This window comes from Lepeophtheirus salmonis, chromosome 5 (assembly GCF_016086655.4).
Source record: "Lepeophtheirus salmonis chromosome 5, UVic_Lsal_1.4, whole genome shotgun sequence".
NCBI classification, from domain to species: domain Eukaryota; kingdom Metazoa; phylum Arthropoda; class Copepoda; order Siphonostomatoida; family Caligidae; genus Lepeophtheirus; species Lepeophtheirus salmonis.
In genome coordinates this window covers 69,513,758-69,585,766 of record NC_052135.2, presented here as the reverse complement: position 1 = coordinate 69,585,766, position 72,009 = coordinate 69,513,758, and the positions used below count along the sequence as shown (strand labels likewise).

The window sequence follows — 72,009 nt, the reverse complement described above, 5'->3', positions numbered from 1 at the left end:
AAAATTTAAGTCTTATGCCCAAAACGAGATGAACTCGGAAACGGCCTCAAATTTTGAGCGTCCTTGGTGGTTTAATTGGGGGGGGGTAAATGTAAGTAGCTGCAGGTGGTTTCATCACATTTTGGGCACAGTGGTACCACAAAACAGTCCCAAAATTTGAGGTGTATATGAGGTATTGTGAGGGGCTCTTAGTGGTTGTCTAAATAGTGGCGGTGGGTTTCATACCAGTTTGTGATACGGCAATACCTGAAAACAGCTCCAGAATATTTTACACCTCTGACCTATAAATGTGTAACAACCACATATAAAACCAAATAAGTTTGGATTATTTGAGCTCATACATTATTTAAGTATTTGTTTAAAATCTTTTGCATTATGAACAAACTTTCATATCTATTTATTCTTGCTAGTTATATAAGGTACAATTCAACGACGGGTTCATTGAAAATCAAGTACTTTTCATAACAAACAAAAAAAAAGAGTATTGATTAACAGATTTTTAATATAATTACTGAAGAGGATTTAGAAAATGATATCGTTACATCCACTAACTATTCATAAAATAAATATGTTGATTTGGTAACTGTCAAGTAATACCCTTTCTTCCAGACACTACTATTTCTATGAATAAAATAAGAGACTGGATGTGGTATATGTAAATATAATAACATAAAAGATAAAGTATTATTAGAACATGAATATTTATATTTGTAATAATAATCTATAGTCATGCAATAATTTTATTTGCCCTCACATGTCGAACCAGGTAAACTATTTATCCTCTATCGCTTTTTGACAGCCCAACTATGAGGAGAGGAGTCAATCTACAAGTGTATATTCTTTATGGAACTTAGTCCAGAAAACTTGAAGAATCACTTTTTCTCATGGAGTAAACCATTCTTCAGAATTAAAGGAAAATTTCAAAAACAATTTTCTTCACTGTTTCAACGTTTTCATCTATTGATGACGTGCTTTGGCGTCCGGAGCAAGTCTCGTCATTGGCATCTTTGCGGCCATCTAGGAAGAGTTTCTATCTTTTTAATAGCAGCTCAACAACAAATTTACGTATTGTGTTTCGTGTTCACAACTCAATCGTCCCCTGTTGTACAAGAAAACTATTAATTTACGTGTTCTCATTCGAAGGCTATATTTCTAACAAATTTGATTCGGCTTAAGAAGAACTCTTTTTTTTCTTGCATATTAAATATAATAAGAAAGTAAGAAATCTTTATAATTTTTAAATAAAACTTTTAAGTTAGCAAATTAACAACTTCAAAAAAACATAATTGACTGGTAAAAAACATCTAATGAATATTTATAGTACATTTATAAATGTGTTTGAACGTTAAAAGGATCTAAAGTCATTTTTTATTTATAAATATATCCAGCATAATGAGATTATTTACATGAATTTATAATTTTGATACAAGATTCAACTTTTAATTGACTTTTAGATAATAAGTCTTAATTAAAATTAAAATTTTAAGAACTATAGGAATGTATGATCAATAGAATAATATGTTTGTTATTCACTATTATAATATTCATAAATTTTGGTTATTAATTTTGATCTTCTTTCATTTTTTATTTTCCTTTAAGTCGATTTTCAAGTGTTTATTCCACATAAAACTGTACATCATGAATATATCAGGTACAATAAGAATAAAAACAATATTTGTGAGGGAAATTTATTGCTATATTTAACATGATTATATATATCTATCTGTTATAAATCATGCATGTATAATAACATGTTGCCATTTTATAGGTCATTTCATTTTTCCTCCTGTATAAAAATCATTCTGCCTACTACCAAGCACTGAGACAATTGATCTTCCCAAGCTTCTATTGGGTCTAATTTTTCACCTACAAAATAATTTTAAATTAAAATTTGTTGCCTTATTCGAACTAAATGTTGGAGGCATAAAAATATTCAAATCAAGCTCTCAGAGCCTTTGACATTGTCCAAGTTGAACACAATTTCCTTCATATTGGTCAAAGTTGGGCCTAATTACAATAAAGTTTAGAATTAATAGTTTGGCCCAAGGGAAGAAGAAGAAAACTTTTTATTTTTTATAGCGTCTATTCCAAATTAATCGTAATTAGCTGTTACAATACTAAGATAATATTCACTGTTCACATTATCAGCTGCCTGGCTTTCATTTTTATATTTATCAAAGAAAAACTGTAAGATATTGCGTATTTTCTATTTACTAGTGTGTATTTTTGAAGCAATTTCAAACAATAAATATTCAAGCAACCTCAAATGTTTTCTGAAGTTCTTTGAGTACTTTTTAAAGCCATATTTAATTGCAATGCAAGATTTTCATTTCTAAGGACGTCTATTGGAATAATAATGAATTTATTTTTACAACACGTGATTTAAAAAAAGCTCCCCAAAAAATAAAGATATATCCTGAATAATGATGACGTTTCTATATTAGTTATCTCAAATAGTTCAAGTCTGTGGTTATCAATAGAGTTGTAGAAAATATAAACTGTCTTTATGCTAAAAAAATAAATCCAAAAGGAACATTGTATCCGTACAATTTGTAAAATGTTTTGGAGGAAAGTAGCTTAACTGTCGTGACGTTTAATTAGATTGGATGCAAGAAGCTAGAAGATGAAGGACATAAATGCAATTCCCGCCCTCATTTAGCAAGGAATTACTCCAATGTTGATAATCAATTCGACCCAAAGGTTAACCAGGACTTACAATTATATCTCCACAACAAATCTTCCCTTTAAACCCCGTCTTTCATGAGCAAACATACTAGTATTACTTTATACAAGGATGTTCCCTTCTCTAGAATGAAATAAGAATGATAACAGCTTTGGAAAAAAAAATAAAACACTGTTCAGATTGGAACTAAAAAAAGTCTATCGCTCGTCTACTATCATATTTTTTTACAGCAATAGTTATCAATCTGTAATCTCTTTTTAGTGGAAAATAGAGATAATCCCTTCAAAATAGAAATGTTGTTCCCGCGGTTCGGAATGTTTGTTGTAAAAGACAGAAGCTGTTGTTCTTGTCAAAATATAATGATTTAATAACCAAAAAAAAAACAACAACAACCACATAATGAATAGGTTTAGTCTTCACGGTTGTACAATATTCAGTTTGGCCATAATGGTGTCGGTACTCGGAGACATTACTTTTTTCTCAGTTGGTACACACTATTAAAAGTTTGAGGTCAACTGATCTATCTATAAAAACGTGATCACTTATACGAATAATGTCTATTGCATCAACAGAAAGATTTTTATAAACTTGAGCTCTAATAATGAATGTCTGTTTATGCAAATTGAGGAAGGTATAACATAGTTGATACTTTTAAAAGTTTTTGCAAAGGCGTAACTTTCTATAATTGCTACATGCATAAACTTTGTAATACTTGTATTTGCAGGCAATGCAATTAGATTAGACTTAGTACAAGTATACGTATCTATAAGATATAATTAAGAAGTTCATATTATATGTATGCATCTTTGTATTTATGGGATTTATTTTTAAATTGGTTTAACTCTTGGATTATATAAATATCTCATTCAACAAATAACATTATTCTGTATTATATCACTTTTTTATGTGGGTACTTTGTCTTTGTTACACGCTTAAATATAACAATGGATGGATGACCTTTCCTTATTCCAGATATTTTATAATATATATATAGATAGTGATGAAAATTTGTTGGTAATTTGGGAATGTTAAAACAACAACAACAGCTGAAAATCAACGTGGTAGCCTTGATTATTTGAAGGATATATTAGAGGAGAGCAGCTTAGCTTCCATGACGTTTTATTAGATCAGCTGCAATCAGCTGTGACAAGGGATGAGGTGGAGAAATGAATAAACAAGGGCATTCGGAAAAATTACTCCGATGTCAACACTGGATCATAGTCGGAGTTCAACAAGGACATATGTACAATTATAACACCGCAACAAATCCTCAAAGTTAATCTCTGTCTTTTATGTGCATACACGAATGTTCAATCAGGTTTGGAATGATTCCCAGAAAATTCCCCCTGGTGAATTCCCACCAGTGAATTACCACTTATATTAATAAACCAATTTCAACTATTATTTCTTGCCTATTCAATGGATTCGGGGCCAGGTAATTTATTTCTCTATCCTTTTGGATATTTCTTCTATTCGTTTCAATTGTAGGAATTGTTTTACATTAGCTGTGGTGTATCAATTGTTTCTTGAGCCTTCCTTTTAATATTGATTGCCATAATGGTCACTTGTGTGTCTCAGGTTGCAATGGAGCGTGTGTATGGTCGTTAAATTCATCGTTTTCGTTCATCTTGACTGTTGCCTTAGATCGGTAGCCTTTTTGGCTCAGTATATCAAATGTTTTCAAACCAGTAGTCAAATTGTAGACATATCCTTGATGCTCACGATAGTGGCTGTGGAAAGGTTATAATTTCGCTGAACAGTCCGTAAATTCACTCCTAAGGTTGAAGCAATCGTTGTGATCAAGTGATTCATTTGCATAACCCGCTGGCATGCCTGTATTATCATGTATAAGAAGGGGTCCTTGATACTCAAGATAGTGGTGACAATAGGTTTTGATCCCCCTTAGGTACCAACAGTCCAACTGCACAACTGGTTGGCTGAGGTATACATATTTCGCAAAATAAATGGGCCGCAGAACCAGTTAAATTTATTTAAAATGGCTATTAAAAACAATATTATTGAATGAATAATTTAGTTCAATTTTAGAACAAATATAAAAAAAAGGCAAATCTAATTTATCAAGGCCAAACTGCTTAAGAGAACTAAACTGTTAGAGTTTCACAGTATACGAGATACCGTCAAATATTTTTCGATGTTTGTACGTATTGTGAGCGTTCTACGTGTTTTGATGATATTGCGACAATTTTGCTAAAAAACTTTTAAAGTGCCTCACCTCAACATAAGGTGGGACATTAGATTTTCAAACTTCTTACAAGGAAATTGTGTCTTAATCAAATGCTTAATCATTAAAATGGTTGAAGTAATTTGTTTAATAATCAAATTACCCTCAATCATTTTAGGTGACAATGGAAATGATGTTAAAATAAACATTAACTACTCTATTGGAAATTTTATAGATTGCCCGGACATTTTGCAAAATGCCCAATTTTCTCAACTGCCCGTAACATGTGGTATACATACAATAGACATCTTCTGTACTAATAAAATATAAAATAAATGTCAACTTAAAAATAAACAACGACCAAATTTAATTTTTGATTATTAAAAAATCTAAGATATTAAAGAAGAATAAAAATTCAATTTAAAATTATTTTAAACTTCCCCAAAATTGACACTAATTGGGCCGCATGTCCTTTAATTTTAGACATAAAAATATTACAATGTTAGGCATTTGATCATTGTAAATTGTCAAAAAGTTGGGTGATTAGGCATCCCGTGCCCATTTTTCATGCACCTCCTGTTGGGCCTCAGTTGAGCTAAGTTTTTCAAAGAAATACCTGCGACGAGTTTAAGTAATTTCGAAAAATTATTCAGTGCTAGTGAAGTTCGAGTTTGAGGAATACTCGAATCCAACACTAATTTTTAAGTAAAAACAAACCAAAGAAAAGAGCTAAATACTTGTAAATTATCATTTTATATTATAATTTCTCTAACTTACCTACGATTAATATATATGAGATTTCTTTATCTAATAAAATAATGAAATTTTCTCATCGAAACACATGTCGAATTATTATCAAATTAGATTATTAAATATTACTTTAATTATACTCATTCATAATTTTCTTTCTCTTTGAGAAAAGCTTTTTGATAAAACTTGTAGCTAATTTGACAAATTGATCAAGTCTTTGAAAGAAGGTGAATAAATATTTTCATAATTCCAGGAAATAATTTTTAATATAAAATACAACTTGGGAAAAATATTAAAGGCATCTCATTAGTGAATTGAAAGTTAATTTTTTTGAATTAGAAACTTGGGAAAATCATTTGTGATAACGTGCACGACTTTGAATTTAATTATAAATTAAGAAAAATTAGCACAAGGTTCCTCCTGCGTGAAATGTTCTGAAAGTGTAGATGATGATTTGTCTAATGATCAATTTTATGCTTTAAAAAAAAGAATGTCTTAAGGATTGCAGATGAATAACTTCTTAAAATGAAAATTGGCATTGCTTCACATTCAATATGGCTCATATGGGCAATTGTTTCATTTCTACATCTTAAAGCATGGGTTGCTGGATATAAAACAAAATAGTTGCACGTTATAGTCGAGTTCAAAGTGAATTATTCCTTCCATATATGGTTCGAAATTAAAGTAAATTTAGATATTTTAACTGGTCCATCAAGTACGTTATATCAAATACAATTAATTCAGAACATGAAGAAAAAAAATGCACTCTCAAAAAAGTAAAAAGTATTGCCTTGAAAATTGCGGAGAAAGGTGTGTGCCATGCTCTCTGAGCATGTTCTACTATCTTTACTAAAGTTCCAACTAAGAAGATAGACAATTCAGGATATCAGAAATAAGATACATAAGAGATGGAAGGGATTTGGAAGATATCAGTGTACTGCCATACTGTTTACCTAACCTCCAATCGGAAGCTACTTCAATGATTAATATCACAGATTGGAGCAACACCACTGGACCATTTATCACAGTAGTCATTCCTCAAAGTCAACTGATTAGTTTTGTCTCTTCACCCCTTCGACTTCTCAAAATACCATGTCACAGTAAAAGTTGTGAACGTGCAGTAAAAAAAAGTAACCAATGCTTCAGCTCAAATTTGTGGACAAGAGAGATTATAATATCCTTTGTTATGTCCGAATTTTGGAACCGATACATTCCTAATTTAAAAAAAAATATATTCGATAAATATCTTTATCACCTCATTATTTACTGACCAATCTGGAGATATAATTTGTTACAAATTTTGTGGTATATAAAAGTAAATTATGTAGGAAAAAAAAGAAAAAAAAAATCTAGATCCTTGGTTTGTTAAGGATGATTTTGTTGCTGTTTTTATGTGTTGAACTTGAGGACAATAAACAGCCCGAGCCTAGGGAAAATATTTTTTAATATAAAAATAGGAAATTTTGTATGTGAACTTTGGTCTACCAATCTAAGTATCGGTAGATATCAGGTAGTGAAAAACTAATTAAGACTGAACGAAAACAGATGAGTCATGGACACAGTATGAATCTATTACATAAAATAATGGTACTTCAATAGTTAAAGTAACATTCAACCATATTTTAGTTTTCTCAAAGCTCATCAATTCAAACTGAATTGATGATTTTTCAAAGTTTTAAATTATACATAGGCAAATGACATAAACGAAAAAAATAAGAAAGTACTTTTACTGAGTAATAGACTAATAAATCAAACTTTGAAACAGAAAGCAAGTTAATAAAAGTACCTATTACAAATGTAAGTATATTCAAGTATCTACGCACTTACCTATGTGTTGGTAGGTAAATGCTTTCTTACATAGTTTTGAGGTCCTCCTATTTCTATATGGATGTCTAGCCCTTCCTTCAAAGCTACTGACGTATCATATCTTGTGAGCTCAAGTCAAGTTTCGATACTTTTGCTCGAGTCAAGAGTCTTGTCACTTCAAGTCCAAGTCTAGTTTGAAGTTGCAGCTTAACTCTTTGTGGTTCAGGGGTACATGCTTTGTAACACTACAAAAATTCTACAGTAAATATACCCTATATTTAAAAGTGCTTAATATTTAGCAAAGGCGTTGAAATTATAAGATTTTAGTTTATATTTATTCGTATGTAGGTACAAGGGAATGATATTGAAACCAGGGCTCGATATTAAATGAGTCCGAATAATAAAAGAAAAAAAAGGTTGTTTAATGAAGTGATTTTAAGGTATGTTTGAGTATCGAGGAGTGGATATTCAAGGAAGCACTGCATATCTACATATAATGAGAGGTCAATGATTAGTAATTTAGAAATTTTATGCAAAAAATTATAATTTTAATTATGAAAAAAGAAAGAATATATTTCGGAAAATGTTAAATATTACAAACGAAAACTTTTGAAATAAAAGTGTGGTAGCCTTCACAAATATAGACATATATATATATGAGTGATGGGACAATTAATCGGAGAATTGGGCGTTGTTTCTGAATCGGAATCAGCATCGGGACAATGATGTTTAATTTGCGATTCCGATTATTATTTATTGTTTGTATTTAACTAATTATTACTTTTCTATGTTATGAAAACAAATAACACCCCCCCCAAAAAAAAAAAAAAAAAAAATTAAATTTTCTGTGAGTAATTATGTATTTTTGAAATTTTTCCCTTAAAAATTGAATATTTGTTTTTTTTTCATTTTTCATTTTATGTTTAAAATAAAAATTTCTGTGAGAACAGCTGGATATTTTTGTATTTTTTCCCTAAAACTTAATTTTCTTGGTAAATAGTTGTGAATTCTTGAACTTGAAATTAATATCTAACTGTATATTTGAAATTTTTTTCCAAAAAATTTTAATTTTTGAATTTTTATCCAAAAAATTTAATTTTTGAATTTCTTTCAAAAAATTCTATAAACCAAGCCCTCCGTAAAATATAATCCTGTGGTCGCCTTTGATCGCAAAATGGTATTTTTTACCTATTACTTAAGATATTAAAGAATTGGAATCGGGATTTTTTTTTGGAATTGTTCCATCACTAATATATATTTATGTACAATTGTAAAAATTAAGATGTGTTGGTATGTAAAAAAACCAAATAAACCACCTAAAATAAAGGTGGTGCCCCTTACAGTTTTAAGAATATTCCTAGAAGAACAGTTAACCTGGGATGACGTTTTATTAGACTCACTCTAAGCAGTTATAAGGGCAAGAACAAATCCAACTCCGTATCTAATAAAGAGCAGTGGCACATTATACTTAGGTGTTCTTTCTTCAAGTATTAAAAAATTATGAATGAGCCCTATCGAGTGTTAGCCTTTTTGTAGTTGTAACATGAACTGTATTTTTTTTTATTTTTCAAAGTTATTAAAAATATTCTTTATTTCTTCAGGAGAGAACATCTAAGTATAAAGTGAGTGTGTTCATGAATGACAGAGATAATTTCTATAGAGTTTTTTTTGTCAAAAAATCAAAAATCTGTATTTTTACATATATATTCGTGTTTTATATATATATATATATTTTTCACACCAATATCACTGGTCCATGATTATTGGAGAATAATAGAACATATACAGCCAATAATGTACACACATATAAAATAATTAATTTCCGTTAAAACAAAATAAAAACCTCACTGGGAATAATGAAATATTTGAAATTACAATTCATAGATTTGAGGTTTCGTCGACTTCTAGAAATGTTCCGAGAAAATTCATTATTCATAAATTAATTATATAAATAAACAATATCATATTACGCTAGTTACTAGTATACCCATTCATTACTTTCCTAGCTAAGGACTTCTTTAAAATTATATTCCCCCACCACGACACGGATAACTTTTTCTTAGACATGACATCTGATACCTTTTTCGCCACCATTGTCTGAAACTACTTTGGATGCTATCCTCAAAGCCACATTTTGGCTGTCTGGCAAGGAGCCGTATAAGTTCGTGCAGGTGTTGGTGTTCTCCCAATATTTTTCAGAATACCCTCCACCAGAACTCCCACCGCTTCTTCTATTTTTTTACACTCCTTGAAGTCGTTCGCCAATATCCACGTCTTTACAGAGGTATACATAAGTATAGTTGTTGATAATATGATCTGGCGGTATGTTAAAAACAGAAACTCAAAATCAACACGGTAATCTTGAAAATCTTGAGCGTTACTGTTCGTCTTTCACACCGTTATGATTACTTTCTACGTAAAAAAAAAGCTGTCAAAATAATAATGACAGCCTGGGGAAAATTAAAAGAAACATTATCCAAATTACAACTACAAAAGTTAGCCGTTCGTCTAATTTCATAATTTGTACAAATATAGTTATAAGGATAAGTCATTTTTACTCTCAGATTGGAATTGGTGATTGATATCAGACCAATTCCTGCCAATGAATATATATAAGAAGTGGGATTTGTGCCTATTTGGTTTCTCTCATTGTTAATTACAGTTTATCAATTGAAACATAACAACGGCTAAAATGCTATTCTCTAGAAGTTTTAAATGGACGAGGCTACCATCTTAATTTTCGGTGTCTACCTTTTTTAATACCGACAAGTTACAACTAACAACCATGGAAAATAAGACAACCCATGTTTAGATTCCAAATTCAAAAAGTATCGTCCTCTTCTAAAGGAATATTTTTAACAACTCTATATATAAATACCAATAATTTATTCATTCCTCAATTTAACATAATTACCACCTTCGACTCATAGATATATGTATCTCTACATACGTACATCATTTTAAATTGGAAAAAAATGAAGTAAAACTTATATTTATTTATATATTTTGTGCATAATATATTTTTCCCCATAAAAAAGTTATAGGCTTTAAAAATATAATTAATTAGAAAGCACATTTGGCTATTCAATCTCTATTCAGAGCTTTCATTTTTAATCATATAATATGGAGGTAAGTATATAATTAAAAAAGTCACCATGAGTGTTGCCACACGTAGGATATTTAATCCCTTGGAGGGATAAATTATACCTATTATTATAGGAAAATAATTCCTTACACTCATAACTTTTTTTTATCTTTACTTTTTTTAGAAAAGGAATTTTTTTTTGGATCAAAAATATCCTAGCAACTAGGTATGTGAATCACCACGAAACCTCGTAGAGTAAAAATTAAATTGTGGGGGGAGAAAATGTATTAATTAGTGGCTTTTCATTTAGGATGCAATTTAAGCTGATTTTGACCGTAGGGAAATGTAAGGATTTGTATGGGAGCCTTGAATTACATGCATCTACAGAGAAGACCATATAATTTTCAAGGACAATGTTTATTTTTGCTTTATTTATAGCACATTTATTTATCAATATTGATTCCAGTAGCATGCTCAGAAGTTTGATGTCTGATTGTCTGAAACTCAAACCCAGATCAATCCAACAAAAGATATAAAAAAGGTTGATAAAAATTCACACACAATCCTTAAACTTATAAACTAAATGGATCTACGATCCAAATGTTTCTTAAGACTAGTAGCTGCGATGATAAGCCGATAAATAGCCGTCCAAGGTCAGGAAAGACCGGGAGGAATATCGAAATGGTGCAATCAAACATTAATTGAAACCATGACTGATTGATGGCCAAAATGGTGTCAGAAATTACCTACAGATGAAATGTTTTTAGCTACCTTATAGTCAAAAGTTCACAGAGGCTTTACAAGGCAAAAGAATGGAAAGGTCCAAGAAATTGCTTGGAATTTTTACGCAAAAGTTCTGATGTGTCTTTCATGACGAGAAAAAAAAGAGAAGAAGATTTTATCAAATTTTTAATCTGTTGTCCGTAGTTTGCTTAAGGAATATTCCTTATATAACAAGAAAATTGTATTCTATCAAGATGAAGCTCTAATTCATACTGGTGGAAAATCTCAGGAATGGCTGAAATAAATAATTCAATTTTGTGAGAAATTGAAATAGGCTCCTTTGAGCCCAGATCTCAATCCCTTCAAAAGTTTTGTATAGACTGATCTAGAATCAAAGGTTTATAAGTTCGGTATCTCTCCGCAGTGCCATTTAAGTAGCCTGGGTAGAACTTCTGGAGAAAAAAACCCGATATGTACTGCATCCAACTATTTTCACTATCGTTTATGGGGTATATTAGCTAACAAGGGTAGTTATGCTGAATAAGTAATTTATCAAAATATAACACAGAAATATAGTCAAGAACATTTATTTTTTCTGTTTTCTATAAATACATTTGTCTGATTAATTATCACGTGGAATAATACTATTAAAACATATCAGTATTGCCATTAGTATAAAAATACTAACAATAAGAACATTGTACAGTATTGTAAATTTAATGATTATAATTGATGATTAGTACATAATATCTATTTGTAGGCATGGATTTATAAAAACAAGGTTTTTTTCGAATAAATTAAATTGAACTCCATTTAAATAAGAATGTATAGGGTGATCAAATAAAGTAGCGATGTGAAGATTTCTTATAACCTGTTCATAATGATGTCAGAAAAAGTATGGTTCAATTAGTGGTGTATAAAACATAGCCTCTTGATATGTAAATCCTTTTAACTTGGGTCCTATACAGAACGAAGACTCAAAACTTGCAGTGTCATGACTAAATTACAAAAAATGTAGTTTATATTGAATCAAAGAAAGACTACTCATAACCGATTTTTGATATATTTAAATACTATATTTTTTATTCAAAATGTCCTCCTTTACCAACAAACAGATTGACAGCTATTGACAATTATGACCGCGTCAAAAGCGGACCACGCTGTCATGACGGCAGCTTGTAGCAAATCCAAGTTTGCATGAGAATTATAACAGACATTCTTCTTCAAGATGCACCAAACAGCAAAGTAAAGGGGTTGATATCATGGCTGGAGAAGGGCCACATGGAGGCTGGCCAGGAATCAGCCATATTGTTGCTGTAAAAGTTGGTTCTTTTGGTCTGTATGGACTTTTTGATGTTGTAGGTAGTTTGCATGGAGAAGTCCTCTCAGCACTGAGACCGGCGATTAAAAGATCGCACAGGCAATGCATTTTTTGTTACTGCTTTGACATTTTAAAACATAAAGACATGTGATAAAAACAAAATTTGTTAACTTGTTATAAAAAATAACAGGGATACAGTTGTAATTAAATACTATTATAAGTTTTTGCTTCATACTCCTTTCATACAACATCTGTATACATTTTGTAAAAAAAACAATTTGTCAAATATAAATTTCCCCGAAAAATAAAAATATATATAACATTTGGAAAATAGTATCTGCAATGGCATTCTACTAAAAATATTTGAGGTCCTGCATGGAAATACTTAAAATATTCTAATGCCAAATTTGTCATGTAAACATATTCCAAAAATGTTTCCTTTTGTCAAAAAGGAAGTAATATACAGTTTGAGCCATATTGATCAACCTTTCATGGTTGAGTCGGGTCCTTGAAGTTATAAATTTCACAATTTTTAAAAAAAGTAGATTTTTACCTAAAAATAGTCAATAAAAGTCAATAACTGTTTTTGTATAATAAACAATCTTTTAAAAGTTAATATTTTTGGTTTTCCTCTGAAGGATTTATGTATCCTTTATGTGTAACATAAGATTTAAACTTATTTTGAAAGGGTTTTTAAAGAGAATATGTTTTTTTCCCACAAATTTTATATTTATAGTAAAATGGATAGTAATGTTTAAATTAGTTTATATAAATACAATTTCATATTTTGTGGTATCTAGAAACAAACAAAGAATTATCCGCAATCTTCTCTTGTTTATGTTATTGTCTAATGAAGGCCAATAATCTATTGGCAAATAAATATATTTTATTGTACAAAGTTAATTAAGTATCCATACAATTCAAACAACATTTTACAATGTAATATTGAAAAGGTACTATTAGAATATAACTCCATTAAAGAAAACTCATTTATTTATCTATTTTACTAGAAAAATAATATATATTGTTCGTTAACAAATAAATTAAGCGAAATTAGTAGTAAAATATTTATTTTAATGTGTTTTAATATATTAAAATATATAATAGTATTTATTGTTTGCAAAATATCCTATGGCTAATTGTATCTTTTTTTAAGATTGTCTTCTGACTGAAAAATATATATGGAAAAATATGCTTATTATTTGACCAATTTCATCAGATATTTTTTATACATCAAAATGTTAATGAGTTATTACATAGAAAATTTGCCGTTATCTTCAAATTATTCTACATAAATTGATTAGTTATTTAGTGGTGGGATAATTTCATTATACTGATCTAAGCGTGTCACCGCACACAGCGGCCATATTAAGCTCCCATACAGAAATTTCATAACATCAAAGAACACTACTATGCTTATCCCTGCAATCTCTGGTCATTAGTCCAACAAAAGATTATAATGGAGCGACGTAGCTAAAGGGACAACGCACTATAAGGAAATATTTTTTCGACTCAATGTTCCATATGGTTTGCAGCTTCCCTAATAAAGATATCTAATTAAAAGGACTGTATTATCTTTCATAGCCTAGGATCGTCTTCTACTTTTATTCCTACGACAATAAGGGGATCGAAAGCGCGGCTTAAATTAAGTATCCAGTATTATAAATAAATTCAGTGACATATATATATATATGTTTGTTATGTACATCAATGACAATAAGGGACACCATTAATGAATGAGTTTTCTAAGAATATGAGACAAAATAGAGTTGACTTTGGAAGGAGTCTCTATGAAGGAGTTCCAGATAGTGTTGGATTGGTTCTAAGACTGATTTACTAATCAGCTCCCCATTTCAGTCCATTTTTTATAAGTTGAATCTTTTTTAGCATTCAGCTGTCCTAAGAACCGATTCGTCGTTCCTTCAGTACTACGGTCCTAGCTATCTTTTTATTGTATTCACTCCTTCACTGAAGCTGCATATTAAGTTTATTATTTAATTTTAACTATAATATATATCATTATAGCACTCTAAGGAAAACAAAAAATATGAGTATTTTAGCATTTTACTCAATTTTGGGGGAGATAAGACACATTTTTTAAAATATAATAGATCATTTTACAAATATTGCAATGTTTTTTTATTTATTTTTATTTACAATGATTTGCATGTATTTCACGCCGAAATATACCCAAAAATATGTAGTACTAATATCTTAAAAACTTGATTTAATTAAAGTCTTTCAAAGTCAAACCCTGCTTTGTCAAAGGTTTTAATAGTTATTTTTGCGTTTCTTAGCTTAAATAGTAATTACAAATGTGGTTATTGGACTGTGGGCATTCCAAAAACTGAATTTGGTTACATACTGTAATGAAGGGAATATATTTTTTATTGACCTAAAGTAATTTATTTTTCCTTCAGTGATTTTGTATTCAACATATTTATAGTAACACTCGCAAGAGTATCATTTATTGTTGGAAGTTATTTTAATAATATTTGTAACGAAACAGTAGAAGTAAGATTATCACATCGTTTCACGTCTAAAGTATGATAATGTAGTCTTTCACTGATATCAGATTCTTCCTTAGACTCCTCCTTGGTTGGCCATTAAAATGATTTAGAGATTTGACAGCCAAAAAATGCTTTCGATATTTATCTTTTATTGCCCAATTATTTGACCGATTGCAGAATGGGTCTTAAAACGTAGGGCCGTATTTACCCAATTAATTTTGAATAAAGTTGTTTTTAAATAAAAGTTGCCATTTCAATTAAAATTGATCAGAAATACATTATTTAATTATAGAAAAAACTATCAAAAAAAGTTACTATCAATAATGTACACACATGAATTACTTAAAGTCCCTAAAAACAAATAAAAACCACATTAGGAGAAATAAAATATTTGTAAATACAATTCATAGATTCGAGGCTTCGTAGATTTCTAAAAATGTTAAGATAAATAAATTATTAAACTAATTGTATAAATAAATCATATCACAACTTATATAAACACACGCCTCCATATCTCAATACTTTCGCCGGCAAAGGACTTCTATAAAATTAAATTCACTTATTGGGACTTATTTATTTCAATGTTCCCCCAAAATGGCTAATTTAAAAGCTCAGAAAAAGACATAAAACTTTTTAAATTTATTTTATCTCTGCTTCAAAATATCTTTTTCTTTCGATTATTCAAATATCTTTAGTAAAAAACTGGAAAGTGTTATTTTGTACTCTAAATGTATTTATTCATAGCTGAAACTCCAATATTTTTTTATGAATAATGCTATCTGTCTGTGAGACTTTTGAATAGATTTAGATTTTTGAAAAGAATATATCACATTGAAAGTGTTAATAGAAAAAAAAACCCAATTCTTTTTGTTCTGTCTATGGAGATTGCCACGATATTTTCCTTTGAAATAAAAATTGGACACCTTATTCACATGATTTTGTTCAGAGGTGAACAAATTACGACCTGCTAGACTCTTGTGGAACGTCAAAAAGAAAGAATAAAGATGGAATCGACGTAGCTCATTGACAACGCGCTCGGCAGAATTTATTCTCTTGAACTCAATGTGTGTAAGTTCGCGCCCCGGTTATTTCTAAATAAGTAAATATACTTTATAAATACATATGGACTTCACACAAGATTCCTGTGCTAGATGGAGTAAATGTAATACTATAATGCTTTCTTCAATGCAACTGCATCTAACCAATTAAAGGAATATTTAAAAAAAAGAAGTACCATAAAGAGATTTTAAAGTGAGATGAAGTAATGTAATAAACGAATTGTCTAATATAAGATGAATACCTAATTCAAATTTTCAAAAAAAAATATATATATTAGGAAATAGCCCAATTATAACTAAATATTTAAAATCAGCGGCCGTACCCAGCATTGTCCAGAGTTATTAAACGTTGCTGAACAGAGACACTTTGCTTCAAAATATAGAAAATAACTTCTTAAGAAATACTTAGTCTTATTCATCGTTTTTTATGAGCACACTCACACGTTGTTACTAAATACTTAAATGTTCTCTCCTCGAGAATGAACGAATAGTAATCACTAGTGTTGGGTTTCGGTCTGGAAATCCTAGACCGGTCGGGAACCGAACTTTTTTGTTGGATCGAATTAGTTCAGTCCAACAAAAAACCTCGGTTCTGGACCGGTGTCATATAAAAATTCAGTTTAGTTCTGTCCAAGGGAAAAACTCGGTTAGTTCGTTATCAAAAACTCTGTCTAGACTGATTTTACAGAAAAATTGTTTGTAACATGACATCCTTTTTCAAGTACAATGGCGTTATACGAAGTTTAAATATAGACAGCTCTGATTAATTTTGATCCAGCCGTCCCATATATGTTACAGTATTTGTTCTAGATCTTATAGTGTACTTTTGAGGTTGTTTTTTTTTGAAAAAAATGAAAGACAGTTGATCTAGAAAAAAAGTATGGTCCCACATAATATATAAGAATGAAAAAATCGGTCCGGAAAGTGAGACCGAATCAAAATCGGTCTACAAAGCGAGACCGAAAAATACAAATACACGACAAATTGCGAGATTGCTGAAAAAAAAAAAAAAAAAAACACCCAAAAAAAAACAACAACAACAGATGTTTCACTCAATTCAGTCAAATTTGATCAAATCACTGAATAATCAAATTGTATCTCATGCTCAGATAATGAAATCCCAAATTCCCTTAATAGAACCTGCTTTTAAGGAAGCAAGACTTGATTATATTACAAATATCCACGAGTATTTTATTAATTAAAAAGATGTATATTCATGTTTTTTCCCCTTTAGATTTATATAATATCAGCTGTTAAATATTTTTCCCTCGTCTCTTTACTAAACAACGGCTTTATTATTACATCTGAAATTATTTTAAAAGTGTCTAGTTTTGGACCTTGAGCATTCCTGTTTTCCAAATATTGACCTTGCACGCAAACGTTTAATCATCCCAAATTTTTGTATTAACATAAACGAATAATGTGTAAATTGACTTACTCTGTAGTCTTTTTGCAATTTGAACTAGACAGTATTCAAAAGTAGCATCAGTATATGATTGTTCATTTATTGATTATATAAGTTTTTTTATTTAAAAAATACGTTTTTCACAATGTTGATGTAATTTGAGCCTTACTAATTCAATTTTTGACAAGTATTTAGGAAAAAAGTTTATAAATACAATTTTTATACAATTTTTTTTCTTAAACAATAGGTAAAAAATAGTATTAATACTTTTAAATTTTTAGTAGACATTGTAGACAACGTCTACAATGATGGCAAAAATGATTGTATGATCAGTCAAAAAAATACGAAAAAATATGACCCTGAATTAAATGGTAGTTATTCTATTAACATTTTTTCCTTCAAAACTATAATACCAAAAAAAAAAAAAAAAAAAAAAAAAAGCCTATTGATCCTGAATTAAATAAAAAGGTAGAAAGGTTTTTTTTGCTATTATTTTCCCTGACATTCTTTTTTTTTTTTGTAGCTATCTATTAAAAAATTAATGAATAATGAAAAATAAACAATAATTATAATATGCTTATGATTTTTTTATCTCGATTCATCTTTGCTTTAGTAAAAAAATAAAATGAAATTGTTTTGTCCTCAGAGACTCATTGCTTCAAGGAAAATATATCAATAACGTATGAAAATTTTCCCATTTGATAGATAAAAGTCTGAGTTTTAATTCAATGGGAGGCTTGAAAAACACTTTATGTTGTTGTTAATTGCAGGGATTCTCAACCTTTTTATGTGATGAATCACTTGTAAAATATTTATTCAGCACAAGTTCCCTCTTACCAGCGCAGAGTATTTTAGCTTTAATGCCAGGGGCGTCCAAAGGATTATATTTTGGAGGCTTCTCGGATTTTGGAACTTTTTGAAAAGAAAACATTTCAAAATATTAAATTAAAAAAAAAAAAATTTGGAAATTTTTTGAAAAATCTTTTCTTATTCACAAAAATTAAATTTTTTAGAAAGACATTTCAAAAATCTATTATCTAGTCTCAAAAATTATTACAAATTCACATTTAATTATATAATTAAGAAAAATTAAATTTAATCCCTTTTATAATGCAATTTAACGGAAATTGTAGGTTAAGGGACCAATACCACAATTAATTCATGCATTAAAATTAATTCCTCTTTCTGAACATATATTTAAAAGTCAATTCGCATAACATATACAGAGTTGTATTATATATGAAGCTTGTGTATTTTGAAAAGTTGAGAACAAATATAAAGTATTATTGAATCATACCTTGAAATCCTTGATGTTCCGCTCAAGAATTAGGAGTAAAACGATCATGTAAGATTCAAATCGATCTTTCAAATGGAGAAATTATTTTTGCAACAATACAATGCCCTACTAGGAAATTCAAAGATTTGCCTCCTGAAGTTTTGAGAGTATCTTAAAAATCTCATGAAGATACTCTAATGAATTGACTTGGAAGCTACTAAAATTTTGCCAAGGTTGACAATGGAATCCAATCATACTCAAGGAGTCCTTTGGAGTAATGTGTGCATCATTTGGCTCCAATGGGATTATATCTCTGTCTTGCAAAGATCCCATTTTTATAATATTGGGAGCTTAAGTTTTATGGAAAAAAAAACTCATGTTAGAGAGTGGATATTTATTGCGTTCGGATATCCTGATTATTTATTCTTCTAAAATAGTTATATTTTAAAAAGTCCCAACTTTTAAAAAACAAACATTTTTCAAATGTTTTAATGAACTTTCTCCTTTTCTAATTGCATTTTTTTCTATTCAATAATTGCAGAGAATACCAAAAGACTTTTAGCCTTGTTATCCGTTAAAAACAAACTAATGAAATATTATACAAAATTATTTTGCAAATATAATTCCGAATTTTAGATTATATATATATATACTCGTAATAAGGAGGAAACACGTTTTAAAGTTAAGTAGTTTAATTGAAATCATATTCCGTATATCCCTAAGAAACATTGACTATTTAGTTTTAGATCAATTTAACTTATGAATGTTGTTAGTTTTTTTGTTAAATGAAGTTCTTATTTATTTAAGTAAGTAAGTAAATGCATTACTTTTAGAATAGGCAATACATACACCCATTCCCAAGTAGGTACAAGAGAAAATAAATTGTATTGTAATTTAGGCATACAACAATTCAATTTTTCTTCTTTTTCTTTGGTCCGTAGATTTATGTGTGCAGACTTATTGAGTTTTTTTTTTTCTTGTTATTTCTTGGGTACTAAATTATTCAGAAGATACTTCAATTTCTTTCTTTTCTATTAACCTTTTTCTTTTTTCGGAATATTAAAAGAGTGGAGGCTATAAATAGAGATGAGATGGAAATTCTATACAATTCGGAAATATAAAAAAAAACTAACAATTATGAATTATAGTAGACATTAAATAGGGATGTAAATCGTGTTTATTTTTTAGCGGGCCTGCTTTTTTGGAAATGGAAATTAACTTTCTTTCCCTTAGCAGTTATCAATAATATTTAACAGCTGACTAGTGAACTTCTTTTCCTACTACATTCAATTATATTTAAAAGCTGATTGAATATTCGTGTGTGGTCATACAAACAGAGAGTAACTTTGTGGATCTGTTGAGGAGTTATAATTGTAAGACCTTGTGGGACTCAGAGTAGAATTGAGGATTGGCATTGGAGTAGTTCTTGCCAATTCCCTGTTTTATTTCCTTTGTACGCCCTCCCTTGTCACAGCTGATTCTAGTTGATATAATGAAATATCATCGCAGCTAAGGTGATATCTCCAACAAAATTCTTCAAACTTTTAAGACTACTATTTTGATTTATTTGATAAATAAATACTTTTCGGTAAGAAATATATATATATATTTTCTTCATGTCAAAATATGAATGAATAGCCTGAAGCTGGAGTTATATTTGACTTTTTCTAACAGAATATTTTTTATAAAAAAATCCATGCACAATATTTATTAAAATAGTTAAGGACATTACGATGGAGAAAAATGTCCAAATGACAGCAGGTCTTTTATTTAATGAGCAATCGATTTGTAAAATGTGGATTTTTCGGGAATAGATTTGGAAAATTAATCAAAAGAAAATCAAATATTTTTTTCTAATGATATATCAATAAATCATCAAATATAAGTCCCTTAAAAAAGTCATATTTTTCAGCATTTCAGCATTTCAACTTGTACCGCTAGATGAAGAAAGACTTAAACCTTCATCCCTAAAAGAGAACTCTGTGTGTCACCCAGCGGAAAGTCCTCTTCAACAAGTTGAAGAAGACACCTCACCTCACGGCCCAGACTGTTAACATTGGAGTTTGGGTTTTTTGATCACTTCAAGAGGAATCTTTCAGGTGTCCAACTGAAAGACGCCATCACCATTGCTTGAGCTAGCCTAGAGTCAATTTTTGTAAAGAATTAATGAATAAAGTTCTGAACAGGGCTTGAACTGGTCATCCAGGGAAAAATATCGATTGAGAATAGGTATCCTGAGGCGCAGCGAGTCATTGATTATTGCTATTCCCTGGATTATCAAGAAGGCCAAAGGAACCCAGGTCGTCTTTTAGTAAAAGTTTGCTCCTGCACACACGGCCGATAAGACTCATGACCTTCTTAACAGTAATAAAATCCTTTTTTGTAGCCACAAAACCTGGCTCTCAGCTCCTCTGGTATGATCCTCTTGGACTTTTACTTCTAGGAGAAGTTAGAGACAGGTTTACGCTACCAGCCACAACAGCTTCAAGAGGCTGAAGACCTCTATTACCAAGCACTGTGGGTCTATAGATCCCGCAAAAGTTGTCAAGGCGTGCAAGGGCTTCAGTCCAAGAATCAAGAGAATATTTGCCAAAAATGGAGATTACATTGAGTAATATTATTGACAATAAAGTAAACAATAAATTGAATCATTACACCTTTTTTCTACTTGCAACATTTATTGATCTAGAAGCAGTCAAATCCAGTACCAATTTATCTGCAAGACCCTGTATAAACGGTCATTCTTTTTTTGCTTTGTACTCAATAGTCTGTCTAAATTTTCTAAAGTGACTCTAAAAAGCAGTTTCATCTATAGAACTATGTATTTAGTTGCTATGAAATAATACGTATGACCGCTGGCAGGAACTTGCAAGAACATGCTTAATACAGTTCTTTTATGGAAAGAAATTCCTGCATAGGAATGGGATATGGTTGCTTTGTGTGACAACGCACTCAAATCAAGTGACTGTATTTACTTCAAATATTTGTAAAATAATCTATTTATTTGTATATCAATTTTCTGATAAACATGGATATACATATATAGAGAATGTTATGACGACTAATAGAGTATGATTTTGTAGCATATAAAAAAATTCTTTTATTCCGACCCTTCTTTCGTGTAATCCATGTATATATATCATACCTATACAATTATGTATACAAAATAATGTATTATCAACAGACATATTAATTATGAAACTATTTGTATGCAGGTTTGCATGAGAAAGAATTAAATAAAAATGTTATTCCGAGATAATCAATTAGATCTTTTGAAATTGCTTTTTTTCTTTTCATTTTTATGGCAATACATATATACCTAGTTAATAATATATTTACAAGTTGCATGTTGCCTAATAGTAAGTACAATTCATTAATCTTCATTTCTAATTAGAGCTGTTCTGTGTATGTAGGTATATAGTAGTATTGAAACTCGGTCCAGCATCAATTTTTTCTGTTTTGAGTGACTTTTTCTAGACCGATTTTTCGGTCCAGATCGCGGTGTCAGACCGTTGACCGATTTTTTTGGTATCACTTTGTGAACAGATTTTTTCTAGTCTCACTTTATGGACCGATTTTTTTTCGGTTTTATACTATGGAGTGCCTTTTTTTTTTCTAGATCAACCGTTATTGATTTTTTTTTAAATCTCATAAGTACACGATATTTTGTAGAACTTTATACATATAATATAAATTGATTAATTCGATTATACAAGCAAATCATTTGAGTATTATGTAATAAGTCGTATAAGTATGGGATAAGATAAGACTTGATGGACCGCTGTCCTTGGTCCTAAATAAGGTCTGACCCAACACTAGTTATAGGTAATCCAGTACAGTACAGTCCAGTTAAACTTGTCCGTCCTTAAAGAAAAGAAAATCGATCCTTTGTGACATCAATGCAGGCGTTTGTCCTCTTTTTAATTCTTCCGTTAAATAATTGAATAAATTATATAACTAAGTAACAATATAATATCTTCATTTATTATAAAGAGAAAAATAATATTTTTGCAAGATATGTGCAAAAATCTTAATCCATATTTCATAAATCTTATTTGCCTTCATAAACTATCGACATTTTTATGAAAAATCCTAAGGACCAACAGTTAAAGATCGGTCCCCGAGGACCGACAGTCTTAAGGATCAGTCCCAAAGACAGATTGTCTTAAGAATCGTTTCCAAGGAGTAACAGTCGTAAGGACCGATCAGGTTTGAAATATAATTGAATTTAACAAAAGAGAAAGTTCACTCTGAAACTGCTTAGGAAAAGTATTCTTCAGTTTGCCAACTCCAAAAACGCGCTAGCTAAAAAAAATACTATTAATTTTCATCATTACATATGATTAAAGATGTACAAGAAGTATACAGACGTAGGAACTCGGTTTACTGCGGCGAACAGCTCCAAACAACGCTCTGAGTCATCGACACGTTGCAGTTTTTGGTCGACTGTGAGCAAAACATAAATGGAAAAATAAACATAGGGACCCATTCCAAAGGTAAGCCTAATAGCTGTGGGGCTCCTAAGATAATTTGCTCTATTTTTACAAGAATGAGGGGAAAATGGAATAAGAGGTTACAGAAGAAACATTCTTAGTAACAAAGTACACACTATTGGGAGTTGCAGAACATTCTGGAAGTGGATAATTTTAAGATGTTCTACGAGCAATGCTTCAATCTGATCCACTAGAAAAAAGATTTGGCTCGTACAGGCAATTGAACGGTGGCAATTATTGAATAACTGTGCGATAAATTCTCAAAATTACTCAAATTAAAGAACTCCTTAGCGAGGATAATATATATAATTCTGAAATCATACTTACTTACTGGAAACCTTACTAATTAGAGACAATATCATCTATTGTAGAGAGCAGCGCTCTATACTGTGTTGATTGCGTTCTCTCTCTAGAAAAGGTCCAGTGGCCATCTTGCTGAAGACGTTCGGCCTGAAAAGATACTCTTCCAGATAAGAATATCCAGTTTGAGGTGGACTCAAACTAAGAGAAAATTGTTTGGGAAGGTATATTGGTATCATGAGTAGGGCACGGGTGGTAATTTATTTACACGAGCATATTTTTAAGATATGTGTTGTTTTTTTTCAAATAGTTTGATAGAATTAACTATAAAAGACCAGAAATAACCCAAAAATAATTCAAAACAAGTTTTGATGGTTTGAAATGGCTTTATAGTGGTAGTTTCAACTAGAATCAGTTATAAAACTTTACTATTTTATACCTACAATAAAGTGGGAATTACAAAGTGAGACCACATTACATTCACTGAGATACAGGAGTATGTCATCGACTCATGAGACTCACGAGGCGGCCCTACATTGACTGTTTCGAGCATAGGGAGAGAGTGACGAAACAGTCTGGGTTGTGGTTCAATCACAGGGATACTAACTAGCTTTTCGAGTGATTGCGAAAGCAAGAGATAAAAAGGTTAGGAAAAGGCATAAACAAGTCCTTACCTTCTAAATATAGGACCCTACAAACCAAGTTCTACCTCTGAAGTAAGTAGGGGAAGGTGGGGCAAGTCACTACCACTGGGTAAGTTGATCCACCACTGAATATGAGAGAACTGTAGAAAATTTAGAGTTCTTTACTTTTAACATATTGATGGGGCACTATCTTAACTTCTCATTAAATGTTATAACAAGATTCAGTAACATGGACAAGATTTAAGGATCAAAATTTATATATTTGTCAAATTTTCATATTTGATGTTACTAGAGTTTTCGGTTCACTTCAGTAAATAACCATAAATGTAATTTAGATATCATTTTTTTGTGAAGGAAAGAAAAATGACTAGAGTTTTAAAAAAATGAAAGAAATATCACAACTTTTGCAGCCAAGATACTCCAAAATAAAAATAAAGTCCCGTTGCTTGCTTCAGTAAATCTTTCATATAGTCAGTTCTACTCACGATTTTCAAGAGCAATTTCTTGTATATAATGCACGGGGGATTTCTTCACACAATACTAAATTTTAAGCAAAATCAATAATTGTGTTAAATATAGTTTCCTTATCCACTGTTTAGGGGTTGTCTTGGTTTTTGAAAAAAAAAAAAATGAAAAATCCACATCTATTTACAAAAAATACAGTTTTTTGGAAAAAAAATTTAAAAATCCAAACTTAGTCTCAAAAAAATTAAATATTTAGGAAAAAAAATACAAAAAACCAGAGCTGCCTCCAAAAAATTTCTAAAATTAAATATCAAATATAAAACTTTTTAAAAAAACATTTCTAACATAAAACTTTTTGGAAAAACAATTCAAATATAAAACTTTTTGGAAAAACATTTCAAATATTGAATTTATCTGGCAAAAATTTCGAAAATTCATAGCTATTTACAAAAACTAAATTTTTTGTAAAAAAGTAAATACGAAATCTATTGTTATTCTCAAAAAGTTAAATTTTGTGGAAAAAAATTCAAAAACTCAGAGTTTAAAAAAAAAATTATTCCAAATATTAAATTTTTTGGAGAAAAGTTTCAAAAATCTACAGCTATTCACAGACAATTAAATTTTGGGAAAAAATTAATTAAATTTTCTAGTAAGAATAAAAAATTCCTTAATTTTCTTTTAGGGGGGGGGGGAGGCTATAGCTTTTCTAGCCTTCTCCCTGCCGACGCCCCTGATTGGTTGATTGGTTATTATATTTTAGCAATCTACGAGGTTTGTGCTAAGGTAATTGCAATCATACGAATCTCCATATGATGTTCAGTAAATGGTTTTAATTATTTACTATAATAAAAAGGGGAGAAACATAATTTAATTATAGAGAAGGGAACACATAACATCAAAGTATAAAGTAATAACTAGTAATAATAATGAAAAAAATCATTAATTTTCTTGTTCTATACAATTTAAAATGAAGCTTATTTGTTTCGATGCCTCCGAAGAATAAAAGAATGCAAATATAAATAAGTATTTTATATTATTCTAAATTTTATTGACTAGAAGATAGTTTAATATTTTTTCTATTTTTTTTTTCTTTACATGCAGACAAGCAGAGGCTTTTTTATTTGACTTCTTTCCTGTCCCGTCAATTTTCCTTTAAAAAAAAACTGGACTCTTTGAACAGTAAAAACTTCATCCACTAAGAGAACAATCCTCTTTTGGACATCTAATAACGACTTAGATATGGCAGATAAATCTTTTCTTAATGAAGATGATAACCCTACATTGATTGTAAACCAAGAAGAAAGTTTATTAAAATGATTAGGTGAAAGTAAAATTACACCATCAATGTAGATATATTGCGCAACTCGTGTTGTTTCAATCTCAATAACAAAACCGCATCTCTACGTCCAAAATAACACCGACTGAATCAATAAGATAAAAAAAATAAAATAACAGAGAAATTAAAGATTTGTTCCTCACTGTATTTTCCATTCTTTTTTTTCTTTGCATAACTCTTCACTTCAATAATATAAATATAGGAAGATTGATGCAAGATATTTATATGCAAAAGCAGAATAGAACATGCTTTCCAATCACAAAAGATACTCAAAACTATTAAAGAAATAACTAATTAGGGATGTCCCGATTATATAATTATACATAGAGACCATACATCTCTAACTCCACCTTATAAATTGAATTTTGATCAATGTGATCGAGATGAGTAATTTCTGCGTTATACACATCAAGAACACTTATCAATGAAATAGAGTTCTTAGAGTAGGAGACAAAGTAGAGTAGACTTAAGGAGAAAAATACTCAAGAACTTCAATAAAGGAGCAGTGGATGGTGGATGAAAACTCTCTCTCTCTGTTCCTCACTGAATCTTTTAGTCGATTGTTCTGTCATTTTATTGAACTCCATAGTTTATATATGCAGAAGTATGCGATGATTCTGTAGAAGATATGGGGTAATTTTTGCATTCTGGAGCATAGAGGCAATGATTCACGAGGTCAGAAGTCCTTATTACAGACTTTGATGAATTCTTCCATTAACGGAGATGATATTCAACGATTTTAACTGTATTTTTCGACTTATCTTATCTCCAAATTCAGTAACAAAATCAGCGTCTTGAAAATGAAGAGAGCAAACTCGTAAAGTCTTAGAAAATGCATCGACCCTGTCCGCTTGCCTAAGAATCCCTCTAATCCTGAAACTTTTAAGCATTCATCATGAGGGAACGAGTGTAGCTACACATTAGGGTCCGTTTGTGCATTTTTATATCCCCTGCGACGATTTGGTACACAACAGCAGGCTGGCATTAGGAAAAAAAGATCTGAAACATGATTTCAAATTGATTAAGTACATATATTATATATAACGACGACCAAATAATTGTCTTTTCTATTAATTATTATCATGAATGTAATAATCGTTCAAAAAAGTAATTATGGAGTCACTTTAATCAAATTATATAAATTTTCTTACAAGCTTCCTTTGATTCCAGTCTTTACAATATTGGCTTCGGGATTATTAGAATATTTGGGGATATGGAGTGAACAATAAAGGATTCAATCCAAATTATATAAATGAGGACCAATAATAAATTTCGTAGTTAGGGATCAGAAAAATATAATTGACTAAATAATAGTAAAAAAAAAACATCCTACACCAAAATATGAAAGGAAAAAAGCACACAATTAAAAGTGTGTGTCTTCCATATGTCTAGAATTCCGTGGCTGGACATTGAGTATAATTGAAATGGACATAGGAGTAATTCCAGCCTATATGTCCCTGCTATATAAGGAGTGGGATTCGTGTTGATGACAGCTGAAATACTCTCCTCCTAAACACTCTTCAAATTTCCAGGCTTACCACGTATATTTTTAATTTTTAATACTAGCTGGTGATATTTTATATAACTCTACACATTTTATTTATATGTTTTTGATTAGTAAATAAATGTTATTTGCGTTTTCACCATTTAATATTTAAAATAAAGTAAAAAAATATAAAGTGTCATATGGGAACGCGTGAAAATGTTACATAATTTTAGTTATTTTTGTATCACTTTAAAAGTGTTTCCAAGAATGAATAAAATACAACAATAGCGTGTGCATTGGGCATCAATTTATATTTGTAATAAGAGAGATTGATAACTAGTCAAACTAACATAATGACCTTCTGACGTATTATAAATGGGTTTTGAGTCGATTTTTTTTAAAGATTTTGACAATTCGTTAAATAGTTATTTATAAAAAAATGCTAGATTTTGAAGAATAAACAATCCTATAAATATTTTTGAAGAATTTTCCATAAAATTATTTTTTCTTACTAAAAGACGTCAAACATTATTACTTTTTTAAAAACAAAATAAAGGTTCAAAATGGTTGGTTTTGTCAGCATATGTTGTTGACATGAATAGCAACATATTTAAAAATAAATTTGAGAATTAAATTCGGAATTAGAAATTAACAAATTCTTGTTTATCAGAGTAGTATACCATGATTATACAAATGATTTATTTTTAAAAAAACCAGCCGAAAATACTTTTTTTTCCCCGAAAAAAAGGTTATTTGAAAAGAACATTATTATTTTATTATTTCCATCTTTGTGAGTAATAAAAGAGATATCTGCATTCACATGTGAGGAGTTACAATTCAACAAAGTCCCTCAGACCCTCGATCTCTGATACTAATTAATAAGTAATACCCCAAATGTTTACATTAGCCTCCGCTTCAATACATATCTAAAAGTTGATATTCGTATAACCACATTTTTAAATTTACAATACATCACTAGTTTACATGGACTGAGTAATATTGACTTGAAATCATTCTATTGTGTAATATGTATTGAAATGTGTTTTTGAATAAATTATGTGACCTTTGATTTTTGTTTACGTGTGGTGTTTTTTTTTTGTGTTGGTACCTACAATATTGTATGTATATTTATCAATATTTTTGAAGGAGATACATTTAAAAAAAGTGATAGCATTGCTATTTACTATTTTGGTGATGATCAATACAACAATATTCCGCTAGAGTTTGATATAATAAAACTGAAAAACAGTTGAAGAAAGATTTTAAATTCTTAATCTCAAAAAATTCAAAATGTTAATACAGTGATATCCCATGACGAAAAGCAAGATCCGTGACGTAGGACGAAAACTGATTCAGTAATTATTTTATGAATAATCAAAGGTAAAAATACATGACGTTTCATTAGATCAGTTACAATAAGCTGTGAAAAAGAGGAACGAGAAAATGATAAAAAAAAAGGAAATTTACTAGAATTAATCCAATATCGATACCCAATTCTACTCTTAGTCCAACAAGGGCATACAGGCATAACTCCGCAACAAATCCTCAGGGTTACGCTCCGTCTTTTGTGAGCACACACGAACGTTCAATCAGGTTTTGTATATAATTGAATCTATTTAGAAAAGGATGTTCACTACTCAGGAATTAAATAATAATGAACACTGCCTAAGAAAAGAAAATTCGTTCTTTATACTACCAATTTCAAATTAACGGGCCAGCTAAAAAAACACACCAGATTTACATGTATGTGAATAACTATCAGGAGTAACCGGCATTGCCAGGAGTTATTAAGTGTTGACAAACAGACAAAACGAGGGAAAAACTTTATTTTAACTATATAAATATGTACTCCTCTATTCTTTTCTTTTTTAACATGACGTGCTGAGCCCTATTATTTGCTTCAAACAAAAACACAATGTGAACATTGTGAATAAGTGTATATACAGAATGAAAAATATATTTGAGAATCGAATGATAATTGAATTTTGAATTAGAAAAAAAATAGGTTTTTTTTAATGATCAGACAGAGTAATATTTTAAATTAAATTAATCTCCAGTCCCGGGTGGAGCCTCTGTGGCCCTCCTTCCCACACTACCCTGGTTTTACAAAGTTTTTTTGTAAATGCATCTTCGCCAGAACATTTTAGATAATTCTAATTTTTATACATTATTTTCTGTCTAAGTAAAGGTTAAAAAACCGAAATCATATTTGCTGCAGATAATTCCAATGAAATGAAAGATTATATAGCTGAAAATGTAATGAGAAACTTTTTCTGGAGCACAATTAAAATTGCTTTCACTATAGATTATTATGAACTTTACTTTACTTCACAAACCAATCCTAAACCTGAGGAATGAAAAAGGATGTTCTATGGCTATGATTTGAAAATAACAAAACATTTGTTCTATGATTGTCTCCAGCTTTTGAACATTTGTAAAAAAACCTTAATTTGGATCGATCTTTATTACACATCCTAACATCTTTCCTTTCCTGGATCTCGTTCAAGTTATACCCCTTGAACAGAGTAATATACTTTAACGCTCTCTAAATCATTTTTTTAATTAAATAATTATAGTATTTATGTCAGTTTAGTATTTGAATTGGTTCAGTAAAGGCTTCAGTATTTTTCATGAATGATTATTGTTTACCACTATTCTGAATTAAGGATTTTTTAATGTATTTATCATTCTTATGAGCATTTGATGTTAATAACTCTAAGATAGCCAAGGGTGATTGCTGAGGTTGTCACTAACTCATATGTAAAATGGCATCATATAGCAAAGATTATTGTATAACCATATCTTGTTCAATTCTTGCAGTATGGACCAGAGCCCCCTTTAGTGAAAAGTATAAGAAGACTTTCCCGACTTCTTGAGGATTCTTAAGATCTAGCCTTTGTTGAAATACATTTGGTGACATTATGTCCCCAGTGGAAGCAATGATAGCAGGTATTACGACAAATGCAGGATGGTTGGTGATGGAGATGTGTTGATTTTCCTTCTTATTATTTTAAATAAAAGTCTCATCAGTGAATGTTTTTTCATCATTGAAGCAAATGACACTGTTTCCATGATATTTAAGATAATTTAGGATGGGTTTACAGCGTTGGAGACGAGGTTTTTTTTCCTTTGCACTAGACGAAATAAAGGCTGTTTCTGAAACCTTTAGATCTTACTTTACAGTTTTGTCACCCTGGACTTGGCAATGGTTTTTTTTTGGCAAGTTCAGTCATTTTCATTATTGGATTGGCTTCAAATATATCTTGGGCAGCTTTTGAAGTTAGTTTGATTGGTTGACCACTCCTTAGGTCTGTTTTCAATGTAAAACCACATCTTTCAACTTATTTGTTATGGGGTTGAAAACTGTGGGGCCAATAGAGTATTTATTTTTCATTAAAGTCTTAACATCTACTAAAAATGGAAATGAATTATGATACATAAGAGAGCAATATCATAAACAACTAGAAACTGTGTTTTTTTTTATATACTACTGCAATATTTCATTAATACGACTACATTTTTATTTCTTAAATGAAAATAGGTTTATGATATACATAAGAGAACGATATGTACAGTGCACCCAGTGACTGTTTTTCATACATACAGACAAACTTTGCTCCACTACTCCAGGTGCTCTGATCTTCTCCCTTTTTCACTTCCTCTACGACCATGATGTCCCAAGATATCTTCTGTACCAGTAAATCGTGACACACAGTTTATTTTAAAAAAAGATGTCACTTTTTGATATATATCATTTTAATTCAACATTTAGTTAGTAAAGTGCTTTTTTTATATCATCACGATTTCAAATGAAATATTTGTGTACACATATCTAATTTAATATGTGTCAGAAAAGACATAAAAAAGAGTTTTCAGGATTTAAAAAATATTTTTCTGTTAACATATATCAAAAACTACATTTTTTTGTCTGTAAAGTGTGTAATTCAATAGAAATAGTAAAGAAATGAAAACCTCCACATTTTCCCAGTGCCTGTATTAATTTGGTTCACTACGTAGATATCTATCCTTTCCATGCAATTTGGGATGATACTTTTTGTAAAAGAAAAAATATAGTTTAGGGATTAGAAAATGAAAAACGGTTGTTGCGTGTGATCTTTCTTCTTTTTTGTTGATTCTTTAATAGATCAACGTTGTACTAACATCTCCCTCTGAAAGCCATCCAACCACAAACTCTTGTTTAGTTTTGGGGGAGCAACTGATCTCGAGTGAGTGGTTTCGAAGGTTGTTATGAAATTGCAGTGTTTAATATCTGTAGTACAGTATCATACAGTTAATCCCACGAGGAGTTTTGCTTTGGCTACTCTAAACGACTTTATGTAGACAAAGTTGGTCAAAAAGAGATAAGAAGATAGAGAGAGAGAGAGGAATAGAATCATTAAAAGAAACTATATTTGCTGGTGTGGAGGCTAGAATTTATTTACAAAGCATAGGATTAAAAAACTTGACCCTCTCATCTCCCTTTCTTATTGAGAGAAAAAAAAGGAGAAAAAAACAACAAACAATACCTGAATGTATTTTATAATTCCTTTAATAATTACAAGCTTTGTTTAGTAATTAATTATTACTTAAAAAGTTAATTATTAATTACTGTTATTACTTCTCCACACAATATGTGTATTACTATATATATATAAATATAATTTAATGAAATCTACTTTATTACAAAATAAAAGGAATTATGATTATATGTATATATATATATAAAGCCTTTAGCACGCCATATATGGCATAATATTTATATCTGTAACATTGCCAAAGTCAGTTTCTTGCTTGTCACCAATAAAAAAAAAGTATTTGTATAGAAGGAAACAAATATTAACCCCAAAACTGGACAGTCTAATATGAACATCCATATATAGTATTATATCAAGTATTATGCACTAATCAAATGCATAAATTATATAAAGAAATTTTTTTTTTTTTTCTTTGTATTGTTATAATTTTTCATTTAATTTATTTCTCTTTCCATTCACTATTTATATCAGAGGGATTTTACTTATTTTGTTGGGAAAGATTTATTTTTGATTTCTCATCTTATTTGAATAAATAAAGCATTAAAGAATATATATATATTAAAACCTAATATTAATCAAATCAATCCTTTATAGACATTACTATAAAAGCATACAAATTATGACATTTTTTGAAGAAAATGATAAAATAATTATAAGTATGAAAGTTTTCTCTACATACACAATTGGTCAAAATGTATTTGCCCTAATTAAATTTAATTTAATAAGGGCAAAACTACTCGTTGACTCCATGGATGGAATGAACCACAACTTGACTATGAGATAAGGCGGTTATAAAATTAAGTTGAGCAAAAGGCTTTATTATTCGCTAAGTATATAGTTCAAATTGTTATTTTGCTTTCATTCCTTTGTCTCAATACTTCTTGCAAATGTTAATAATATATGGATACATATTCAAAGGGTTGGGAGTTTGGTCTTAAAGTCAACTCGAATAAAATTTGAGGACTCCAACTGGTCTTGATAAAAATATTCAAATACTTTACTTTTGAACTTGTATTATAATAACTTTTCCCCATAAATGATACTAATATAAATAAATTTTAACGAGCTAACAAAGTACAGGATTGTCGAATACTTTTTAGTATGCAAAATTATTTATTTAGTTAATTCCCTATGAGCTTTTTCATTAATAACATAATGTTCCGTTAATTGAATGTTTGTAAACTGTTCCAATACATTCCTGAGTTTCTTTTTTGTCACATATCTTGTGATGGCAAACCTTTGTTCTATACCTAACTCCTTTGTGCCCTTTACATTGTGCTGTGCATGGTGTCCATTCTGACCAAAAAAATGGAAACTTATGTCCTGGAAATAGAAGTGTCATAAATTGTTATTTAGGGATTATAACCATAATATAGTTACCCTTTTTTTGACAATAATCTGGTGAACAAGGCTTTTTTTCGAGGCTAGCTCCCGGACAATATTTTACTTTAGGGGAATATACTTCATGATGATAGTGTGGATTTACTTTGTGATATGTTTTATTAAATGTGCACAACCTAAAGGGAAAGGGAATTTTGTGATAGTTAATATTTGTTAAATCAAGAGCAGAGTATACCTTCTACGAAATTTATGACCCGTTGAATAACAGCTTTTACTATAACAATCACTCCAGTGACTCCATTCGGACCACTCTCCATGAGAAACTATTAAAATATAAATTGAATAGGGAAATGACACTTGGTATTGTTCAAGATAAATAAAATTTTACTTGAAGGAGTACATATCCAAGGTTTTATGCATTTTTCACAAAATTTACCAGCCCATCCGTCATTGCACACACATCCAAAGGGAATGCCGTTACACTCACCATTAAGACATCCCGGTTTTTTGATGCATTCATTGCAATTAACCCCGGTCGATCCTTCAATACAATTACACTCTCCTGGAGCATTGCAGGATCCTAATTGGGGATTACATCCTTCACGGCAAATAGGGACATTGCATAGTTCTCCGACCCATCCATCATTGCATACACATTCAAAAGGCTCGTTTTTACACTCACCATTAGCGCAATTCTCTTTTGGGAGGCATTGATCGCATTTAGGCCCAGTCCATCCAATATTACATTTGCATTCTCCTGGCTCATCACATGATCCAAACATGGGATGACATCCTTGACGACATTTAGGAATATCGCATAGTTCTCCTTCATATCCTTCTTTACATACGCATTCAAAAGGCTTGTCTTTACACTCGCCATTAACGCATCCCGGTTTTCTGATGCATTCATTGCAATTAACCCCGGTCGATCCCTCAATACAATTACACTCTCCTGGAGCATTGCAGGATCCTAATTGGGGATTACATCCTTCACGGCAAATAGGGACATCGCATAGATCTCCGTCCCATCCATCATTGCATACACATTCAAAAGGCTCGTTCTTACACTCACCATTAGCACAATTCTCTTTTGGGAGGCATTCATCGCATTTAGGGCCGGTCCATCCAATATTACATTTGCATTCTCCTGGTTCATCACATGATCCAAACATGGGATGACATCCTTGTAGACATTTAGGAATATCGCATAGTTCTCCTTCATATCCTTCTTTACATACGCATTCAAAAGGTCTGTCTTTACACTCGCCATTAGCACAATTCTCTTTTGGGATGCATTCATTGCATTCAGGTCCGATCCATCCCAAATGACAAACACAAACTCCCATTTCGCATTCACTATTATCCAAAAAACATTGTTGATCACACTCTTTTTTCGTACACATCGGTCCAGTCCAACCTGGACTGCAGTTGCATTCTCCTGGAGCATTGCAGGATCCATACATTGGGTTACATCCTTCAAGACATATAGGATTATTGCATAGTTCTCCTTCATATCCATCTTTGCAGACACATTCAAAAGGCTGGTCTTTACACTCGCCGTTAACACAGCCTAGTTTTGGGATGCATTCATCGCATTTAGCTCCAGTCCATCCTTCTTTACAGACACACATACCCATTTCACATTCACTATTGGCCAAATCACATACAACAGAACACTCTTTCATCGTACATAATGGGCCTGTCCACCCAGTAATACATTTGCATTCCCCTGGCTTATCGCAGAATCCAAATTTGGGATCACATTCTTCTAGGCAAATAGGGATATTGCATAGATCTCCTTTCCATCCTTCTCTACACTTGCATTCATGTGGGCTGTTTCGACAATATCCATTTTGACATCCTGGTTTTTTGACACATTGATCGCATTGATCTCCCTCCCATCCTTGATTACATCTAAAAATGTAATAATATTCTACTAGTTATAACATGTAGTGATTACGCACTGATATATTACATGCACTTGTTCGGCTCCAAACATTTACCATTCTTGCAAAAGTCGCATTTTGCTTTATCACAATTATATCCGAACCAGCCCTCGGAACAATTACATTCAAAAGGCTTATCACAATCTCCATTTCGACATCCTCCTCTTGGAATACATTTATCACAGATCGAACCATCCCAACCTACATGGCATGCACATGTATTCGGTAAAATACAATTCCCGTTTTGGCACGAGTATCCATCTAAATTGCAAATGGGGATTTTACACCATTCTTTCGGGTTCGACCATCCGGTCAAGCAGATGATATTTCCCTTTGAATCGCATTTGTATTTATTTGTGAGCTAATGTTGAATCAATAGATAGAGTATGTAATTCCTGTACAATATTTCATATGTAAATTCCTAAGCCAAATAATTATTTACCCGAAGTGCCTCCGCGAGACATGCTTTGTTGAGATTTAGGGGAGTAATCCAGCAGAAATAACCTTGGACTATGAAAATCAATCCAATGAGTACTATTGAAACTATCCTCATATTAAGTAGTTTGCAAACTAATGATTTTATTAACTTTAGAGGGGCTTTTTATATTATAACTCTGTTGGTAAATTAGTGTAGTTTTATATCATTTTTGTTTATAAATGTAGAATCCATAAATTGGGTGAATTTTATTTAAGTTCATAATTTAAAAAGAATCAAATCTTTTTTCTATAAATTCAATTGATTTAAATTGCGAGTAATAATAATAATATTTTCCGTTTTTTTAGGATGAAATGTATCGTTTAAATCATTTTAATCAGTTAATATAAATAAGGTAATATGATGTCTAATAATCAAGGTTATATCGATGTTATACAGAGTTTATTTGTGAGTAGTTAACACAAAAACAATCTTTTACAAATGTTAAGATAAGGAGATGTGTTTAATATATTACTTATACTACGTACAGGGTTAGAGTCCATTAACTTTAATGTAATGAAATTAAGAGTATTGTGTGAACGATAAACGGGGGGAAAAAGGCGTTCTTTTTTATTGTTTCAAATTACTATTTCTTTTCAAAGATTACAACAATTTTTTTTCTTAATTATGGGTATAATTATTATTATCTTTGATAATCTTTGAGTGGGATTAATACCACAAGCTTATGACCGAATATCCGATTGTGAAACATGAGACTCGGAGGGAGAAGAATAAGGAAAAAGTCCGAAATTCTGGTGATCCAGCCCCAGGTTCACTCAACTTGTAACAACCTTAAAAAATGGCCCTAGTTCAGGTCCAGTAACAAAACGCTGGAACCTATTAGAAAAGATTGTCAAGCAACGCAGTACCAGATCCTATATCTTAGAAGCTAATGCAAGACAATATATTATTCATTGGAGGTTAGAAAAGCTACTACCAAAGTTCAAATGACGTGGATATTAAGAAGTTTTTAATCATCCAGGATGTGCAAAAAACTGGGGAGGGGAGGGAGGGGGTAGGATGTGAATGTGAATTGAAAAGTGATCTCATTCCTGTAAATATATATATGTATAAACCTAAAATCAAGTAATTATACGAACCTAATCAAATTACAACAACATCATATATACATAGCCCAATAATTCATACACATACAGGGGCGTCCGCAGGGGAAATGTGGGAGGGGCTTTAGCCCCCCCGCCCAAATGAATGAATTTTTGAGCCTTACTAGAAAATGTAATACTTGAAATTTAAATTTATAAACTTATTAAAAATATTTCAGCTTTTCCTGAATAGCTGTGGATTATTTAATTTTTTTAGAATAGCTAAGAATTTTTGAAAGTTTTTGTCAATAAAATTTCATATCTGAAAAATTGTTTTAAAATAATTTTTCGAAAATTTTTCTAAAAAATTTAGTTTTTTCTGAACTTCTTTATATTTTTTGAATTTTTGTTAAAATTTGTTGGAAAAAAAATTTCAAAACTTGGAAAATAGCTAAATTTTTTAATTTCTTTGTGAAAAGTTATAGATTAAGCTAAACAACGTGTCTGTATAGCTGAAGCCTAGCGTATTATAATGAAAAAAAAAAGGATTACTCGTACATATCTACATTTTTAAAACTAAGTATTAAAACTGAAATATTTCCGACCAATAAAGAGTACTCCTTCTATTACGAGGGGCATACACTGGATTATATTTTTTTTTTGGAAGGAAAGCTTGTTTTATGGATTTTTTATAAAAAAATTGAAAGAATAAATTTTTTGGAGAAAAAAATCCAAAAATCCATAGTTATTTAAAGAAAATTAAATAATTGAAAAAAAAATCTAAGATTAAATTTTAAATGAAAAATTTCGAATTTAAAAAAAAAATCCATAACAATTTATAAAAAATTAAATTTTTGTTTTTTTCACTCTTCAAAAATGAACAAATAAACGGGGAAAAAGTGAAAGAATGAGTAATTAATGGGAACCTTTCCGAAAATGAACGTATAACGGGTGAACGGGTCTAAACCTGCTCAGATATGAAATGTTGGGCCCGTAACTCAATCCAACTCTGAGGTTGAGCGTGGAAGCAGGAGATGCATGGGCTCAGCACTACGTAGATGAGATGACAATCTAACAGGAGCTTCATTGTTCAAGTTTTCTGGTTTTTCATCGCATAAAGGAGTTCCTGGACGAGAAGAATCACCTAAATCAGAATCATTTTCATCCTTGATAGAAGACGAGTCAGCAGAAGAACTTAGCCTTCTATTATTCAGAGACGTTTTCTTATCTATATTAAAAACAGATAGGTCTAGGCTTCGAGTTGAATCAGATGATAGCCTTCTTAGTTCTGCTAGTTTAATTCTACGATTTGAAGGTCCAACAAGAATGTTAATGTTGGAGGATGAACTATCAGTAGAACATAAGTCTTCAGAAATACTAAAATCACATTTTTTCTTCCCTTTTTCATCGTCAGAAGTGATTTTATTACGTCGAGGGTCTAGCAATCGTTTAGATGACACATCACAACGATGACGAGTTTTACGATTAAGGGAATCGCGTAAATCTCTTTCATCAATTAACCTCGGAGGTGATATTGCCGTAGTAAGAGGTTTATATCGTTTTGTTGTGATTGCTGAAGAATCTATATTACTAAGGGACTTGTTCTCTGAATAATTTCGTTGATAATTACGTTGTTTTTCAAATTCGTAATTATTAACTCTGTCATTTTGGAAACGTTTTAACTCTTCCTCATAATCATTCGTTCTTGGAGTATAGTCTTCATACTTTTTAGTTCTACATGTAGGCGTATCCATAGAACGATACTCTATTTTCTGTCCAAACTTTCCATCAACTCTTCTTTCCTCTTCCCATGTTCTGGTTCTCATGCAGACGTCTTTACACTGTTCAAAAAATGCAGTTCTACATTCATGTGAAGCATAATCTGTTTGAATAGGTTTTCCTTTGAGAACTTTTCCGCGCATCTCAAGTAACCCTCTATGAGCTTTAACCGCCTGATCATTGTACACTAAGGCTGTTTTCCTAGTTTTGTCTATTAATATGTCTTGTATTTCCCCAAAATTACCGAATTCTGATAATAAAAGCTTTTCAGTGACGCACTCGGCCAAATTGCACAGCCATACACATTTAGTTGGTGCAGATCTTCCAAATCCTAACTTCAATCTTATATTAACAGAAGAATCCAAGCACCAGTTGGCTCCATCGTGTTCTCTTATAGCTCTTACACCCGATGATGACTCCATATACTGGACATAGGAATATCCAGGTTTCTTAAGATCAATATCCAATACAGTGCCATAGTCTTTGAATTTATTATTGTATATTATTATACGTTTTAGCCAGAATTTATTATTTTCTTAGTTATTATATTCTTCAGTCCTAGCTATGAGTAAAGAAAATAACAGATAGCTAGGACTGATAGACAGATGATTCAGTCCTTAGGACCGTTGAATGTTAAAAAAGATGGAACAGATAAAAAAAAAAGACTGAAAGAGGTGGGAAAAAAGACTGATAATGCGATCAGTCATAGAACTGATCTAATACTGTAAACAATACATTCCAATTTAAATGCAACTCATCAAAAGTTGCAATTGTTTTTGTAGCCGGGGATGGTTGCAATCAAAAAAAAATATCGAATTTGGGTTAGAAATTTAAGAAAATAACAAAATATTATTTGCTGATAAGTTAATATCTGTTCTTTTCATTATGTTAAATTATTAAATTTTAATTGAGATATAATAGGATTTATACTATAAATTAGTGATTCCTGTTATAGATCAGATAAATTTAATCTCACGATCCCCTTCAGGGTCCTTCTCTAGATAAAAAACAAGCTTCATCTGAAGCATATATATATACAAAACAAAGAATCTATATTCTGAAATATAGATACAGAATGAAAATTAAAAATATGGACGATCCGTCACATCCCAAACTTGAGTGTGCACGTCAAGAGAAGAAAAAATCTTATCTATTTGATAACAATATTAAGTAGTTTCTACTTTTAACTGTACTCAAGTTAAGGTTATCAAAAGAATAATAAATGCAGGAGAAGTTGTCATGACGACAACACTGGAAACGAGTTTGTGGATGCACTTGAAAAAATTGTGTGCAAATTACTTAACAATCTCATATAGAAGTTCTGCAGACAACGTTGGAGGTATAAATTAAAAAATTAGTAACTGCCAAATGGGAACAGGAATAGTAGATTGATCCAAGTTGCCGTAAAAAACGCAGTTTTTTACAAGTCCTAATTATGATTGGAAATTGCAATCATATACTAGAACATTTCTCTAAAAATTTTGTGAGCTTTGTTTCTGGCTACATTCCAAGGAAAATGCATCTTTAAAAAATGGAATTAGGTAGTCGTTGAGGACTCATGTAGATTATGTAAGGAAGGATCAGAGTCTCCCATCCATATCTTGACAGAATGCGACACTCTTGCCAGGGCAAGACGAAGGCAGTGGGGAAATTGTGAGGAAGTTTGTTGGAGTAAAAGTGATATACAAAGTTTCATCAACATTTTCTCGGGGATAAACCCTTCGATGACGATTTTAAAGACAATGGCTATTTGTAACCTCCACGATAAAAAACTGCTTTTTAAGTTTTATTTACTTTATTACATTTTGTTTTTAATAATGGTTGATATTTTTATAGTCTGTGGGGTTAAAACAAAATTAAAAATTTTCTTACTTTTTTTATAACCTAAGGTTTTATTAATGTACTTTATTATTGAGTACAAGATGATTAAAATGTTTATCTGAAATATATCCCACCTCAAGGGTATATGCATTACGGGTTGCTGCCTTAAATGCAGTTTTCCTGCCCCACGGAGGGTGCCTATGTGTTTATGCTCCCTTGGGAAATAACAATGAAAAAAAAATGGTAGAGATAAAAGATAAATATAGCTTTCTTTTTTGAGGACTTGAGGTGTGAATCGTTCGATGATGTTAGAATATCACAAGCAGATAAAGATCTAACATAAAAACATTTGACTGACTATGAAGGGGTATGTACATATATAATATCATACAAATATTATTATAATTAATTTGAGAGATACACTACAATTTGGTATTCCCTCAACAAGATGTTCCTAGAAGTTTAGAAACTTTTTGTGTGTTATTCAGACCAGACAAGGAACTTGATGATGACCACCTACCAACTATAAAGTACGTTATTAAATATATTTAATTTATTAAGAACAACTTAAATTAAAAGTATAATGGAAATAATTTATCCAATTAAGATATTTTTGTGATTGTTTATGAAGAGTTTTACAATATTTTGTTCAAAAGTTCGATTCCAACTATACCTATGGCACCAAATATTCAACTACTGAAAGCCCATTTTAATAAGTACCTCAATTTAAAAAGATATCTCGTAAGCAAACGAAATGACAGTTTTCAAAATAAACTAAAGTATTTTTTAAAAGTAATTCGAAAAGCAATTCATCTTTGCAGCTTGTAAATGCACTTCATTTGAAGCATGCTTGTGTATAAAACCGAATAAAAATTTTTGATCTATGAGATAAGTTTTTTGTTGTATCAAAGAAATGAGACGAAAATTTTATCAGCTTACATAAATTAAATGACGCCAGAGGCAAGATAATAACACAATGCAACATCATTTTTAGCCTTCAGGCTAAAATCTAGCTTAATTATTGTTATTTAAGCAGAAAAATAACATTTAAAACTTTCAATCTTTAAAGCTTTTTTTAAATCAAGTTTTTAGGGTATAACTACGATTTAGTGCCATATTTCGACATGTAAGAACTTTATAGATGAAAATCAAATTAAATAACAAATTGATACAAACATTTCAAATATTTGAAAAAATGAACTACTTATGTATGACTTTATTTTGATTACAATTAGTAAAAAATGTATATAACCACCAAAAATCGAATAAAATGAAGGATCTTACTTAGAAGTAAATATATTTCTTATTTTTTCTTCATGTGCTTTTAATCCAGGCTGAAGTTATAGAATAGACCTTATTTTCAAATTTAATAAGAAATTTAGTTTCAAACAGGTTTTTTTTTGAGATTAATTTTTGGTCAATTTAATTTTTATTATTTATTAATGAATTTTCATAAAATAAACTGATTAGGTTGCGTTGAATATAGATTACAATAATATTCTGGGAAAAAAATTGAATCCCTTATGTGCTGTATATCTTTAAATTAATCAATTATTTTGAATGTGAAACATCTATAAATCCCCTTGCATCAAAACTATTAATTATATTAGTATACATTATTAATTAAAACCTCATAATTAATTAAATTTTGTCCCAAAATGTTATTCCAATGGATAATCAACGCAACCTAATCGGTTTATTTTATGAAAATTCATTAATAAATATTAAAACCTAATTTTTTTCTGAAAACGTTATCTGATAAAGAGCTCTTTAACCATTTTGAAATTTAAAAAATCTGTCTCGCTGTATTCATACCTTTAAAAAAATTATTGTGGTGTTTAGTTCCCCTCCACAGAAAAAACAGATTCTCTCCTCATGAGTCTTGCGTAAATACTAACAAGACAAAAAGTTCTGGTAATTACCCTATACTTAAACCAGTATAGAGAGAAATCCGCCAAACCACTCCCCAGACTACTTAATACCCTTTAGCCGAGATCACCATGTCCTTTTTTGCAATTTTTCTTTCCATCTGGCCCAAAAACACCCACTTACTAGAATTTTTTTTCATGAATAAGCGTCTATTTTCCAATCCACTAAGAAAACAAAGGTAACCGATTCATGTCCATATTCTCTTTTTTATATATATTTTCCTACTTCAAAACTATCTCCCTCTCGAGTCTATCACTAGAATTAGTATTTGATATGTCATTAAAGACCTTGCCCACAAGTTTTGTATTTTGTTCATAATTGACGTGTTAGCTAGGAACGCCATTCTACCGGTTCTTGACATGCCATTATTGGTAGAGTCTTTATTTTCATCTCCCATTTTACCTCTGAGTTTGTCTTCCAGAAGGAACTTATTTCACTCGAAATATCAATTACTCGGTTTGCGCCTTTACCTTCCATCTCTTTGACTGTACAACCTATTATGGTATTCAGTTATTTTTGAAAAATCCTATCCCACGCCGAGTCATTTTCCATTCATCTCATGAAGCAATAAAAAGTTATGACCTTCCAAAAGTCTTTGAAAGAGATCAATCCCAATCCAACGTACTTTTTGGAAGCTGTTATATTCTTCCATGTAATTATCTTGGAAGGTTCAGTCAGCAACAAAAACCACAACAAACTTGTTCTATTGTCAAAGAAAAGTTCTTTGAGAAGGGAGGTACCCTCAAAAAATGAATGACTTTCGGTAAAATAAGCCTGTTCCTTATATAAATTCTAGCGAGGATATTTCTCCGAATTAGAGTTGCATATCTCGATATTTCGCGCCTTATTTTGTATTCAAGTTCAGTTTGGTTCTCAATTGTGGCACTCTCGTCCAATGTCACCACAGTACGCAATATTTTAAAGGTCCTAACATTTCAAAGTTCTAAATACTTAACCCTCCTCCACAACTAGACACAATTTTAACTTTTGAAAGTTAAATGTCAAACCTGAGAAAAGGGTGAAGTTTTCAATAATTTGTTTTATAATTTTGTTTTGCACGACATCTTTGCCACCTTTTTAAGAGTGAATATATATTTAGTTCCTTACAGATATATATATATGTAATAAATTATTTTTTAAATAATACGGTAAAACATAATAATAATTTAGGTGTATTTTTAAATGGGTCAGTATTCTGATATACAACTAATAACTACAATTTTTGTATGTAACCTGATAATTACGAATGTTGTTCATGAATACATGAGATAGATTTGCAAATAAAAATACGTTTAGTTGAATAATTTATTAGATTAACACCTATTATCTTTTAACAAATCAGGCAGTTTTCAATGCAATGTAGATATCCTAAAGATTATGTAATTTGTAAAAAGACGTGCACTCTCCATGTATATAGTGCTCCAGACTAAGGCCAAGTGAGGTTAATCCAAGAAAAGAGATGCACCTTAGTTAGATATTTAATCTCGTATAAGTAAATACAGTGGCTAAACAAGAGGCTACCCACAATCTTCGGACAAGAGCTATGATTTTTCAATAAATATTTTTTTCTTTCTATCGATGGAGTTTTTTCCATTTTTTTCCAGTCTCAAATAAGGCCTGATAAAAATGACGGGACATATGAGGCTAGAGTAGAATCAAGAGAAATAATGAGAATAATAGATGCCCCGATTCCTTTTGAGATTAAAGTACTCGAAGTCAAAGAGGGTATTGCTCTAGACATAGTGAAACACTGAGTATGTCTCTTTGCGGAGATCGAATCACATGGAAGACTGATGTGGAAGGCTAAAGATAAATTTGTGACATCAAACTCTGAAATTGTAAAAGATTGGCCAGAAGATATAAAAGAAAGAGACACATCCCATACTCTGGACATAGTTATAAAGGTTACAGGACGCCCAAAAAAGAACCCGCGTTATCTGCCAATTGAGCAATCAATTAGACACTTGCATTTTGTAGGAAAAGTGAAGCAGTGTTCGAACTGCTTTCGTCACTTTGCAAAAGAATGTTGTTATAAAAGAAAGTCACCATCTGAATACAAAAGATGTTTGGTACGAAGAATGAATAGAAACGATGAAAAGAGAGAAAATCCCAATAAAAGTCAATTTAGAGGATTCGAGTATTTTGAAAATTAATCATCAGTCAACAAGAATGAATGATGATCCTATCCCCAATGAAAAAAATAATACAAGATGAACAAAATACACTGAGCCCAGTAACAAGAAATATCACTTTTCATCTAAATTGAATGTCTTAATATCACTTAAGTAGATATATTTTCGGGTGATATTATTCTCTTGAACTCAATGTGGGTTCGATCCCAGGTGATTCCTAAAAAAAATGTATAATACTTTATGTATGTTTATGGATTTCACAAAAAGATTCCAAGGTTAGATGGAGTAATTGTAAAACTATAATGCTTACTTATACTTAATCAGTGCAACTCCATCTAACCAATTAAAGGAACATTAAAAAAATGAAAATGGATTGATTGATTTTTAAATAAATGTTAAATAGTCTTATACCGAGTGGAGACTAAAAATTTATATTGTTTGCAAATAATTTTGCAATGCCCTTTATATTTCCTGTAATATCTGTATGTTACAAAAATATTTCCAATACCTGTTTCTTTATTCAATTTTGTCACCATCGGCTGTTACTATAATAATAATCCTCTTATGAAAAGAGATGCAGGACTTATAAATGAAGTCTTGATCAATTTCAATCCAAGTCTATTTGACAGCTGTCTTCATTGACTCTACATTTCCAATGCGTTATTAGCATACATACCTTCATTTCAACATGTGTCAAAAATGAATAATCAGGATGATTAGGATTTGGGCTATAAAGTGGTCACTTTGACTTCACCCCATGATGTTCTTGAGATTGTCTGCATTAATAATGGTATTTTTATTGATCTTTATACATATCATACATGTAGCTATATACTCGTACATAAATGTATACAAAACATAATAATAATAATATGAATTTCAAGGAGGAATTTAGTTACATTAACATGAATAAGCATAATAGCTTAATCAATACTTAGATCCTAAAAACAACCAAACATGTCAAAAATTTGCGTACAAAATTATATATAAAAATCATTTAGCAAATACTTCAAGACATAGTCATCAATCCATTGGTCTCCCTCCATGGGAGCGTTCATAATTTCAAACAATTCTTTTTAAACTAGTCATTTATCTAGCTGAATGTGACAGTCTGTATATGACAATGTTAATAGTAGGGATCACTACGCATCCATTGTATTTTTAAAGAAAAATAAGCGTATCTATTTGCAGATAACAAAACTATTGATCTCAAGTTTTCTTATAAATTGACTCTCCACATTTCAATTTATTTACAATAAGAGCTTTGTCTCTCAAAGGAGCGAAATATGTTGCCTGATTTTTAGAGCTTTTTCGTCTTTGCTTCCCCCTCAAGCTGAACAAAATGATTACCCTTCAAGGAGCATCATTTTGCCCTTCCACATTAAGAGAAACAAATTCAAGTAAGAAAAGAAAGCAAAAGGCCCTCAACAAAAGCATTCGAAATATTGTTTGAAAACTTTCCACAATCCTTACAGGGATCGTACCCCAAAATACATTCCGTTGAAATCTGGAATTGAAGAGTAAATTTTTGTGCTTTGACAAATCCACGCAAGTTTCTTACGAACTTTAACATATATATTTTTAGATATCCCAGCACATTAAGGCAAAATCTTTATCTTTATGTGCCAGGGCTCTCGATCCAAAGGTTGCTCTGTGATAATGGGATTTCTGCCGCTAAAATCCTACCTTTTAATGGCCCCATTCTTTTCTAACTTCTCATTCTCATCTCAGTTGGACCCACAGGAGTAAGAGCTGTTACCTTGTGTCATGTGCCATATAGAACAATGTAGTAACTTAGTTTTATTATATACAACTTTGGGTCTAATATATAATAAAATTAAGCAATAGAGGTATAAATTTTTGATAGACAGTGCGTCTTTTTTTTTTTGCTTGTCCAAATTTTGACATCTAATAGTGTTTAATATTTTCTTTAATGGTAAGGAAAAAAAGTGTTTATTGTTAAGAACTTTGTTAATTGGATGTTTGTAGGACAAACAAAACTTTTGGGAAATTGATAATTGGCTAGTAAAAATTGGATACGTATTATAGGAAATAGTATGTAAAATTTCCGCTTTGAATTTTTTTTTTTAATCGTCAACACTTGATTGAATTTTCCTACATTTTACTTTGACTAAATTCCTGACTGTCATTTTTTATCAAAAAACGTTTGGTAAAAACACATAAGGAATATTTTTATCATACATTCGTAGATTCTTATAAAATATTATTTATTTAAGTAAACAATAGAATCGAGAATGATAAAAGTTAGATGACTGAATAAATCAAAAAAAAGAAAAAAAAAAAAGTACTGGGTTGAAAGGTGTACTCGCATTTTTACATAAAATAAGGGCTTTCATTTTATCTTTATTTTAGGACCCACTCACGGTAAAACTAGCCAGCCATGAAGACCAACCTTTCATGAGAATCAATAGTAGTAATATTTGTATTTTTGCCAAAAGAAAAACTTCAATAACTCAATAAGGCCCTTATTTTCAGTTTAAAAAAAAAAATCCAATATCATTTTCATATATATGTACCTAATACAAATAACAAGATTTAAATAAAAGATTCTTCCTTGATGTAAAATAAAGACACATCTACAATATATATATATATATTTTAAAATACGATTAACATCATTTAGTGAGAAACATAGTCATTTTCGGATTGAAATTAAGGCATACTCTCCCTTAATGTAAGTTTTCAAAACTTACTTTTCACATCGTTGTAATATTTTGATGAAACTTCTGTCATATTTATAATTACTCCTTCGACATTCACATCGATCATAATTTAACCTTGGTATCTTAATTTAAAAAAATCTTTGGTACAATTGTGAAGGTCTAACTCGTGTAGATTGAATTTTTTCCTATGTAATTTTTTGAATCACGGATCTGTGGTGGATCAACTAGCAATGACACTTGAATAAAAATAAAGTTATTGATAAATTATCCCTTTACTTATTTACTTAATGAAATTAACGGCCGAATACTTTATAGACATATTTGGTGCATCATAGGATTTATGGTACGTTCAAATTTGAGGGATGGGATGATATACTCAAGGATATTAGCTCTAATTTAGAGCACACTATTAATTAATGTGACTCTAAATGGACCCGCTATGACTTTTTGAATATAATTGGCCATATGCATAGCCTCATATGTATTTTGTTAATATTTATTAAAACGGAGTTGTCCTAAAAATAAAAATAGTTGATCCAATCCAGCTTTACTTCGTGAGGAATAATGTTATCTCTTACAATGTTCTTTATAACTGTATTTTATTTAATTATAACGGGTGGCCCATCTAGCGGTTGCATTTTGAACTACAACTATTTTGACGTTTGACAGCTGTAGTAACATTCTCATTGTGTCTAATATTTTGTAAAAAGGTCTCCAGTTTACGAAATAGTTAAGTTTACACTCGAAGAAAATTGGAAATACTGAAGACTTTCTTCCAAAATGGAGAGTCTTCAAACGAAACTGCAAGAAAATTACGTCAGTCGAAATAAAGCGCCTTCAATTTGTGGATAAATTTGTGAAGCATTTGAGCGAAACTGGTTCGTTAATGGATAAAACAACGCTTTCCCGTGTTCGTCCAGTGTGCTCAATCAAAAACATTGTTACTGTTGCTGAAAGCGAAAAAACGAGCAAGGAGCTCCATTACGGTCAATGGTGAGCACTATCAGGCCATGTTGGAAGATTTTTTGTTCCCCAAATGGAAAAGGAAGACATCGACGACATTATGTTCCAACAGGATGGCGTTACGTGCCACACAGCCAACGTTACAGTGGATCTTTTGCGCACTGTCTTCGACAATCGCATCATAAGCCGAAATGGCTACGTCAACTGGCCACCTCGTAGCTGCGATTTGACTCTGTTGGACTATTTTTTGTGGGAAACCGTCAAGGATAAAGGTTACACCAACCATCCAGAGACGATTGACGATTTGAAACACGAAATTGGAGTCGCCATTGCAGCTATTGAAGCTCACATAATCGCAAATGTATTGAAAAATTGGGTCGATAGAATAGGCTACTGTAAGGCCAGCAACGGCGGCCATATGAATAAAGTGGTGTTTCATTATCAACCGGAATGTTGGAGCTTTCAAATAAAAAAAAAGTAATTAAAAAATATCCATCCGTCTTTTTTTTAATAGCAATATCAAAAAGAAAAAGTTTTGTGGGCCACTCTTTCCACTATTATTATTAAGTTTTCAAATGATAAAATTATGTCCAACACCATTTATTCCTCCTTCAATCTAAATATTCCACCTTTTCATAATGACGTGACACTTCGTTGTGTGGACGAGGAAGATCAAGAGAAAGTTTGTATTTTTTGCGAAATGAGATGCAATTGTAAATTAAGCCCTTAATGGAAAAGAGATCCATGTTCTAAGGGGGTTTTCTCCCCAACAAGTTACATTACGTAGGGATCAGTCCTTGGAAATGGTGACAGTTATATATGTACGAAATATATGTTCTTGAATGGATTTAAAAGACAGCAGTATGAAGCATCTTAATCATGAATGCTAATTCACGTTTTCTTTCTTGGTGAGAATGTCCAAAAGTACCCTCAGTTGTCTACTTACTCATTATCTAGAAAATCGTCTTAATTTGAGGACACACAGGTAGATCTATTGATAATCCATCAAACAGTCCTTACAGTAAATCAATTCTTGAGTGATAGTCTTTTCGTTTTCCAAGTCATTCGAGTAAATATATCATATACTAGAAATTTGTTCAATCATGCCATGATTTTGGTTATGAAAGATATTCTTGTAAAAATTTTGTGACAGTGGAGGGACCTTTTCCATATATGTTACGATCATTCGAAATATTTACCCTCTATATTTAGGGAGTCTATCCTCAAAATCCTTTCGACAATTGGACATTAAAACTTGATAGTTTTATAAAAATAATTGGGGTAGAAATGAAAAGAAAAGACTACAAAAACGATTCAGTTATTGCTAAATATAATAGAGATGAAGCTTATTTATTGACTATGAACTTTTGGGAGGCTGACTTCATTCATCTATTTAAAGAAGAAATATTCATTTCCTATCTTTATTTATAATAAATTTACTTGATGAAGATGAAGAAGCAGTCACACCTCACACATATATGTTTGAATAAGCGGAAAAAGTAAAGTTATTTATAAAGTTATTATGGGCCTTTTGGCATACATTTTAATGCTGGAGAAAGTAAATAAAATCAAATCTTTGGAATGATTTCTATTTTTTTGAACATCTTTTTATATCATGTAATCTTATCATCATCCTGGAGTTGTAAGAATGAAAGAGTGGTCCAACAGTAATGAAATTAAATGGTGAATGCTATTAAAGAATCGCATTTCATTCAAGAAATTAACAATTTTGATTGTTAATTCTATTGTAATGAATATCTAGAAAATAATATAGCTCCTCTGATCAATTGTGAGAACGAGAGGAACATTTTTCTTAAGGGAATTATGGAGCACTACTCAAGGCATATACCTACATCAATCTCGCCTACCTTCTATCCGTTTTCTATCTCAGACTCTCCATCAACCTTAAATTGGTTTTATAACACAAACATTAATTATACCCTAGGTCAATTTCTTACCTCAAACGCTCCTTTCATTAAATCTATTTCCTAAATTAAGCCCTCTTTCTACTCCAAGCTCTTTTCCCACCTTTAGTGTGTTTCCTAACTCAAATTATCATCTTACCTTAAGTCTGTTTTTTACCTCATGTGCTCTTCATCCTCTAAGCTCACCTCTTACCTCAAGTATGTTTCCTAACTCAAGTAGTTATCCTACCTGAAGTCAGTTTCTTACCTCAAACTGTCCTCCTACCATAAGTCTGTTTTGTGCCTCAAGTTCCAGTCTTACCACAAATCTGTTTCTTACCTTGAGCTCTCTTTTAACCTTCAACCTCTTCCCCTAATTTGAATCCGTTTCCCACCTCAAGCCCTCCTATATTAAATCAGCTTCCTTCTCCAAGTCCTCTCCTTACCTCATCATCATCAAGAGTGAAAGAAAGGTACTTCAATTGTAATGAGTGTTTTTGGATACCAACGGTATTTAATTAAAAAAGAGTGTAAATATAGATGATGTAAATTTTTCCTAAACAAAGATTTAAAACAGTAGTTTAAAAAGTTCATATGTAAAAACATCAATAAATAGTTGAATCACTGATATATCGATACTGATATTTTTTTATTTTGAAATTCATCCTATTTGTTCAAAAGTTAAAACCTGTTTATAACACATTGAGATGAAAGTTATGGACGCAAAATCAAAAATCTCTGAATAATTTATCCTATTGCACAAGTTGATTGAATCACTTTGAACACAAAGGAAAATCTAAATGCTCAATGATCATAAAAAATATTCCGTATTAACTTTCTTTTTTTGATTTAGCAATACTCGATGGTTCACAAGTAATATAAATTTAATTGAATTTATGGTAATGGACACATCACATCAAAGGGATGATTAAGAAGAAATATTAACCAATAAGATCCAAAGTATCGTTAATAACTACTGAAATAAAGATGATTAGGGTTATGTAGTTTTAAAATAACTTTTATAATTTTGTAGAGTATAATTATGATTCAGATACTATGGGTTAATTAATAATTTAGGTTTCTGCTTTATTCTAAAGAAAAATACATAAATGTAATGATGATTTTGATGTTTTCTAACTAACTGAGAATATATTCTACCATACTCAATTTTACAAAATATTATGTATATACCTCAGTCATAAAGTTATCTGAAAGTTATAAATTAATAATATACAAAAATAACACTGCCCGAAACGTTGACTTGTATTAAATTAAATTTTATGAATCCTAGTCAAAATGTAGCTTCGTTTTTTTTCTTCAAAAATAATTCATAATACATTTTATTATCTCTTGAGTCAAGGCAAACTATTCGTCAACCGAGTCTATCAATGACTCGATTCCTTATTCATCCTTATGAGACTTGACTATAAATTTCAAAAGCATTTTTTTTCGATTTGATCTCAGCTACTCAAATATGAAAAAAAAAAAGATCTCAATGACAACGATAACTGGAGATAAATTGAGCTCAATGTCAATTCGATGACTTGATCGTACGGTGTACGGAGAAATTTGCATTCAAATAAAGATTACACAAAAATTGTTTATCCAAAATGTGTTTTAACTCATTTGACTATTAGCAAATATATGTATGTCTGTTGTGTAGAAGTTTGGTTTGTCTAATTTGAAGTACCTCCAAGTTATTCAGTAAAACATATTTCAACTTTCCCCTGTTCACTCTACTCTATATAAAGTGATAGTTTTGAGCTAATTCTTCAGAATTGATAAATAATAAGATTATATTTGATATATTAGGATCATTTTTAACTAATAACACAATAAATAAATGCAATTGGATATATTTTTATTTAAGTTTTTTTATATTACAATCAGGATATATCTTATCATGCTCAAGAACTCATTCGCTGTAATTAAACCATGAAAGTTTTTCGTCCAATAACTGCCTTCTAAGTCGTATCATTAACTGCTCTAAGCATATACAATTTCTTTTGGTCTTTAATGTAAGCAGAATTACAATCCTTTAAAGATGGGGCTTCAAGAAGAAAAAATAATTAATTTTGAAATGGGAAAACAGTCACTTGCTTTTGACCCATATGAAGTCACATATTTTTTTATATCTAAAATCAAATTTCATATAATGAAAGACGTGTTTGTTAATAAAACAATAAATAAAGTCATCACTAGATTTTCAAAACATTCACGTTCCAATTAAAGAACTATCAAGCACTCCGTTTTATGAAACGTATCTTTTGCTATGGGCCCAGATATTTTCCTTAGTCAAATTTACAACCATCTTTTCTTTAGTTTCTTGATCTAAATCATCATTGAAGAATGATGTCAAATACTACAGATAGTGACTAAGTTTAGTAATGGCAGCATTTTAGATAGTTTTGTATATTTTTTCATAAACTTTCAATTATTATGCATTTCACATTTTTGCGAAAAAAAACCTCATATCTTGGAACACCCTAATATACATTCATGATACATATTTCTCTTTTATTCCTTGCACTATTTTCTATCTTTGATGTAAATATGTTTTTAAATGTATAATAAAATAAATATATTCGAATTTAAATATAATCATTACAATATTTTCCATGCACTAATGCTATTTTAAATGTATAAGGTTCTCCTTTTTGTAGTTAGCTGATATTAATAAGGGTCTTAATTCAGACGTATCATTTGTCTCGCCCTTGTCTTCTCCTGCCCCTCTTTTTTTTATTTTAAACTGAAACTACTAAATTCTAATGATCCTCTTTGGTTTCTATGATTTTTTTAAAAACATCCCTATGTTATTATAATCTTTTAGAATAACATTACTATTATTTAATTTCTGTATATACATTTTTTGGAGTTTTTTGACCTATTTTTCCCCATTTTTAAATCATCATGAATCATACTGAAAAGAACATTTTCAAGATGAGAGAAATAGGTATTTTACCGTATGACTGATACAACTATTTTTTAAACTTTTTTTTATTTATCTTTAATCTATTTTTTAGTTTTAAATGTATGCCTTGCCCCATCTTTTATATATGAATTCTTCTTAATGGTAAACTACATACGAACATGAGACCATTTAGCAGAAAATAAAGTAAATAGAAGGATTTTTTTTCTTCAGAGATCTACAGACGTAGAGCCCTATTGCAGTAGTAAGCCATGTTGTACAGTTTATATTTTTTGGATTTTTAATAGCAATTCAAGATATAGCCTTTCGATATAATATGGTGAATTTGAGTGCTAGAAAAATTTCCCGTAGCGGAACACATAAAATTATATTTAAAGAGGCTTTGTAACGAAATAATTTTTTTGGATACATTTTAAAAATCAAACACCACTAGAAAGGGCAAAAATATAATAAAAAAAGTTCAATATTAAACCTTTTGATGATAATTGTCCCCCTTACACCTCCCAATTGCCAAGCATGTCATCTCATTGAGTCTTGGGAAAAGACACCAATCTACGCAAAAACTGTCAGCTAGGCTTACTGCAAAGGGTTACAATGTGTCCAAAGAGACTGTGAGAAAATACTTATAGAAATTTGTTGGTGCTATGGCCTAAAAGCAGGCTTCCAACCCCCTTTTGACAAAGCAAATGAAGAAAAAGAGGATTGCATTTGCCAAGGATAAGCTTGGATTGAGTCTGAATAACTGGAAACGTATTTTCTGCCCAGATGAAAGCTTCTTTCCATTCATTGGCTCAAAAAATTTACCAATCGTGAATGGACCAAAAAAAAGGATGATGATCCGTATGTGCCAATTGTGAAGTACCCTCTAAAAATCATGGTTTGGGAAGCTTTCGGAGCTCTGGGAGTGAGTGATCATCATGTAGTGGACTACAAGAAGAAGATTGATAGGGTCTACTATCGGACCAAGATTATTGAGAAGTTTGCTCTCAATTCTCACCCGAAAAATTGTTCCATAGCCTTCTGAGGCTATCTTCATTCAAGACAATGTTTTTTCTCATGCTTCAAAATCTACTCAAAGGTGGTGTTCAAAGCATCTGCCTGGCTTTTTGGAGAAATATCAATGGCCTGAGAAGAGTCTGGACTTGAATCCAATCGAAAAATATGTAGGGTATCATGAAGGATAAGTATAACAGTCCTCCCCCTTATGCATAAAATGAGAAGCTAAACTTTGGATCCTAGAGTCCTTGAGAATCTTGCTACTGACATGCCCCAGGAGGATGAAGGAAGTTATATAGAAGAAAGGAGGATTCATGGGTTGATGTACAGCCTTTCCATGCTAAGTTTTCAATGAAATACGCTGCTTTTTCCAATCTGACAATCTTTAATTGGCACCCTCTATATACACAATAATTTATTCGATAGTAATTTTTATTGTGCAGGCTAGAAAATATGAGGATGAAAACATATTTCGAAGGGTGTACGCGCCATTGAAAAAAAAGATTGATAACCATTTCCTATACTTTTGAAATTATTCAAAGTAAGATACAAATTATAAAATATATAATTTATTGAATTTTTCGAATAAACAGACTAAAAAATGAGTTATAATATAAAAAATATGGAGTATTGATGTTTATATCCTGTCTTGGCAGTTCAAAATGTATTCCCATCCATCTAAACTTTGGCATGTATACCTATTTTTATTCGTAATCTTGAAATATAATATGCAATTTATTCGATTTTCTAACTTTTTGGGTTTCGGCCCACCCTATTTTGTTTAGGCCCCTAAAAATAACACACATCAAAAAATTCTGATGTCATGTGAAAATGCACAATATATCAAATGTATCCTAACTGATTGAATTTTGATAATATATCATCAACTGATAGCACAATAATCAATAACTCAAATGATAATTACTAGGTTATAGAAAATCAATGAAAACATGACTAGACTTTTCTCTTTTCCCTCAAAATCAGTTTTTATCCAATTTCTTGAAGAAAAGTGTACACAAATTATTCATATTTTCAACAATAATCCCTGATTTATTGTACAATGGCGTATAACCTTTGTACACTTAATTTTAATTCGTTTACATAAAGATTTTATAACGTATTAGGAAAACCACCTCATAAAATATAAAATAAATTAGAAAAAAGAACATCAAATGCCCCTCATTAGGTGGGAACACAGATCTTTAGATTCGCATCCATTATCCGTACTTCTCAGGAAAATAATTCATATTTTATGACAGTTGATTCCTCTCTCCGGAGTTTAACTTCAGCCAAGGATTGTTAGAGTCCGGAGCGATATATACACTGTGAATCAGGTATATGGATAACATATGTTTATCTTTCTAATTTATTTTTATTTATTAAAATAAACATAACAGGGGATAGGGGGTATTTACTAAACTGAGTTCTGCCACGACACCATTTTGTTCATGCCTTATTTATTCAGTCAAGTCAAGTCTTAGAACCGATTATATTGGTCTTTCGATTTGTTAATATAAATATCGATGGTTTATTAAGTCAAATAAGATATTTATGAGATATTTATCATATTTGACAAAAAATGGATATTAATTTCATTATTATCCAATTATTTTACAAACTTTTGAAATTTTTATTTAACTTTGTGTCAGTTAAATTTTTTAAAGTACAAAAAAAAAAAAGACCTTGTTGTAACAATCTCTGGTTTTCCCTACATTTGTAAATTGTATATATGTGTAGAAAGATATGTATATGGTCATTGATTTATGGATATATTGATTATCGTTGTATTAATTTTTTTTATCAATAATGTATTGATGCTATTCCTATTGTTGAAAAGAAATCAACATCAGGATTGATATATACATATGTGTATATGTACAATACATATACACTATAGTTGCATAAGGATATATATATATATTCATTTAAGATAAGTCAGATTTCCATCCTTCACGCTTTATTTATATATTGTAGGGGAAACCTGTACAGTGTAGGTTGCAAGAGGCCTTTTTCTCGATGTTCAAAAAAGATACATGCATAAAATTTACATCACAGTTGTAAAACATAATCCAGATTATTTTGAAAGAAAATAAGAAATAATAATTTTCAACTTTTTTAAGATGTTAGACAAAAATTGTTTTCCAGGGGTAAATGTGATTTTTTTGAGAATTATTATTTAAGTAATAATTCAGTTTTGCATTGTTTTTCCTCTAACGGATATATTTTGAATGATTGATTACTAATTGAAGTACCTACAACTGCTAAAAGTATATTAGACGTCGATGAACACTTTGAGCTATTAAATTTCAATGTATTTTTTCTTTAATGTTCCTTTAATTGGTTAGATAGAGTTGCACTGATTAAGTATAAGTAAACATTATAGTTTTACAATTACTCCATCTAACCCAGGAATCTTTGGGTGAACTCCATATACATTAAGTATATTTCTATCTTTAGGAACTACCACCATTTTCTTTTGGTGTTCATCTTTGACAGGCACTCAAACAAATATGTATCAAACAAGTACAAAACTGTGCAAAAAGTTTTTAGTACGAAATCTTATCACTATAATGTTATTTAGAGAAAACCAATTCCACTGATGCAACATGAGATTCATATTATTAAAACCATCTATTGCGTAAATAATAGCTTTCTATTTACTAAACCTTATATATAGTAAATGATAATTCGGTAACTATTCCCGGCCTACCCTACTTTTAGTGTAAATATTATAATTCTTTTCATTCATTGATAAACATTATCTCTACGACTTTTCCCCGTAAAACTTACTAATGGATTATTTATGTTCAATTCCTAGTATATATAAAAAAGAATATTAGATACAACAACTAAAGAAAGATATCCCTCTAATCTTGAACAAATATTTCAAATAGTATACAGACTATAAATTATGAAGAAGGTCAAATCCTTTAATAAACAGATCCCTTTAAATATTATTCATATTTCACTACAACACACTTCATATTACGATTGTCGTTAGAAAATTTGCTGCAAAGTCTGAGAGATGACACTATTGGCAAGTATCAAGCTTATGCTCAGTTAATAGTATCTTTTGGAAAAATACAGACAAAGTGTCAGCCAGATCGGTCCATTTCTTTCTGTTTGCCATTCGTTTGAATCGAGGAAGTGGAGTGATTTTTAAAAAATGGTCGAAAAATAATTTCGTATGTCCATTAAAAATTACTTTATGAAAGGCAAAACACCTCAAGAGACTAAAACAAAGCTTGATAAACATTAAGAGGACTCTACACCTTCTATTAGAATATTTTATAATTGGTTTTAAAAATTTGGAGGGCCCATATCGGCACAAGTGACGCTGAACGTTCTGGACCCCCTGTTGAGGTTACTGATGCAGAAATCATTAATAAGATACATGATATAGTAATGGATGGCAGAAGAGTAAAGGTGCATGAGATTGCCAGTGCTGTTTGTTGCGTTGGCGTGTAAAATTCCAAGAGATGCTAATCTCTAAACATAACTTCGATACTAAATGTTATTGCAATTTTTTTACTCATCATGCAAAAGTATTGTCCATCTTTTTGATCGTTACTAATTTTCATGATGATTACCTCACGAAAACTTTTTATCTTTAAATCTGCAAATACACAAGAATAGTTACATATTATTATTATTTAGGTCCTAAGCTATGGTTTAGCAAAAAAAAAAAAAAAAAAAAAAAAAAAAAAAATACAATTTTTTAAAGCTTTTATCCGACATTTATTGAAAATGAAAGAATATGTACTTAATTAATAGCAAATGTTTGACCTTGCATCAAGATGTTGAGTTCCTCATTAATTTCACCTTGAGAAAGATGAAAATAAAATTTATATATTTGTGGTCTATACATAGAGATTAACACTATATTTTCCATCAATAAGCCTAGATAGCTTAATAAATATACATAAATATATTTTCGTACAGCAAATATTAATTTTTTAATTTGCTTAATTGACTATGAATATTTATGTTTCTCAAGGTAAGGTATACGACAAAATATATTTGTTCCTATGCCATCCAAATTGTAAAAATTATTAGATTTTTAAATAAAAAAGTCAATTTTATCGTTTTTTTGTACTTACGAGGCATTTTCTCCGATTCACAAAAAGATAAAAAAATATTTTTATTGTTTTTTTTTAATTTAAATAAATATACCTACAAACTATATCAATGTTTTTTTTCTGTTATTCTTTCAAGACGAAAAAAACAACCCTTTTAAATCATTATACAGATCATTCTTATGTATTTTGAGGTAAAATCAATCAGGAACACAGCATTTCAATCCAAATGCAGAAAAAAACTTGATATTTTGTTGACAAATGTTATTTCTAAGCTTCTTTTCATTAAAAATTAAGATAGTAATAATAAGTTTTACAAAAAATATACACGAACCCACTTTGTATCCATTCCGTACCTCCCTCGATGTTATAATTGTATCAGTACAATCCCCAGTTACCTCATCTGAAGTTAAACATAAAGATGCTGAATAAAATTCATGGACTTATATGACACTGTTGATTGTCGACTAAAATGCTGAGTGTAGTGATGGAGTTGCATAATCACTTATTGTCTAAAAAGTTAGTATTAATTATAGTTGAATTCTGTTAAAAATTGCTGGTAAAAAACTGTGATACTTCCGGAACCTACATTGCACATGTAGTCCTTGTATGTCAAAAAATCATGCACGATATGTTCCACTCATTCTTTTGATATCTATAAAGTCTCATCTTTGTGGATAAACTTTACTTTGTCATCACTCAAAATTATTTTATGGACTTTTTATGCATGTTTTCGTCATTAACTGCCTCTTTCGGACATCCACTGCGTCCAGTGTCTTCGATGACTCATTTAAATTTAGCAGACCATTTTTTCAAGGGTTGATTTCGCTGGTGCAGAGTCTGAAAGTCAAGTCTTGGCTTCAAAATATTATTTTTTTCGTCATTTTTTTTTTTTTTTTTTTGTTAAACAATACCAAAAGCTGCTTTACTCATAATGTTATTTTTTACGAAGTAATTGTCCAACAGCTGAAAAACTCGTAAAGGTATCTTTTGAAGGTTGATACTAACAAAAAATCAATTAGTCTATGAATTTTTCTGGAGATCTAGAATATTTCAATGATCAGTATTATGTATAGGATATATTCATTCTCACAACCCTCTTCAGGGCTTTCTCCTCGCTCGTATAAATGTTCACTGTGGAGTGTAAATCTCATGTATTTTATTTGTTACCCAAATTCGATGGGTCTACGTAAAAGTAAAAGTCTATGTGGATAAACCGGCGACGATTGAAGCATTGGAAGCAAATATTGAGCGAGTTATTCGTGAGATTCCGGTCACAATGCTCGAACACGTCATCGAAAATTGGCGCAAAAGAATGGACGATTTAAAGGCCAGTTACGGCCAACATATGAAGGGGATTATTTTCTAGAAATAATTGTAAGGGATTGTTTTTTCAGTTCATAATAAAATTTTGAACATAACAAAATATTTTATTTCTACAATCCAAAAACCGCTCGTTTTGAGTCACCCTTTACGAAAAAATATAACAATGAAAACATTCTTTACTTCTTTTGTAAGACCTCAATTTAAACCTCATATCATCATTGTCAAAAAGTAAATCCGATTATTAAAATGGTTGATAACCTCATATCAAAAAAGTATGGAAAGAAATTCTCACCAACAAACGGCTTATCGTGCCCTCTATTGGAGGAAAAGTCGGATACAAAGTGGAGGCAGCACTTGCTAATTCTTTTGGCTAATTTACATACACCTACAGAAAGAAATCCCCATTCTAGTGGGACTAAAGGAGATGATTGTGCGTTTAATAAACTCTATAGACTAATTAATTTTATTTTCATACCATATTCCTTTGTCTTTTAACAAAATAGAAGAATCAAAATAACTATTATTTTATATTCAACTTTAAACATTTTATTGCAAATGTTTGTCTGTTTGACAAAATTGACAGCTTCTAGTTTTTACATAATTCTGAATTATATTTATCATTCTAAATAGTTTTATATAGCGAATTTCCTTTTCCACTATGTGGTCAGAGGGCTATATTTATTTAATAAAAATAAATGAATATAGTTGCTTTTGGCTGTATTGATTTAAAAGTTGTCCAGAAAGATGAAATAAAGAAAATGATATCAATTACTCCATTCGTCACCCAAGATTTACAAGACGAAATACAATAATTTACTACAAAGAAATCTGTTTATAGTAATACCGTGAGATATGAGTACCTAAACAAACGAATCTTGTGGCTTTCAAACATGGATTTCGTGTAAAAATTGCCATTGATACAGGATTTTTTATTGAGATGCGAGCTGGCAAAGAGTTGTCACACAAAAATTTTACAGTATTTTGAAAAGACAAACCAAGCAACTTCTTGGATATAATTTAGATGAAGAAGCCTACGTTTATATTTACAGGATGTGTTTGTGGGAATAAACGTGAGGTGAGCAAAGGGAAGATTAGTGACGTTATTCATAACAAAATGAAACAAAGTATAATTAAAAAGTTGCTTTCAGCTGCTTTTTTTTTTGCTAACGAGTTCAGTACAAGAAATACTTAAGCTTATTTGTCAAAGCATTACTTTAATTAGCATTTTCTCCATTAATTCATTTTGGAGACTTAGATATTTACATTTTTTGCAATCATTTCTATTTGGTTAAAAAAATAGAAAAATGATATATTTTTTTAGACAAATTTAATTAAATGTTAAATTAAATGACAAATTTAATTATAAGAAAGATAAAAAACACTTAAGGATACTCTCAAAAAATAAAGACAATTTACTTTTAAGAAAAAATTATATAATTCATAGTAGCATCAGAAAAATAGAAAGCTTATATTTGTTTGTTTTTATTGTTTGGAAACAAAATATTTTGAAGGAGTAATGAAGAAGTGATTGATAAATAATGTGTTCACAAACTAAATTCTTTAATCTTTAAAATGTCTTGGTTATATGTAAGGGAGACCAAAGACAGCTGTAATGATTCCTTGTTTTCAAACATCAAAAAAGCTACAAGCATATAAATTGAATCGTAATTTTGGATATTTTTCAAGTTATTGAGGAAACAAATCGATAATAATTAGTGATGGGACTATCAAACCGAATTAAGATTGGCATCCGGAAAATAATCTTTAATTTGCGATTCTGAATCTTATTTATTTCTGGTATTTAACTCTTTTGTACTTTTCTAAGTTATAAAAATATATATGCTTTTTACTAGAAAATTTGATATTTGCATTTTTTGTCAATTTTTTCGAATCGTTATTGAATATTCGTTTTTTTCCTTAAAAAATTGAGTGGTCATGTGCACTACGTGAGCCACTCTCAAGGAATCGTCAAACAAATGTTCTGTAAGTCTCTTGAACAGACTTACAAAATGTGAAGTCTCTCTCTGTATCTTCCACTCTTGATTTATTCGTAAAAAAGAGTTAAATTAGCTAAACTCCTTTATCCATTACTCATTGAAAGGTTTGCACAATATTTGCTAATTTTGTAAGTACTTGTTCCGACCGTAAAAACATTTACGTACCAATTAAGTAGGGGAATCTACAATTTGTCTTTCATGAGCTTACTTTCAGATACTTAAACAAATATGCATTCCAACACCATGTATCAGGGGATGGGGGTCGTTGTCGTAGGTTCTGTGGCCTCGTTTTACAATTGCCTTATTGCTGAAACTCCTGATGTCTTGAAGAATTCATCTTGTGTTTATTCTATGGTTTAAATTCAATAGCTCGTCCGCGTCCAACATAGGAAGAACTAAATCTACATTTGATTCTCAAGCAACGGTCATTTGCTTCAAGTATTCACTAACAATATCCGAATATTCAAATATCTCTCGGGGAACCGTGAAAATTCTTTCAGTGAATGGAAACCCTGTATTCCTTTTAAATTTATCTTTCAAGTATTTTGCCCAAAAATATAAAATACTTTTGTGTCTGACCAGCCATGTGAAGTTTAAATGTTTCAACCCGATTTCCATATTTTTCGACCGATCTCCCACGATGAAATTGGAGCCTACTTAGGGCTCTTTGAAAGATAAGCTTATTTTGAACATAATATACATTTTTGCTCGGTAATTTGTGTCTTCTCTTTAATATTCTCTGAGTAAGGATTATATTTAACTACTGGTGGACTACTCGAGAAATTGGAACGGTATTCCATATTTGTAACATATCATTTGAACCATTGATTGTATTGCCATCAGTTGATATCGTTTTATCAAAATTAAACTTATGAATAACGTTAATGGGTTGAGCTTGAACTAGCTTTTATTCAATTGCTGTGAGTCATTACCAACTATTAAATGAAGAATATTTCCACAGTTGCATTGGGAATAATTGGCTAACTTAGAGTTAATATCTGTTTTTTTTTGGAAAAGGAAAGGTTGAGATATACGAGATGCAATAGAGATTTCTACATGTTTAATTAATCTATATTTAGACTTGTGTAATTATAGATAGGTAATTTGAATCACGTTTATAACACCTCAATAAAGTTTAAAATGTAAAAATATATTAACCAATAAGAAAAAGTTGTTATAAATTACATACATACAAAAGTTTACAATTTAAAAAAATATGTTTTCAACATTTCAATATTTCGTTTTGAAATTGATTTTTTTTTCATTTTTATTCATATTATAAATGTTAATATACTCGTATATAGAAAACATAAAAATAACATAATTTTATGATTTGCTAGAAGGAACTTTGTTATACTAACATAAATAACAATTATTGATGCCCATATTTATAAAAGAGAAAGTCAATTTTTTTTTTCTATTTGTGTGGATATCCCTTAGATTGTTACACGAAAAAAATATATATAAATTTATATGTTACAAAAAAATATTCATTTCTAAAGGTTTCTTGTTCTATGGATTCAAAATGAATTTATTAATTAGCATAAATTTTTGTTAAAATGATTATAATTGTAACATAAATTAATTTAATTTTTTTTTTTCGAAATAGCCCCCTTTGCATAGATTTGCAGGGGATGTACGGACAAAGTTGTTTACCGTTGAGGTCATCCACAATGACCAATATGACTCTGTTGTAGAAGTATTGCTCCTAATAATGATTTAAACCCATATAAAAATACGATAAACCATTCTTTTTTAATGTATTTGCGTGTATCATATTCACTTACTATTAATTAAGTAATACATGAAGGATCAAAAGCGTCATTTTGCAGAATATACCTGCTCATTTCTACTTAGATGTTGGTACAAATAATGCTGTTTAGATACAAAAAGTATTTGAGCCACATCTTTATCCTAGAGCCTTAATGCATCCTTAATTCAATGAACACCAAAACCCAAAGAGTAGAGTCTGTGACATAGGCTTCGAGCTCAATCCCTGCTTTAAAAAAGCGACTGAAAGAATGAGAGCCCAAATATAATAAATTTGGATATCAAGTAAAAATTATTACAAAGGGTGTCGTCTCCTCTTTCATACAGGAAGGAGGAATGGATTTCTGGAGTGATGGACAAGAGGAGTCGAATGAACTGGGTGGTACAATAGTCAAGGTGGGCCAAAATCCATCGCTCAATAAAGGAAGTGTGGACCTGATACGACTCTCAGATCTTGTACTAAATCAAGTCAATAAAAGAAATAAGAGCGAAGATGGAGTTGTGCTCATGAAGATGGACATTGAGGGAAGTGAGCTGGAAGTCATTACAGATCTTTTACTGACAGGGGCTCTATCAACAATCAATCTGACTTTTGTGGTGTGGCATTTGCAATTTAAGGATATGATATGAATATAGTCAAGTCCTTGATCGAAAACACTAAAGATATTAGTCAAAAGTACAAACTCAAAGATGCCTTACACATAAAAGATATGGATGATGAAACCTACTACGACTCAAACTTTTTCCTTTGTCAGTGCTAAATCTTGGGAGGGATTTGCTCATATTTTTAAGAGGTAGACCAGGATTTTTGAGCATTAATAAATGTAGAAGAAATAAAATTTAACTAAATGTTAATTTTATATAATAATATCAGCAGACATGAGTTAATAGTAAAACCATACATATTTTTCAATAATAAATATTTTTTTACATTTTCCTCAACAAAAGATCAAATCTATTTATTTTGTTAGAATATATTTGGCTCTTTATATCGGAAGAAACTTTTTTAACAAACAAATATAACATTTTAAGAGATTATATCCAAAAAGTTGTCAAGTTTGTGGCTATTTTTGCATTTTGCTATTTTCAATGTTCCTACACTTAATACAGCCACTTTGATAATATTATTATACACTTATCCTTGTAGAAAATAGTTTGCTCTATCTATTGGAATTGTGAAAGTATGGATACATTCTAAATATATATTTCATCTCCTAGATATGGGAATAAATGTCTAAATTTAGAAAGACAGTATCCACACATTGAAACACTCTTTATGTGAAACCGCTCTATAAGGATTTTTGTACTTGTTAGTCGTGTTGTGTCGGTTCTTAGATATGACAGGTTTAACGTTTTTTTAGAAACGTATATTTGTTACTATTTTTAAAAAGACATTTAAAATAAAATGCCGTCCCTGTTTTAGTCTATATACTTATAAATTCATTCCAATGGGCGCCCTGAACAAGAGAAGGTCTTGGGGCAGTTCCTCTCTAACACTTTCCCTGGTTGCGACATTCAATTGAGGTTCTTATATTGTTTTGATCTTGTCAACAATTTCATATATAGTTGTATAAAATATGTCAAAATAAAAGAAACCAAAAGAATATATGTCAATCCGATCTTAGAATCGTATATTTTACTTTAAAATCACCCATAACATTTGTTTTCAGTGGTTATTCTACGTATCCAACGTTTTATGAGGTAATACTTATGATTTAAAACAAACTTGGCTGAAGGGGAGAACCGAGTGGGTTCGAATACTTGCACGTTCTTCATATCATAATACGGTCATTTTTAACCAAATTTCATAAAAATAAATAGTAATTAATCAACAACTATTTCATTACATTTCATCATAAAAAATTGTTTTTGGAGTGATCATTTGTTCCCTCTCTACAATATTTTAACTTTTTTTCGTCAAAGTGATCTGTGTCACCCTTTTTGTCGGGTGATATGGTACACTTTAGACATTACAATTTTTGAAGTAATATAATTTTTTGAAATTTATCAATATTTCAATAATTTGACTATAAGAACATTAAAGATATTATTACAGACACTTTTACGAAGAAAAAACATATAAAATATCCCCCAAATCAAACTGTAAAGCTTTAGTCATTTTTAACAAGATTTATTATTGCCTTTTACAATTACAGACATACACAAAATGGAGGATGGTAAACATAAAATAAACTTTTGTTAACTCAAAATTTTCAATTTTGTATAATCTTTTTGGATTGTTTATTATTTGCTTTAATTTTTTTATATTTTTCGATTGAAGAATAGCATTTTTTCTGGCCTATCTGTAGCCACTTAACACCATAAAATTTACATCGTTTTTTCTGGATTCGTAACCATCTAAAATTGTATTTGTTTGCCAAAATAAGACTTGAAAGGCCCGAAACCAACAACGGCTGCAATTTATTTTAAGTCTGAAGAGAAATAGTAAGTAAAACAACTCCATTATTTTTGGCATATTGAATTGAATTATAATTTAAATGAGATTCATGGTTATCCATAATAAATATGATCTTATTTCTTTCCAATGCATGATAATATTTTATTAAGTTTTTAATAAATAATAAAAAATTTTGGGCAGTTATACAACCGGATTTGTTAGGAGTCTGGCTAGTCGCCCCGAACATAATTTTTGTTTTATCAAATCTTATTCTGGGAAAAATAAATACAAGAGGTAGACAAATCCACTTGCACTTATAATATAAACCATAGTAACAAGTTCGCCCTTTTCTCGAGACACAACTTGTCCTAATTTTTGTGGTAATGAGTTTTGGCCTTTTTGGAGTTGATGTGATTCTTTTTCATCAAGATTCTGTGACTTTCAAAATATCATTTTCAAGAACACTTATGTACTTTATCAAAAAATTTGGTGCTCCTATTAAATGCTGAAATACGAGGGAAGGATGTTGATTCGGTTTTCCTGATGAGTTTCGTTTCGATCCAATATATTTCTTTCCAGCTACTTTTTTGTCGTCCCAAGATTTCAGATGAACAATTTGATTTTTAGTAATATATTTATAAGCTAGCCTACAGATTTGAATTGGAGCCAATCCATAAAATATTAAAGATGTAGTCTTTAAATATTGGCATAATTAGCTTTCCAATGTATCTTTAAAGACGGATCGTGGAGTTCCAAGAGGAACAAATTTGTTTTTGCAGTCTATAATTTACGATCATTTAATTGCTACAAATAAAGTTGGTGGTTGAACATTAGTCAATTTTGAAGCTTTACGAATACTCATTCCTCCGGTATGATCCTTAAATACCTTTTGAAGGTCCTCTAAGGAATATTTTGGAGCGTTTTTTTTTTGTATAAACCCTTGTCAGTTTATACATTTGCGCCCTAACGCAAAATAAAAAAAAGTACCTTCATTTTATCATTTTTATTTGAAGAGGGTGAAACCGTTCAGGTGAGTTTCAACCCGAGCATTCGAGTTTGAAATTACCCCGCAACACTGATTTCAAAATTATAAATTAAGGCACAAAATATGCTTATAACTTTTTTCGCTATAAATAATTGTCATTGGAGTAGGAATACTTTTATAACAAATATCTGAGGAATAAAATTAAAACTTGATAAGATATATCTCCTGACATTTGACTAAAAATTATAAGAAAAAGTTTCATCAAACTGTCATGTCCTCTAATTCATTGCACGTGCATTCCTTAGCAAATCCTTTGTATAACAAAGGAACTACTGTCCTTTGGACAAAACTTGATCAAACTAATTTAAAAATGATAGTTTCCAAAAAAAAAAAAAAAAATCAGAGTGTACGTTTTCCCACACCGTTCAAATTCCCCGATTCTCCCGTATATATGCAGTATATAAGGTAAGGCATTACGTAGACCAACGTGATATATACAGCACAACCGGCATTAGCCCGACTTGTTTTTTACTAGTGATCGGCTAGCATTGCTGTCCTGCCCCGCATATAAGACCTTTATAATATCACTTCTTTAGCAGCAAACGTGTAACTAACTATTATTTTTGTTTTTATATATTTTTTTGAATTTTTTATACGACGTGCTAAGCTTTAGCGTATACGTTGCTACGTTGTTATTTCATAAGAAGTAGCCAAGCATTTCGAAAATATTTTCTACAATTTTGCTATTTTTTGAATCTAATGTATTAAAAAGTTCTTCTATTAATTCCAGAATATGCTCCAAATTTGTTTTAGTAAGAGCCAATTCCCTACATAAATATAGTAAATCTTGACCAAGTCTGTGAGAGAGACTTTGTCGCAGTACTTGATGATGCAGGCCTTTAAGGAGTAGATGCTTTTGTGGGAATTACCAAAAACCTTCTTCTCTCACAGTGAGCTGGATCATTATAGTTTAACAAAAATATATAGCACCAAAATGACACCCAAAACTCAAAAACTGTGGCATCTGGCTTTCAGAATCTGTTGAGAAATACATCATCCGTGCAAGAATCAATAGTTGTCAACTTTGCAATTTTTAAATACGGTATAAAACAGGATTTTAAACCGCCTAAAAAAAGATGTTTCCAATTTGTTGAAACTTCAGGTAACCATATGGTTATATACTGTGTGAAAAGGATCTGAGATCAAATGAATTGAGAGTGTTGTGAGACGGAGAGGTCTGAATGTGGCTGGAAATAAATTTTTTCGAGGCATTACGAACTCCATTTTGTCTCCAGCTGACGAGTGGTTTACTTACAAAGTCTGTAGAGAAACACTTGAAGTGTACTTTATTATGAAAGTAGATGATCGATGTTGTTTCTTTTAAGACGGATGAGGAGACCACATCTCAAAGTTTATATGACTACAAAGCTCTTCGTGCAGCTTTTTACGTCGTTGCAAAGAAATGGAATCATCTTTTAAAGGGAAAATTCTGAGGGACGACTTTTTCGGTTTGACGTCCCCAAAAAAGATCCTACATCATGCTGTTGCAAAGAAAGTATAATATTAACTCTATTCATTTGAAACAATTAATGCCGCTACAAATGTTCCGTGGGAAAACATTGTTAATATGAGATTGATATCCTTGTGTAAAAAAATAAAAATATTAAGCTTTTAGTTTTTTATTTGCTTGTTTTTATAGGATTTTTTTATCGCCACCTATTTAATAAGGATTATTGACTCTTCTTTCGGTTATTAATGTTTTTATATTGTTAGTTAGTTAAAGTTGTAAGAAATTAAAGGGTAAATAAAATAAAAAATTATGAAAATATCTTTGTTTCAAAATAGAAAACTGTTAAGACGTCAAACTAAAAATAAATTTGGAAGGCTGTAATGTTTCCAACCTTGAGTGACAAAAAGAAGGAAATAAAGACACCTGGAACATTTGTCAGAATTGAGTAATAAATATTGAATAAGTTATGCTTGATAATAATATTTAATACATATTCAAACCCATGAATTACAGCATTAAATCAAACTTACATTGAGTTTTGATAATCTGTAAATAAGTCCCAATATTTCAATAAGTAATTATCCCTTAGTTGGAGTTAATTTGATAACTAATCTTACTAATTTTGGGCTATATTTTCTTTTAATTTATGGAGGAGGAAAGGTTGGTAGATCCAATAAACTGAACTATATACTTATCTTAATAAAAAATATTTCAATCATATTTTAATTTTGGTGCAGGACGTAATTTTGTGTAGGGAATCAATTCAAAATTGGGAAAAATCTACAACTGACAATTTTAAGCCAATCGAAACACAGAAAATGATCATGAAGCCTTGTAGGGTATTTATGTCTACCTTCTCCAACTACAGTCAAACCTGTTTTAATGGTCAACTGATTTCATTATATTACTGCACTAAGCCACCAACTCTAGTTCCCACTTTAATTTCGGACCAGAAAATACTGCATTAAGCAAAATAAAGATGGATGTAGACTTAATTATTTACCCTCTCATGAGGAGTCAATATATTGTGCTCCAGAGATAATAAACATTGTAATTTACTAACAACTTTTGGGGCAACTTGCTCGAAATTGCTAGCTCCACGCAGTACAATACAAGAGTTCGTTGTTCGATGACTTCCTTCCCAATTAAGACTACATACCAGGGCTACAACCCTTAAAATGATGTAATACTGTTTGTTTTCTTTAATACATTCTTTGAAGATTGCCCGCTTGTCCTTGAAAAGGCCCTCCGTAAAAAACACGCCAGATGAGATACATAATTTGAAATATATCAGCTTTGGCGTGAGGATTGGAACCCAAACTCGTTTGATGAAGTCTTCTACTCTTTTGTCTCCCTAGGAATCTACTTGAAATGTCTGTATTCACAGTGTTATATACAATAATGAAGACGTGTTCCGCATTCAAGAAGTGCATGTAGATAATTACTAGTCCTCAAGGGGAGTTCATTAAATAAAAGAATATTCATAGGTGTAATTTTTTGTTTTGTAATATTATTATACAAATGTGATGGTCAAAATGTTCTTGAAGTATCATGTCTCAAGTGTAGAAATGTTTTTTTTTTGCACCTGCTATAGACGTAACATGGAAAGTCTCGATTTTAATCTAAAAAGTAGACTGACCAACTACTCAAATGATAATTTTTCTTTCCTTTATTTATCACTTTTAAGTAAAAGTTGTGAGCTGAATGATTAGTATATATATTTTAAAAATCAACGTTGAGTGGCTGAGACATTGATCCATTCACACAGAGTTTATAAATATAAATTAAAAACCACAACAAGATGATTTCATCATGCGTTGTTAACTCTAAAAGGCAACACAATATATGTACGTATTTAATTATAAGTGACAACTAGCTTCTTTTTTTTTTAAATAAATAGTATATTAAAAGACTTACACTTTCTCCTACTGCTTTCTAAAAAATAGTTGTTTATTCAACAGTTTTTGAACTTCTAATGTTTACATATGTAGAGGGAACATCAACACGGCGTAGAGCCATATACCCTATAATATATTTTTTACTATGCTTGAAATATACACATATATAAAATAATAATTTGGAAAAGAATAAAAGTTTTTAAAAACTAAAAGCTAAAAAACAAAACTTAATAAAGAGGTGTCAAACTTTTATATGGTTTCGCCTTTCGCCTCTTGTAATAATTTTATGAATATATGCACACTTGAAATATATATATTATCAGTTGAGCTCTAACGTAAAACTGAATACAGTTGTGCGCAATGGGTAACAATAATTACAATGGAAATCTTCTTAACTAGGACTGCAACTTTTATTGAGTTTAGTATGTTTGCTATGTTTCATGCTTTAAGCTAATGTTATTGACATAAATAAGAAATACTACTGATAGAACTCATATTCGTACCAACAGTTATTTTTCTTTCTTTCCTTAAACCCAACTTTATCTCAACGTTTCTCACAAACTTATGCGTCAAAACTCGTCAAGAGTAAATTCGTACTTTCGGTCTGTAAAAGCTAATTTATCATTCTGAGGACATCAAAAACGATGTGGTGGTCATAAAAATTAGCTTTTGACGTAACACTATCAATATGAGAGTTGTCATACTCATGCATTTGCTGTTAAGTAAAACAAAATAAATATAAATCATGCAAGGCGTCAACTGAGATGTGTTTTGAGAAAAAGAAGCAAAAAAAAAAAAAAAAATATCCATGGCTATGGACCATAAGACTTCTGTTTATGACATTATTTTGCTTTTTTTTATAAATGCTCCTTTAATTGGTCAGATGGATTTACAGGGTGTCCCCGATAAATTGGAAAGGCATCACCTCACCGGTGCTGGAGATGACACCCAGGGTCATCACGGAGGCCGGGAACTTTGAGGTGAAGGCCGCAGGGACCTCTTCTCTCTCCTTGGGAAGCCACCTGTCATTCTGGACATTGTAGCTTCTGTCGACAGTCCAGTTCTTCTCGTCAGAGAAGAAGATGATTCTTCTTCCATGGCTCTTCAGGTCATTGAGGAGATGCTTACCGTTGGTGAGCCTGGTGGCCTTCAAGAATGTCGTGAGGATATGTTGTTTGGCCATTCGGTATGACCTGTACCCGATTTACAGCCTTGGAGACCAGCTGCTTGCTCACTCCACGGTTCTTGGCCAACCTGGACAAGGAAGTCCACGGTGAAGCCTTGATGGACTTCCGGAGGCCTTCAAGGAAGCGGGTAGTGCGGATTCGGTCACTTCTCATCTTGTGGGGCTTGCAGCAGACCTTCCCCTCAACCTCCCAGGTATTGAAGACCCGGTACACAGTGGTCTTTGGGTAGTTAAGAAGCTTGTAGATAGCAGAGGGCTTGTGCCCCGCACGAGCCAATTCGAGGATGGTGTCTCTCCTTGCTTGTTCCATGATGACTATTGTTTGTTGACAAAACAATTGTGGCGGAAGTTATAGTGTATTGGTCACGCAACCTTTTATATTAGTATGATTTAACCCCAAATATCCACATTATGGATCTGGATGAAGTTTAAAGTAGTTCCAATTTATCGTGGACACCCTGTATTAAATTCTACGTCGATATTATACAATAATAATACGTTCCAATCACACATCTCATGCAGGCATCTTGTCTCTCTGAAAGAGGTTATGAATTATGACAAAACTTTAGCTATTCAAATGACGTAGTTAGTAGTAACTACGTAATTTCAGCGGTTTTAGTTTCTGAAAAAGATAGATAAGAACCCATTCTAGGACTGACAAATTTTATAAGGACCGAACTGATAGGTCTGCAATCTTTTTTTTTTTTAGACCTATCCAACACTATAACTAAGTGTGCTGCCTTTAATTTTATATAGTAAGTCTCGTAAAGGCCCCATCACCACAACGGTGTTCCTGACGTATAATATATAAAGAGAGGAAGGCATTTTATTTTATAAAGAAACTCATCAAAAACTACAGGGGC

General features: G+C 30.7%; 1 protein-coding gene across 1 annotated transcript; it reads right to left on the bottom strand.

The window, feature by feature from the left end:
* Positions 1-33,148: 33,148 nt before the first annotated feature.
* LOC121118144 (uncharacterized) lies at positions 33,149-35,943 on the bottom strand. The gene is made up of 6 exons (XM_040712687.1): positions 35,788-35,943; positions 35,375-35,706; positions 33,788-35,313; positions 33,635-33,722; positions 33,439-33,575; positions 33,149-33,381 (listed from the first exon to the last, which is right to left on the bottom strand). The coding sequence occupies exons 1-6, from the start codon at positions 35,896-35,898 to the stop codon at positions 33,203-33,205; spliced, it is 2,373 nt and encodes a 790-aa protein (XP_040568621.1). The 5' UTR covers positions 35,899-35,943; the 3' UTR covers positions 33,149-33,202.
* Between the last annotated feature and the right edge of the window lie 36,066 nt (positions 35,944-72,009).

Coding starts and splice junctions, on each gene's coding strand:
- LOC121118144 (XM_040712687.1), bottom strand. CDS start 35,898: ATGAGGATAGTTTCAATAGTACTCATTGGATTGATTTTCATAGTCCAA. Junction 33,723..33,787: donor TTGGATATGTACTCCTTCAA/GTAAAATTTTAT, acceptor ATATTTTAATAG/TTTCTCATGGAGAGTGGTCC. Junction 33,382..33,438: donor AGATTATTGTCAAAAAAAGG/GTAACTATATTA, acceptor TTCTATTTCCAG/GACATAAGTTTCCATTTTTT.